We start from the raw sequence: 62,715 nt of genomic DNA on the forward strand, positions 1-62,715 counted from the left end.
TTGCAAACCTTGAGAGCAGATTTGATTTCCCAACTCCAGAGTCTCCAATCAGAACAGCTTTGAAGAGAAAGTCACACTCTTCATCGAATGTATCAGCCATGAATATGACCCTTTTCAAATGATCTCTTCCTTCACCACTGTGAGATGAAATTCTAAGGAATAATGAAGAGGAGAAAAAACTTAACCATAAAGAAAATGTAGATGATGAAGGAAGAGAGTTGAAATAGGGTGCAAGGTCATGATCATATTTATAGAGTGCTAGAGTGTTGTATGAGTATATTTACATGTGAAACCATTGAAAAAGGCATTAGGAGTAATAATCTTTGATGTTGTCTAGACCTATGAGTGACATTAATCAAGTGGAAGAGCCAACCATGGTTACCTTCATCTTCAAAGAAGGTCCAATGGTATTGCTCCATCTGTCTCCAATCTTTTGAGTATAAAATTTGCCATTTTTCATGCCTATGTGGCCTTTCAGGATTGGCAAACACTTGTTTCTGCACAACATTCATCAGATTGGTTATAGAGTGACATTGTTTAGATCATAATCATCTCAAGGAGGTTAAAATATTGAACAGGGTAATGATTCCTAATTATATGTCTCCTCTTTGGAAAATATAATTTAACAAGGAATGATCATAGATGTTTGTGGTTAGGTACCGTTATAATCATCAAATCAAAAGGGGTTTGGAATAATAATAATAATAATAATAATAATAATAATATACTATCTTTGTGCAACTGTTCATTATTGAAAAGGAGCTCTTTGTATAACAAAAAATATGCATTAAGCGACAAGAAATTATTGTTAACAAAAGGAAAACTAACACTGGAACACAGAAGATAGATATTGAACTTTTACATTGAATTCCATCTTTATATACTTCAAAATAGTCAACTATTCAAGAAGCTAATTGAAGATAAAAGTTATTAACATTAAATATAATATAATGCACTGGTAGTGAAGGACAATGATATTTTAATAATTCTTTTTTAACAACTTTTTGACAACAGAATACGTGTCATTATCTTATAGGTCTCTTTGAATTTATTTAAAAAAATATTTGAAACGAACTAATCACAAACTGTCACGTATACGTGTTGTAAAAAAAAGTTGTTAAACCGACTTTTTCCGGTACTGAATGTATATAGACCATAGAAGTTTGAAGTTAGCATAAGATGGTTTGTTAAATAAATATACATCAAACACCTGTTATTATATGTTCAGAAAGTAAACTATGGACAAATTTAGTTACTGAGTCAATACAACAACCTTAATTATGCAGATGACTTGATTACAAATTATCAACATTACTCGATTTTTTTCTATCTGTTTGCTTTTTGCAATCATCATATTTCTATCTGCACCCCATCAAAACTTTCTCAAAAAAATTTCCGCAATAATAGTGGGATGATTGTCTTCCAGAAAAATAAATTCCAAAATTGTTTTAATGTGCTGGAAAGTCAAATCTAGATTGATGGGTGCAAAGAGAAATTTGTTGAGGTGCAAGAAGCAACAGCAATTAATTCACTTTATTAAAAAAAAACAGGTTTAGTAATTAATAAGACTTTTACTTTCTGCAGTCCATTAATTTTTAGGTACACAATCACTTTTTAAAATTATCACTCTTCCTTTCAAAAATTGATCTCCAGATTACTTGCCACATATATTTCAGAGCAAACTTTATAGATCAGAATTTATAAAATAAAATTGCTATAGTGGGATCTTCATAATAAGCTTTCTATAATTTATCTATGTAATGTATTTACCTTTATCAAATTCTTTCTTAGTGATTTAAGAAGTTTGTAAGAGATGTGATTGTAATTGTTATTAAATGAGAATGCAGTATTAGTGATTTAACAAGTCTGGGTTCAATATTTTTGACCTAACTCTTAACGTATAATAAGTGATTGTTATCAATTAGTTAATTAAGAAATTTTTATAATATGCACTTATAGTTGTTGCCAAATCATCTTCTACTTTAACAATTCAACTAACTTTAAAAAATATTTATTAAAATTACTCCATATTATTTAGTCAAAGAGTTTAATTGATAACTGGAATTATGACTTTGAAGAATTAATTAAAACGTGCTTATAGAACAATATTAGCATTTATTATACTATAACTTCAACATTGTATAATTAAATTTGTTTAATACGTTCGGTTTGATTTTAAAGAGACCATTATTCACTGCAAATAGTAATTATAGTGAATTATCAATAAATTATATAAAAAAATATATATGAAATAGAAACATATGTACATTCAAACGTGAAGAAAATTTCTGTATAGAAGAGACTTTCTTAAAAATTAATCAACAAATTATCATTAATTAGAGGTGGAGAAATAAAGAGTACTTTCTCAATGTATTTAAATAGAGGACTTTATATATAATTTTTAATTGTAATATTTATAATAAATTGTTTAGTAATTATACAATTAGTAAAAGTGATTAAAATGTTATTTTTCATTTGAAAATGATATCAATGACGGAGGATTAGAGAGACAATAAACGACAATGAATCGAATACGGATGTCCGTTTAAATAGTATTTATCTTAATTCGATTTATAATAAAAAAATAATGTATTATCTATTTTGTTATTTATTGGATATTCATTTAAAAAGTATTGATAATTTGTGAATATTTTTAAATTTTCAGATAGAATATTTAAAAAATATATTTTATAAATTTTTAAAATAAAATTAAATATATATATATATATATATATAATATAATATAATATAACATAAATTAAATATAAATTTAATTTTAATTATAATTAAATTAAATTTAATAAAATATAAATTAATTTTAATTTTAGTTTTAATTATATTTTATAAAAAATAAATTAAATTTTAGTTTTAATTTTTTATTGATACTACATATATGAATAGTGAAATATCATATCCAACCTTTTTATAAACTGAAACTAAAGGTAACTTACGAACACCCACAAATTTTATTGGCATATATGACATGTATGCATATTTATTTTTGTATCCCTAAAGAGACTATTAAAAGCAAAAAAGTAAAATGGAAAGTGTCCGTGACCCATATCAAGCACATTCCTTCTACCACGGTTCTGAAAATGAAATGCCCTGACACATCTTTTGCGTCCACTACCATTCAACTCGCTGCTCCACTTTCCATGGCCCTGTTATCACAGTTTCCCTTTTCCCTACACAAATGTTTAATTTAAATCATTGTCGACATTAAAACAAGTCATAATCAATTCACGGCGTGATCATTGTGGAAGAACAAATCATCGCGGCGTGTTTCCTCATGCCACAATTTCCTCTTCACGGCCACGTGATTCCACAACCGCAAACACACGGAGGTTGGCATTCTCGGAAGAATCCAATTGTTTATCGCTGCTTATCACGACTCACAACAAATTCATTGAAAACGTAGCAAATAAAGTCACGAAGCTAAATTAGAATTCGAACGGCAACATTGGAATAATTTTTCACTTAAATTTCTGATTCTAATTCTACTCAGGACGATTGAACACATAATAAATAACAGAACGAAGGAAAAAGTAATGAAAGAGCACAAGAGGCGCAGATCTACGAGTCAGAGGTTACGGAAAGAAAGCAAGAAGCTGCTAATCTATTTTCCTTCAGCAAGTATTTTCGCGGTTGTTGCTCATCATGCGCTTGAACTCCGCGAAGTTCACGTTGCCGTCGCCGTCGGAATCGACGGATTTGATCATGTTGTGGCATTCTTCGATGGTGCAGCTCATTCCGAGGCGGTTCAGAACCTGGCAGAGCTCGGTGGCGGAGATGAGCCCGTTCTTGTCCTGGTCGTACATGTTGAAGGCGTCCTGGACCTCTGTGTCGCCACCGTCAGCGGTATCTGCGCGGTAGAACGCGGCAAACTCGGAAAGGTTAATGAAACCGTCGTGGTCGGTGTCGAGCTCGTCTATGACGCCCTGGAGCTCCTCCGGCGGGACGCCGGATCCAAGGGAGCGAAGGACGTTGTCCAGCTCGCTGACGGAGATCTTGCCGTCGCCGTTGGCGTCGAAGCGGTTGAAGACTCGCTTCATCTCGTCCATGTCTTGGAGGTAGAGGGATGATTTGTTACTGGCGTCAGGGTTTGGTACGGCGTCGTTTTTTTCCGTTGCAATCTGATTCGAGGCCATCTTCTCCAATAAACAGAGCTTTTATTTTTGTTAATGAATAAGAGAAGAGAAGGTTAACGAAATTGGTGAGGTGAATGGAGCGGTGACATTTGGGCCATTTTATACACTCTTTTTTCCTTTGAAAATCGATTTTTGTTACGCGTAGACTGGACCCACACTTGTTGTTGACGGAAAAGTCCTTGATACTTTTAAAATATTATTTATGATTTTTTACATAAAATATTATGTCTTTTCAGTTATTATGAACATTTTTAAAGCCTGCTGTAACGTAAGAAGACCATAAAAAATATGTTTGATGAAAAATAAAATATAAAAACACAGTAAAATATCAAGAATATTCTTTTTATTAGATAATTCAAAATTTTCTGTTTAATATATATTTATCCTTTCTTCGGTTATGTATAATGTAAGATAATAAAAATTAATTTTGATATCATGATAATTAGCGTGCAACAACAGACAGAGATTCAGTTTTAGATTGCTTTCAACTGGGATTCTATGTCATGCAATTGCAATGGAATCAAAAATTAAATCTACAATGGTATTTTGGAGTTATTTAATATTTTCTTATTAATGGGTATATTATTATTTAATTTTAGATTATTTGATTTATTCATTTTTAGCAGCAAAACTTCCATATTTGATTTATTCATATTTGTACATAATATTGATTTTTTTTTTCACAGACATCTTGTTGAATGTTATTGACTACTTCAAATATTACTATTATTATATTATTACAAAAGGGTCATGGATTGGTTGTATGTAAAAGTTATTATTAAACTATTATTTTCCTTCTTTTTTTGCTTAAAAGAGGTCCAATATTGAAAATAATCCATTAAATGTTAAAAAATAATTTTGTAATAAAAAATACAATATATTTGCTTTTGTTCTCTTTTTTTCAAATTAACTTTTGAAATCTAAAAGTAATAAACCATACCCTATTTAAGGTATATCTTATTTAAGTTTTAAGTAGTTTTTTTTTTCTCTTTTATTTAGATTAATGACGTAAGAGAAATTGTGTGAAAATGTATTTTGGAGACTTTCCTAAGTTGATGGAATTAATTGGAAGGTTGTGAAGAATTTTTTTTAGATAATGACAAGGAAAGCTAATATATATATAACATGCAAGACATATGTATAATGGATTAAATATGATGATATTCAAATTATGCTATATTTTAGTTTGAAAATTACTAATTTTAATAACATTGTACCTTTTTTAATTATGATACTGGATAAAAATATATGTAGATACTATTAATAACCCATATAGGTTTGCTGTATTATTAAAGGGATCGTAAATATAAAAATACAATAATTACGTATACATATATACCATTTTAATTACTCAAATGTTAACAAGTGTTATTAAATATTAGTTAACAGCTTTAAGCAAACAAATCTATTTACTTTTATAAAGGCATACTGTTATTAAATAATTTTATTTCTAATAATAAAAAAGTTCTTCTATCACTTTTGGTACGTCTAATTATTGCCTCTTTTAACATGTCGTTGTTGAACACTAACTATCATTTTGTCTTCATTATGGTAGTTTGATTTAAATCTTTTTGGCTAATTTAATAGGGTTGTCTCTATTTGGATATTGTGGCATTATCATCTCCTTTAGAATTGAGGTTTAATTATTTTATAACGAAAAATAATATTCTTTTATTTAATACTATTTGTTTTATCTAATATATAAAAAAAATATGCTTGAATTTAGAGAATGAAATCATTTTAAAATTTAAGAGGCTAAAGATGAACTAATCCCACATTTTAAAAACTAAATTACATTTAAGTAAATTAATTTTATTGCAGTGGAGAAGGTTTTGTTGATAAAGATTTTACTCACTTTAATGATTTTCTTTTGAAAATAATAGTTTTTTTTTTCACTTTTGACTAAAAAATAAAAGTGGAACATAGCTTTGATCGACAGCCACTCACTTTCTATGGTAGCTGTTATTAATTTTAGGAATTTCTTTTTTCCTATTAGGTTAAAATTTACCCGACTGTGGAACTCATGTTATAAGTAAATTTCACTTTTACTAATCAAATGAATATATATATATATATATATATATATATATATATATATATTATTTGTTCATTTTTAAAATATCATAATCAAATATTAATATTTTATCTTAAAATAATGTCTTCCAAATTACATTTTTTGAAAATAAATTTGGAAAGTGTTATATATATTAGCTAAAATTTCAATAAAGAAAACTTACTTGTATTTATTAATTATTATTAAGAATTTAATGTTATTTTGACTCTGATATTTTGGGACCAAACAGCCGACGAGGCTGCTTGTGGTTCGTGCTAATCTAGATAGACGTGTGACGTGGAAACAATTCGTAATTTGTGCAACTTTATTTATTACTATTTTATTATTTTTGTATTTATTTAATATATAGTTTTGACAGTAAATAAATATATTATTCGTGGCCGCACTCCAAGCGGGACACGTGGCTTCTGAACACGGCTTAAACGCGCAAGTAACTTTAATACGTGAAAAGGATACGAAAACAAGTTTTTCTTTTTCGTGTTTTTATAAAATAAATAAATTGAATTATATGACAAGTACCATTTTTAAATTATGAACATGTCGGTAAATGTATCCAGAAAATTAACAGCAAAGTAAGTAATAGAAACAAAAATACAAGTTTGGGATCTTAGAATAATAAAATATTAACAAGAGAAGGCTCTTTTTTAAAAAATAAATTTAATAATGGTTTGGTTCACAATATTTTGAATATTCAACACCAGAAAATAAAATCTGAATTTATATGAACAATGCAATCTGCGAGAGGTGCTGTCAAATCTTGTGGCTGGCTTGAGAAAATAAAGAACATTCAACTTAGGAGAGAAGAAGAAGTCCTTTGTATTCTAGAAGAGAAGTTGTTGGTTTTAAGAACAATTAGCAGGTTTTCAAGTTTCTAAATGTAACCCCTAAACTACTCATTTCACCCCTATCACTTAGGAATTTAGATTCTGTTGACAGAAAGTAAAATCCAAAAATGGAGTCCAAAGTTGTTTTACTTTTTACACTCCTCTAAAATGCTATTTTCACTTATTGTTTTAATTACACTTTTAAAATAAATTTATAAATTAACCAAAAAACCTCCCGTACATTATTTAAATAATTTTTTAAATATATAAAAAATTTAATTGTTAATGAATTCACGCACTTATATTTTCACACATAAGTCCTTACAATATTTACAAATATATATATATATATATATATATATATATATATATATATATATATATGACTTTGGAAATTGGAATGATATTTCCTAGCTGATACTTCAAATTTCAACGATGATTGATAGGTTTGAATGAGTATGAATCGAAATGCTTGGAAATGTTTTTACCATAATCAATAAATTTCACATGCTTTATTGCTTATGAAGCCATTGTTGAATCACCATTTCTATATAATGCCATTCATATTTTCCTCACATTATGCATCGATTCCTCTTGTGTTAAGGAAACGAGAGAAGAAAATAATACTTTTTGACACCTTTCGAAAAATACAGTCACTTAGCAAATAACCCACTTCAATAATATAACAATGTGTATTAAAGTTTAAAATTAAAAAGTAGAATAAATATGGCTAAAATATTATTAATTGCAGTAGTCTCTACTTAATATGATCAAAATGCCATAATCTATATTGAATTATTAATCAATTATGACCCAATATTTCATTAAGTTGAATTTTTAAAAAATGTACCCATTATTTTAAACAGGTCCGGCACTCCTATGTGGATACGGGCTGTCCCAACGCCCTCGTTGAATCAGTTTATCAAGCATCTGCATCACATTTTAACAAGTTTGTCGTGAAAATGTGTCTTTTAGTTTGTTAAATTGATTAACAAAATCTAAGATCTGATCTAAATATGTGAAATGAAGGTATCTGATTTCTTCAAGGACATAAACAATCAGTAGTATGTTAAAAATTAACACTACAAACGACCTTTGAGTGGTTAGAAACACAGCAAAAACAGCTACTAATTGCTTTGTTTTAGCCAAAGGGGCAGATATAGACCCCATTGGCCATTATTGATCAACAGTGTATTCTGCAAGAGCTCAAATACTGCTAATTCAGAATACATCGACAATCTGTCATCGAATTTATGTTCATAGTTTTGTAGCTAAAATACGAGGGTGACATTCATGAATTTAAGGTAAGAGTTTGCAAAATCCAAGTACATCAGTATCAAGCTCTAAAGCCAAACAGACAAACCAAGCACCAAATTCGCGAAATAGACAAATCACACGAAAAAGGTACACATCAATCAGATCGACCGAGGTGGGGTTATACAGAAATAATAGAACGTGGTTCCCAATCATCCACCATACATCGACCACATTCATCATTCATCAAACCAAAATTAATCTAAACCATGCAACAGTGACATGCCATACCACATTCTGTGACATAGATCGAAAATGAATTGCCAAATATAGGAATAAACAGCATAGAGCGTAGATAAGAAAAAAGGTATTATACTAAAAGGGGAATACGAAATAAAAAAAAGATGACAGAGAAGCAGCTAAAGTGGTAGGTGAATAGTAGAGAGATCAGTGGCGATGAGGGCAGAAAGTGAGCAAATAGTTAGCTTTGGTGCAAGTGGCGATGCTGGTGGGGTCGTCGTAGGCGTAGGAATAGGCCTTGGGGCAAGCGGTCTTGAAGATCTTCGAATAAACCGTGGGCTTGCAGGCCTGCGGGCTTCCGTAGGAGCCCGTGCAGCAGTACTTGGGAGAGTTGAAAGCGGAGCAGGCGCTCTTGCAGGCCACCACGCGCTTGTTGTCGCGTGAACGCACCTGCAGGCCCACAGGGCACATGGTGTTGAGGTCGCTGACGCAGCCGGCGTAGCTGCATTTTCCGGATCCCTTGAAGGGGGTGATGGAGATGGGCAGGTTGTATCCGTCCACAAGGCTCACGTCGTAGAAGTCCTGCTCGTTGCCGAGGGTGAACTCTGCCAGGGTGGCCGGCGGGGTTCCACCGATGCCATTGCAGTAGAGGGACCCGCCGCAGTCGCCCGTGGCACAGCGGCCTCGACCGGAGGCGTCAAAGGTGCAGCCGTGACGGCCCCAGAAGCGGCCGGACCAGAGTGCCGGGAGTTGGAGGGTGTAGGCCCGGTTGGGGGCGAGCTTGAAGCCTCCACGGGCGAGAATGGGCTTTCCGGCACTGGGCTGGATCCCGGGCCACACTGGGTGCGGACATTTGTTGTACAATACAAATGACGCTGATGCTGAAGCGCTGAGCGGTGAGAGAGTAAAGACTAGAAAGAAGATTGTAGTGAGAATGAAGAACATTGAGGCCATTGTGAGAGTGATGAGTGTGTTGGTAAGGAAGTTGGTAGGTTTTATAGAGTGATAAAGGTGGATTTAAGAGAGATTAGTAAATGATGTTGTTTGCATTGATTGGTACAAAATGAGGTGAAAGGATTGAAAAGGAGAATTAGGTTAAAATGTGGACCCCACAGTTAGACATATACGTTGAGAGACTCAGCTTTTATAAAGTGTGAATGTGAAAGTCTCTAGCTTGAGCTCATGACCCGATGAAGAACAGTGGGAAGAAAAAGTAGAAAAGAAATTCCTATGCTACAAAATCTGATAGGAATCACACGCGCTCATCCATGCACGTCTATCCTACTGTCACTGTGTGTACGGGTACGATTATTTGGAGACAGCATATGCATGCATTATAGTTTTGTTTATTGTCGTTTATACAAAGATCTATGAGGCATAATGCAAGATTAAGGATTAAGTTTTACTGGTAAATGATAAAATGATGAGAAAATGAAGAAGTTTAGATAGTTTGAATAAGTTGTGATTGTATAGTAGCAAAAAAAAGTTAAGAGGAGAATTAGACAGTGCAGAAGGCTAAAAGGCTACACGACATCTATCCCACGTGAGAGCTACTATCTACTATTTTTTAAGGACAACCTCTTCTGCTACTGTTTTTGGTCACAAAGTCAGATATATCTGTTACATGTAAGTATATTTTCACAATTTTTTCTTTGCTTTTAAATTTTTACTCTAAATTAAATAAAAATAATTTAAAAAACCAGTAAGGGAGTATTTTTTTAAAATTATTATTATTGTTGATATTGCTAAAACTAATCATACCCAACTTCAAACTAAAACTCACAATGGTTGAAGAAAAATGGATTCAACCTGTTGTATTTTAAACAACTTTTTACCAACGGTTACCTAACGTTTACAAACTTTGGACAGCGAATCATATCCTTTAGCAAAGCATATTTATTATAAGCTATGTTAATGGCTAAATATCATAGTGTCAACAAAATGGTTAAGAGATTTTTTTCTTTTTGAGGTAACAAAATATTTATTTTTGTAATGGGCATGTGGCACGTTATAGAAATAATTTATGATTGTATTTTATTTTTTCCATTATTAATTAATATAACCAGTTTAATTAAATAGTTAGCTTTTTCTCTCAGTGTTTATATTGTTTAAAAGTTTTGGTCAATAAAAGATGTTTTTTTTAGCTACAAAAAATAGATAACGCAATAAAGAGCCTTGGAAGAATGGCCCAATGGTTTTTGGGTTCGGCTGAATAGCCCAACTTAAACTGTACCCAAGGCTTTATTCCCAATACACTTTTAAAAACAATTCTTAATGTGTTTTTTCTTTTCTTCTACCTCAGTTTTTTTTTTTTAATCATGTTTTCGTACATTTTGTTTTCGAAATTTGATTTATAAAAAGATTGAATTTTGAAATATAATTAAGTAATTAATAAGATTTAAGAATTCATTAAATATCAAATCTCATTTAACAACTAAAAAATATTTTTTAGAAACACATTATATTTCAAAATTTGGTTAAAAATCTTACTAAATTTTGAAATTTGATTAAAAAATTTACTGATCTCAAAATTTGATTAATTAATTATTGGATTTCAAAATTTAGTTAAAGATTCTATCAAATTTTTAAATTTGATTATGATACTGTAAAATTTTAAAATACAGTTCAGAATATTACTGAATTTTAAAATCCAATTAACATTACTACCATATTTCAAAATTTAATTAAATATTCTTCTTGTTTCGAAATTAAGTTTTTTCTCATATTTAAAATTCAGTACTGTTTTTATTTACTTGAAAAAGCATAAAAGAAAGACAGGTACACATGGGTGAAATTAAAGCCCACAAATGTTAAAAAATTCAATCAAATTGGGCTATGTTGACCAGCGCTAATTTCCCAGTGGGGAATGTCTTAGCTTTCAAATATATTCCAGAACAAAAGTGAATTTGTGTATATCTATAACAAAATATATTATTTTAAACATGGTTTTTAAAAGCCTACTTTTAACTTTTTGATAAATAAGTCAGATTTTAATATATTGACAAATTAATTAAAAAAAACTATAAAATGTAAAATTAGATTAAACCATGTCAAGAAAAACCTCCCAAACACATACAAAGAATATCATAATATACATTTTTAATAACATTTTAAACTGATAAAAAAGTCTAGCATCGAGTTACATTATATTTATATTTATATTTATAGAGAGAGTTGTGAAATAATAATCATAAGAGGTTTCATTTAGTGAAAAGAAATGTTAACAAACTTTATATTTATACCATTAATAAAGAAAATTCTTTCTATTTTTTATATACGCTTTTTTTCAATCTTTTATTTTTATTCATTATTTTTTAAATTCAAATAACTACTTGTAATAAAAAAACATTAATATAATAAAAATGTTAATCTATAATAAATTTATAAAGTTTGCTAGTTTTACAATTTTTTAAATTACTTTATAATTTAATAATATATTTTACTTTAATAATTATAATTTTGTTGGTATAATAAAAAAGTGAACACTAATGAGCATGTATACTACATTTAGTTTTACTAATTACTATAAATAAAATTAATCATATTTAATAAATAAATTAATCAATTTTTCTAATATACATGAAAGGATAAAATGAAGTTACTGTGGGACCATAGGATGGTAAGAGTTATTTATTACAAAATAAATATTCATTCAGTATGATAAGTCTCTTTCATATTTATTTATCAATTATTATTCTTATTATTTTACCACGATTTAAATTTTGTAGTCATAATAAGAAAAAAATGAACACGACTTATTTCTTTATTTTCTTAACATAATTAACAGACAATTTATTTATTTTCCATTATAAAATATTAAATACCACTAGCATCAAACTTCAAGTTATTTAGGCAATTTTAATAAAAATAAATTCTTTATTAATTTAAGAATAATTTTTTTCAAATTATTTATAATCCTTTACAATTAACTTTGAATTATTAGAATTGTGTACTTTTTTCCATTGAAACATTATTTTTTATATGTTTTTTACATTTATTTAATTACTTTTTTTAAAAAAAAATATATAAAGATTTACAATCTTTATAATAATTTTATTTTTTTTGTATTATGTGTGAAATTTAAAAATATACAGTGTTTAATATTTTGTTAATAGTTAAAATAGTCATTAAATTTATTTCTATATATTATTTTTAAGATCTATTCATTCATTTATTGAGTCGTCTCTTACCTTTAGCTTCTGAACTTTGACACTTATATTATCATTGTGTTGCTAAAGCTCATTACTCCTAATTGTAAAACATGGATTTGAACATAACTGCAAGTTCATAAGAAATACCTCACAGAGAGAAATGAAACAGATGTAGGAAGAAAAGAAAAGAAAATGTATGGCCCATAGTTCCTATTGTTGGTTCAGTTTGGTTCTATAGCGACGGATCTGTGGGTGGCTTGGATTTTAGTTTCTGCAACTTTGGAGTAGATGCTGTAGGGACTAACAGAGTACCAAGTAGGTAGGTAAGCAACAGCTTGGAAATGCACCCCTTTTCACAAACGATTGCGCCACCCGTGATCACTGATCCTCTTCTCTCTCTCCATATATATACATGCATACATGTTTTCGAACATATTTCAAACATACTTGTTATTTCCAACCTAATATGTTTTAGTGTTTGATTAGTCCATGTAGATAAAACGCGTAAATATATATGTATGGTCCAAAATATGAGACTTATTGTGCATGCATATTGTTTTAAACTGTTATGGTCCCCCACTCACGGCTTCAATGGCTGCAGAGGGAATATTTTAGCCTTCTTTTTACCCTGGTGATGCTTGACGCTTCTTGAGTGACACGTCTTAGTCTTAGCCCTTAAGATTTTTGAAAGGTTGATCATATGCCCTAATGAATAAACCCTACCTCACATATACAGCTAGCATCTAAGAAGCTGCCCAAATGTCACAGGTTTATGTCGGTGTAATTTTTCAGTGTTGTCTGTCGGTGACAAAAACAAATAATTCCTTCTAAATTATATTCAACATAATTGTTTTTTTCTTTTATAGAATTAAGCAGGCTCAAGAAATGGTACTGGTATGGGTATTCTTTGAAGATGTTTGGACAAATCAATTCAATCAAACCAGACAAACAAAGACTGTGTATTTATATATTTCTTCTATTTAATATATTGTGTTGGTTGTTGAGGACGATAGATGGATATTCTCTTCGTAAAACTCAAATTCTATTCTGACTATATCATCAGGATTATTTAATTAGCTAGGAAAATAGTTTAAACTTGTTTGGAATGAATTCACCAACTTTACCTTAAATGCACAGGCTGTGTTTCCTATCGGTGCATTGATGTGATTTCTTTATTGTAATAAATTGGACTACAGAGTTCATCCGGTCAGAACATTGATGGTAATGTACAGCATTGTTTTAAGTATGCAACAAAAGAACAAAAGTAATTCTCCAACCCATGCTCATAGTTACTTCAACATCCTAGTCTGTCACATCTCATTCCCATTTCAGATACTATGCCTTCAATCAAACCTTCACATCAAATTCCTTATACATTCTTTATTTACTTCCCTTCCCCACCATCTTTCCTGTTTCACTCGCCACACATATCAGATACGAGAAGCAACGTGTGTACATACATATCAAGTTACTCAAATAAGGTCCCTAAACAATAAACCCTTGGACTTAACTACTTTTTTGATTCAATCAACATAGTCCAAATGCATTTTAAGGCAAAATACCTCGTTCAAACTACCGTCCTATTACAGCACCAATTCCTTGATACATAACATCCATGACAATAAAAGTAGTACTATTTTCTAACAAAATACAATGTTTAAACGCAGTCCCATGATTTTACATACAAGGCAAATATCAGTTCAGTTCTTCAATGGAAGGAACTCAAAAAACTGGCTTGGGGCATTCATTGCTGAGACCGATACCTCTGTCTCTTTTTGGTGGTTGATGTTATCACTGCTTTCATCCACATTCCTCACCGGGAAAAGTTGAAGGGTTTGAGACTCCACGGAATTATCATCTGGGGTGGTGTAGGTGTTGATACTGCTTAAGTGGATAACACCGTTTTCTCTGTTAGGTGAAATGAAGAAGCTGAGATCATGAGTCTTAATGAGCTTTGGGTCCATTACTCTTGCTGTTATCGAGGGTGTGGTGGCCATGCTAGCAGTAGATATGGTGGGAGGTGCGTTTATGAAGTGGGGTGAAACTGTGGTAGGGGAAGGACAAGATAACTGCATCATATGCCACGTGGCATTCCTCTCCATTAAGTTTCTTGTGTGTTGTAACTCTCCTTCATCGAATTGGAGCCATCCATCTGTTCTACAATCTGCAACCGCTGCTTTTGCTGCTCTTTGTATTGAAACAGATTCCTGAAGATTTTAAATGTAGGCATGCAATGAAAACAAACTAGTGAAAACCTAAACATGTGTGGTAAAAAGCCAAAGAGCAAAGGTAAAAAAGTTATTGGACAGCACAGATTTCAAATGGGCATGCACTCCTAGTTGGTAGTATTTTCAAATAAAGTTGCATGGTCTATGAGAAGTCAAATTAAAGTAGGGTGAGAGTTGTCTTTTCCACCATCAATATGGGTGCTCAATTCCATAGAATATTGTATGGAGTGTCCAAAAGCTACTGGCCTGAATGACATGAATAAGCACAAGCCCCAAAAGCCCAGCTAAGTTTCATAACAGCAGCCCCGACAGAAAGGAAGGAATGCAGCTTTTAGGACCTTTTCATTTCCCAACAAACAAAGCTTTTGTTAGGGTCCTTTCCCTAGCTAAAGCTAGCCAGCTAGTGCATATCTTTCTATAACGTTTCCAACATCAACTCATTCTCTAGTAATCATGTGCCAATAATTAATTAAATCACTGCTTAATGGACCTTTATCATACCATAACACTTTTGGGTGGATGAAGTAGTGAAAATCCCAAGTTCAGAAAGAAAAAAAAAGGTTTACTCCATCAACCAGGACAAAGACAAAGTAGGATATGAATAATAGACCTTTGCAAGCGTACTGCAGTTTGTAGAGGGTGCCCAGTTCTTGGTCTGTTCAACTTCAAACACTGTCCTACTTGCGCCTGTAGACAAAAAGAAAAACAAAAAAGAATATAACTTTACATCGATCTCAAGCAACAATCGTGATGAGAAAAAAAGAAAAGAAAAGCATGGCATGTAATAAGAACAAACAAAACTCAATTGGAGAAAATGAAAAAGAAACAAAAGAAGCTATCGGTCATGCATTGCAAATCAAGACATGAGAGCCTCTCATTATTTGTCACTTTCATGCAAAGAAACAAGTATGGTGGTAATTATGTCGTGTGGTTTTTACCTAAGTCTTTCTTCTCAAGAGTACCATCAAAGTCACGGGTGTGATGACCCTCGGCCGCTGACTCCATTTGACGGCGGCGTTTCTGTCTTTCCCTCGCTTTGTGATTCTGAAACCAATAGAAAACATTCTTCCCCTCAATTTTTCCAAACCTTCGAAGCTGTGCCGTGATTTGTTGGATTTGCTCCGCCGACGGTGTTCTTGTCCCTCTTCTGTACAATTCCTCCAATGCCCTCAGCTGCTCCGGGGTCGGATTCCACCTCGAACTCACCACTACAGGTGGAGGGTTGAACTCTCTCTTGCCCTGATCTGCGACTGATGCTGATAATAGTAAAAAAAAACTCTTTATACATGAGAATACACACACCATGTCTCGCATGCAAACACAAGCAGAGAAACAGAAAGGGTAAAGAAAAAGGGTGGTGGGCTGGTGGGTGGGGGAACTGAAAGAAAGGAGCATACCGAGATTGTGATATTGTGAGAAGAAATCATTGCCATGATGAATGCGGGTCAAGCATGGAGAGTTAGCGTTTGGAGTGTTGTTAGGAGAAGAGACAGGCCTTGGCATGAGAGGCCTGAGTTTTCTTCCATTGAGTGCATAATCAGGCATGGTGAAGTCGGCAGCTTCGTTGTAACCAACCATCCACATTGGTGTTGAGTTAATAAAAACGAAAAGTTAGGGTTTGTGGAAGGGGTTATAAATAGGTGAAGGAAGGTAGTGTACCTATATATGGGATGTAAAATCAATGAAGTGCAATAATAGTTAGGGGGGGTTGTGTTGTGGGGTGATGGAAATTGAAATGGAGGAGTGGGGGGGGTGGAGTTAAAGTTGAGAATCTAAAAAGGGGTGTGGAGGATGGAAGGCAGTGAGTGATGTGAAGGTGGCCCAGAAAATGGTAAGAGGTAGGTGGCTTAAATGAAAAGTAGAGAAGGCTTATATATGGCATGGGTTGATGGGAAGAAAGAGGTGAAGGAAGGGTTTGGCCATTGTTGAAAGTGAGTATAGTTAGTTGAAGTTGAAGCTGAAAGTAGAGTAGTGAGTGAAGTATTTTGTGTCTGAGAGGATTCAGAGATGGGGATTGATCACTCTCTCTCTATCTCTAGCTAGCATATGGGGGAGAGAGAATGAGAGAAAGAGAAAGAGAAAGGGTAGTGTTGTTGGTTTAATATGGGACAAAGTGAGGGAGACATGAGGTTGACTAGGGTATTTAGAGAGAGAAAGTGGGAGAGAGGACAAAGGCAAAAAAGAAAAGCAAAGAAGGGAGTCAGTGAGGAAGCGTGGAATTCTGGGAGATTTTTGGGAGTAGCGAATGAAAAACGACGTGACGATCATGAGGGTTATCATGAGCCTCATCACCCCTTCTCTTTTCCCCCTCTCATTTATTGTTCCCTTCACGTCTCGTGCCTTTCACACTAATTCTCAATCCGAACTGCCCCTCTCTCCCTCTCTGCTACTCCTTAACCTTTTCTTTGTCTAATATGCTGTCCATGCATACCACACTCTCTCTCTGCTGCACCATCCACTGTACGGACTTCAATTCTTTCTCTCTTCCTTCTTCATTTTCATCTCACCACATTATCTATGCATAGTAGTCTCTTTGTATATATCTATCTATATCACTATTCTCTATATGTATTTTTTCCTTTCCCATAGTTGTTGTTTTGTTTAAGTAGGGTGGCTAGTTAGCTAAAAGTTAAAATCTTTGAGGAAGGAAAATTACTGCATGTTGGAATCTTTTTGCATGGTCCAGATGTATTAATTGGATTAAATTGAATTCTCTCTCCTTTTGCCTCTTAGGTATAATCCCTTGGTCATAATGAAGGAATGACTCAATTCTCGAGCTTGGGATAGGAAGTCTGTCACAGCTGATATATGGAATTTGAAAGCTATAATTGATTAATTATTTCTAGCTTTTCGTTGGGTGGAGGGCCTACACCCTGCAAATTCTGAATCCCTACTATTTGTATGTCTGTTATTTATGAGATGTGCATGCAAAATATGTAATGAGAGTACCATGCAAACTACAGCACAATGCATATCCCATATCCACTCTCCACTGTCATTCTGTAATGTTGTGCATTTCCCCTACTTCTGCCACTGCCAATAAAAGCCCTAATCAGTTGTCATTTCTGGCTGGCTAGGGAAAACCAAACCATACAAAACAAAACAAAACAAGCACCACCACCACACTCACCTACTCAATACTTCTCCCTAGCCTGCCCCCCTAAAACTGTTCTCTCTATTAAGACCCTTCACCTGCATTTCCATTTAGTCAATGCTCTCTACTACATTGTGTATGGGAATGTTTTCTTCTCCAATGCCTCTTCGTCTTTTACCATGTTTTAACAATAATAAAACAAACCCCATAACTAACATACCATCAATCAACCCAACTTGTCATGTCATATTCAATGTAATCTTCCTCTTTCTCTTTCTCTCCATTCTCTCTTATACATACATTACGCCTTACCCGTGAATCTGTATCATTCACATTCGCTAGCTAATACCTGCACCTACTCTTCCATCTCTGCTTTCCATCATGTGCATGATTAATTCTTCATTCACTTCCCCACTATTTATTCTCTTCTGTTTAACATTTCAAACAAATATATAACCGTTATGTTATGCATCTGAAAAAACTCTGGAAAGGTTTCAGTCATGCAAAGTTTTAAGACAAAACAAGTTCCTTCTTTTAGCACGTAGACATAACTTTAGCAAGAAATGACATTCTATAATTAGCCAGGTTTCAAAAGCTAAACCACATTAAGCTGGTCTCTTTAGTTTCTCAGAGTTTGTGTCCCTTTTTATAATACTCACTGTCATTCAAGGAAAACACTTTAAATATTTACTACGCCTGTATACTTAATATTTCAACTGAATCAATATTATATACTGTACTTGGTTATGTTTCATTGCTATTAAATCATTTTTCTTTTTTAAGTTTACATGGTATTGATTAATTTTTGCATTTGAACAGGTTTTTAGAAGTAAGATAAAGAAAACAATTGAATATTTTTATATTATGTTCTTTTTTTTTGTGATTATTATTTTGAAATATATATATATATATATATATATATATATATATATATATATATATATATATATATGTGTGTGTGTGTGTGGAAAAGAAAAATGAAAATTGTTAGTACACATGTTGTCTATATGTGCACGCGTTGGCATTCATTGTTTTCACAAAAATTCAGGTGACATTGGTCTTGTTCTAACTCGAGAGTTTCTGTATTTCCCAAGAGTATAGTAAAACTCTCAATCTCTACGACAAAACAAGATGAAAAGATGAAAAGTAATCACACTGCAACGACAACAGTTCAGAGTGAACAGTTATAGCTTTTCTCTCATAAGAATTATATATGTGTATTTTTCTTTATGATCTTATGTGTACAACTTTTTTAATAACTTTTTGATATCATGATAAATATCATTGTGTTATTGATCTATTTGAATTTATATTTAAAAAAATATTTAAAATGATTCAATTATTATATATTATCAAAAAATTGTCAAAAAGATATTATTAAAAAAGAACTTTTTTTTTCTTTTGTTTATGCATATTAACTTTTTAACTTTCAACTTTTAACCATAAGTTTCTAACTAACTTTTAAAATAGGAAAAAGTTAATACTGATTACTCTGGTATCTTAAATACTAAGAGGGCATCTGTTATATTAAATTAATAAAAGAATCTTTTTTGTATTAAAATTGCATAAATGACTTTAAATTTGATGTTAATGGTGTTTAAATGTATTATTTTAAAAAAGAAATGTCTGTTATGTTATTCATAAGGTGTGCAAGATTTGATTACAAAACTACATTTTACATCATCACAAAACTTTTGTTATTAAATTTTACAATTATTACTATCTTTACAGTGTTATATTTTTTTTTTCAGAATTAGTATTGTTTTTTAATATTTTGTCTATTGATGTATTAGCTTTATTCATGGAAGAAAGAATGAAAAGATGAATCGTCTTACTTTCTAGTTTCAAGTATTAAAAGATTGTAGTCATTAATGTTTTTTATTTTGAAGAAAATGAAATCAATATAAAAATGTTGAAGAAAATGAAATACATGAAAGTGAACTTGTTTAAGTTGGATAGGGTTTGACCCAATCATAAATAAAATGAACCCAATCTAATTGAATTGATCTGATACAAGCTGGACCATCAAATAATTCATTCAAATAAATACCTATACAAACACCTATGTTGTTTTAGGTGTCTATAATTTCAACATGACCCTCACAAACTTAAACACTTACAATTTACTCTCCCATTTAGGGTTTTCAATTTCAATTCCGGAATGAGAAATCCAAATATGTTTTAAAATGTACAATCCAAATTATAAATATGTATTATGTGCATTCCAAAATAATAATTTGTATTGTAAATTATACTTAGGAATGTATAATCCACAATACAAAAATTGTATTCCAAAATGGACAATAAAAAATACAAAATAAAAATACATGATATGGCATATAATTTAAAATAAAAATTTATATTTTTAAATGTACATTCTAGAATGCATAATCTGTGTTTAAATAAAACTAAATTCCGATAATGACTTAATTTCTATTTAGTAAAAATTTATATCTTTCTTTTCATTACTCAGTAAGAGAGAAAATTATTTTCGTGCTTGGTCTTTTATCTTTTTCTACCTTGGCCCGTTTCCTTTTTAAATTGTGTAATTCAGAATATATTAGGAATACTTTTGACATTTACGAACACTTTTTGACATTTCTCGGTGGAGGTGTGGAAAGAAATAGCCTTTTGTTTTTCTTATATTAACTTAGGAATTATTGGGCCAGCCCACACAATACTGCATGGAATATAGAATGGTTAATGATGGCTATGGTATCAATGTATTGCAATGTTACTGAAGTGTAGAACCAGAACCTCCAAGCTTCATGGATTTCTCAGAAACCTCGTCCCTTGTCCTTCTACCAAACCCAAAGCCAAAGCCATGCATTTCCTCAAGCAGCATCAAGGCAAACCAAAAAGCAAACCCATTACTCCATTTCGCAGTGACAGCAACACCGACATGAAAAAACCTGAGAAATTGAAGTTGAAATTGAAAGAAAAGAAGAAGAAGGATGAGCCCAGAGAGTATACGAGGAACGTAATTGGGAAAATTTACAACACGTTAAAGTACTCAACCTGGGAAACAGCTGAGTCAGAGCTCAACAATCTCCCTTTGAAGTGGGACTCATACACGGTGAACCAGGTTCTGAAGTCACACCCGCCAATGGAGAAAGCATGGCTGTTCTTCAACTGGGCCTCTGGACTCAGAGGGTTCAAGCACGACCAATACACTTACACTACCATGCTAGATATTTTCGGGGAAGCTGGGAGAGTATCTTCCATGAAGCACGTTTTCCAGAAGATGCAGGAGAAGGGAATCAAGGTTGATTCTGTTACCTACACTTCCATGATGCATTGGCTTTCCAGTTCTGGGAACGAGGATGAGGCTATGCAAATGTGGGAAGAAATGAAATCCAAGGGGTGTCACCCCACTGTTGTTTCTTACACGGCTTATATGAAGATTCTGTTTGATAATAAGAAAGTAAAGGAGGCCACTCGTGTTTACAAGGAGATGATTAGCTCTGGTGTCGCTCCAAATTGCCACACTTACACTGTCCTAATGGACCATCTTATTGGGTCTGGTTAGTGTACCCTTAACATGTTTGTCGTATGGTCTAGCCGGGTATTCAGTCCTTGTCTGTGGTACTTATTGAATGATGATTGTTAGAAATGATACAAATGTATAATTTGATTGTGTGGCATTAGTTAATGAGTGTAAATTTTTTCACTACCTACCTAATATAAATCATTTTAGGTATGATCTCTAAAGTAACATTATAGAAGTCAACAGTCCTAAGATAGACCATATTCAAGATTGGACGACAGTACAAGTGACAATGCATTCTTGTTAAATTCTTAGTGATTTTATCCTGTCAGTTGCTCTACCCTTTTATAGCTAAATGAGCTTGAGTCAAGCTTAACGTGTCATGATTATTTTCTGTAGAGTTTGACGAAACAGTAGTTTACTTGCAGAAAGCTCAAGCTTATGGCCTATTATATTAACATTTTTGTTCATGGAGTCCACATTAGGACTTACTCAAAGCCATATGATCTCAGTCCTGATGAAAAAAATTAAATGATGATTTTACTTTGGTTGCATCATCTATGAAGTTAAATACATATTACTTGAGTTTACAAAATTCTGCAGATCAGAACGATGGCTTTATGCCGTGCACAATTTCATTTTGAAGCTTTTAAGATACTTGCCACCTTTCCTGACTGTTACTGACTTTTGTTTATTGTTATGGAGTTAAATGTGGTAATTTTCATTTATTATTGTATTGTAGGAAAATGTAAAGAGGCCCTAGAGATTTTTGAAAAGATGCAGGAGGCTGGGGCACGACCTGACAAAGCTGCATGCAATATTTTGATTGAGAGGTGTTCTGAAGTTGGTGGGACTGAGTTCATGAAACATATCCTTCAGTACATGAAAGAAAACCGTCTTGTTCTCCGATACCCTGTTTTTGTTAAAGCATTGGAAGCTTTAAAAGTTGCTGGTGAGAGTGATACCCTTCTAAGGCAAGTCAATCCTCAGTTTTATATTAAGGGTAGCATAAGGAAGAACAAAATTGATAGTGTCACGGTTGCTGCAGATTCTCCTACTAATATGGATAAAGATCTTTTACTTGTTTTGTTGAAAAATAAAAATGTCGTTGCTATTGACCATTTACTTAGAGGGATGATGGAAAAGAAACTATCTTTAGATCACAAGGTTGTCTCAACCATTATTGAGGTAAATTGTAGTCATTGCCGACCTGAAGGTGCTTTGTTGGCTTTCAAGTACAGTGTTACAATGGGAATAAGTATAGAGAGAACAGGATATCTCTCCTTATTGGGCGTGTTGACCAGATCAAATAAGTTTTCAAAGCTGGTGGACATTGTTGAGGAAATGACTAGAGCTGGACATTCTCTTGGAATCTATCTAGCTTCACTTTTGATCTTTAGGCTTTGTTGTGCTAGGAAGCACACTTTTGCTATGAAGATTTTCAATTTATTACCTGATAACCATAAGTGCACTGCCACCTATACTGCTTTGATTAGTGTTTACTTCTCTGTTAAAAGAGTTGATAAGGCACTTGAGATTTACAAAACCATGTGCAGCAAAGGATTTTGTCCTGTGTTAGGTACATATAATGTACTGATAGCTGGCTTGGAAAGAAATGGTAGACACACTGAAGCAGAACATTATAGGAAAGCAATGAAAACCCTGCATTCCAATAGTGGTTCTCAGGAAAGTGTTCCCATAGAGGGAAAGATATGCAATCTTATATTTTCTGTGGATGTCATACTTTAATCTTGGTACTCTGGGAGTTTTCACTTTTGAGTTAAAGTTGAGGGCATGCTGAATAGTTGCTACTGGAGAGTGGAGGAGTGCTGGTTATGCAGCATATCTATCAAGAAATAAACCGACATTTTGTCTAACTGTTATGTTCTACCTCCACTTGAAGCAACCATATGATGCGTAACACAACTTTTTGAAGTGTGTTCACATGCATACGGTCATGGCTCTGTGAAATTGAAGGAATGTGGGATGACAACTATTTACTGAAAAGTCCCTATATTAAGCATAATTGCTTTGCATCTGTTTGTTTTCCTTACGTATATTTTGTGATTTGTAGACAAAGTCATATCTGTAGTGTATATAAAAGAAATTGTCAACATTTTTATCACGTAAATTTTAACATTTTTTGCTGCATTAATTTTGACTGCCATTTAAAAAGTCCACAGACTTTTTAATCTTATAATTTACACTTTTCAAATTGCATAGAATCATTACTTTAGCTTTCCTTATTATTAGTTAAACTTTATTAAAGTATATAAAATTACAGGAGTTTCTTTCGTTCTTTAGTAAGTCTTATGATTTTTGAGTGACTTTTAATAAATCTTTCATAGTGGTACTTATTTTTATTTTCAAAAATGATTTCAAGGTAATAAATAACTATAATATTTATTAATCGTGTATAACTATTAATATTCTTACACTTTAACTTTATATTTACTTAGTTAGAAATAAATGATATTATTATTATACATACCTGTTTATCGGACATTTCATTAAGTATTTAATGATAATATATTTTCATTAATTTTTTAAAATAATTTAAATATTTTTTTCTTTTATACTTATCTTTAACAGGCTTAAATTCATCCCTATTGTTTTTATAAATATGCAATTTTTGAAAAAAAAAAGAAAGTTTAAATTCACTTTTGATCTTTGTACTTTTGAAAATGTGTAAATTTAATTCCTGTAAAATTTGATTACACATTTCGTCCACTAATTTTTCAAAATTAAACAATTTGGTCCATTGCAACATAAATGTATATGGAAGTTAGAGTAATATTATTTTTTTTATTCAATAAGATATTAATAATAAAGGTTAACGATAACCTTCTAACATATACCATCTTGATTGATTCATTAACATTTAATATAAGAACCAAATGCAAAATTAATTTTTTCTAAGGACCAAATTTACACATTTATTCTAGGAAACAAAAAAAAAAGAGAGTGAATTTCAAGTTTAATATATCCTTTCACTTTACTTAAAACTTTTAGTCGATAAACAATTCTCAACATATAAACAGCGTGCAATGTTGAAAGAAATACTGTGATTTGTGTTTGTGATTCTTATACTTTAACAAATTCAAGCTTTTGTGCACATAATCAGCAATCAAAGGAAATTGTGCAAACAAATAGTACTTTATTGGTTTTACTTCTAGATAAGGTGGAGCAACATTCATTGCAAGAAAGCTAGAATAGTTACTACATGCTCATCGATGATCAGAACTTGCCGGCCTTAGCATACCCATCAGATTCTATTTTTCAATTTTCTATTCTATGCTTTCTTTTAGTTGCAGTCACTTTCCACTGTAAATAAAAGACAATAAATAAGTCATTTAGGTCTCTCAAATGGACCAGTCCTTTATATTGTAAAAATAGACGCTGATGTTATATTAAGAAAACCAAAAACTGAAAAGAGTAAGTCCTCTGTGCTAACTTACTATATGGTGGCTTCCAATCTTCTGATATTTGCGTACGTCAGTGCTATAATAAAAAAACCAAGTTGAGCAGGAAACATAGTAACCCTCTTGTGATGCCGGCGAGGTTGCAAGTAGCATCTCACAAATGGCATTCTACCATTCATCCAAGTCCAACTTAACCTTCACTTCATGCTTATTTTCAAAGGGCAATCATGTAACTAGATCCATTTTCATTTCGCTATAAATGTTACCTCTTTGCTTATTCAATCCAAGTGCAAAGAGTTAATTTTGCCTTCTAAGCCAAGCTAGAAAATGCGTGAGATTCTGCACATACAGGGAGGGCAATGCGGGAACCAAATAGGAACAAAGTTCTGGGAGGTGGTGTGTGATGAACATGGGATTGACCCAACAGGGCAATACGTAGGGAACACCGAACTTCAGCTTGAAAGAGTGAACGTTTATTACAATGAAGGCAGCAATGGTCGTTACGTGCCACGGGCAGTGCTTATGGACCTTGAGCCTGGTACCATGGATGCTGCCCGCACAGGCATTTATGGCCAGATTTTCCGACCGGACAACTTTATTTTCGGCCAGTCTGGTGCCGGAAACAACTTCGCAAAGGGCCACTACACTGAGGGTGCTGAGCTTATTGACTCTGTCCTCGATGTTGTAAGGAAGGAGGTTGAGAATTGTGACTGCTTGCAAGGTAAAAAGTAACCAAACATCATGATAGACAGTTTCATTAAAATATGAGACATTTATGTATTTTACGGTTCTGGTTTTGAATCTAGGATTTCAAGTGTGTCACTCCTTGGGAGGGGGAACAGGTTCTGGAATGGGAACTCTGCTGATTTCGAAGATAAGAGAGGAATACCCTGATCGAATGATGCTTACATTCTCTGTGTTTCCATCTCCAAAGGTGTCAGACACGGTTGTTGAGCCTTATAATGCTACACTTTCTGTTCACCAGTTGGTGGAGAATGCTGATGAGTGTATGGTCCTTGACAATGAAGCACTATATGACATCTGCTTCAGGACCCTCAAGCTCAGTACACCAAGCTGTAAGCATAATTGCCGTAGAATAGAACTAATGAGCACCTGTGCAAAAGAAGTTCTTCCTTTTACTTAATAACCGTTTCCTAAACTAACTTTTTGCAGTTGGAGACTTGAATCATTTGATATCAGCAACAATGAGTGGAGTTACTTGTTGCTTGAGATTTCCGGGTCAGCTCAATTCAGACCTGAGAAAGTTAGCAGTAAACTTGATCCCATTTCCACGACTTCACTTCTTCATGGTGGGGTTTGCTCCTCTGACATCTCGAGGATCGCAGAACTACCGTGCATTGACTGTCCCAGAACTGACACAGCAAATGTGGGATGCCAAGAACATGATGTGTGCAGCCGATCCGCGCCATGGTCGTTACTTAACTGCCTCAGCGGTTTTTAGAGGCAAGATGAGCACAAAAGAGGTAGATGAACAGATGTTGAGCGTACAAAATAAGAACTCTTCCTACTTTGTTGAGTGGATTCCCAACAATGTGAAGTCTAGTGTTTGTGACATTCCTCCCAAAGGCCTTTCTATGGCTTCGACTTTTGTTGGTAACTCTACATCCATACAGGAGATGTTCAGGAGAGTGAGTGAGCAGTTCACAGCCATGTTCAGAAGGAAAGCCTTCTTGCACTGGTACACTGGAGAAGGAATGGATGAGATGGAGTTTACTGAAGCAGAGAGTAACATGAATGATCTTGTTGCAGAGTATCAACAGTACCAGGATGCATCTGCTGGTGAAGATGATGATTCCGGAGAAGAGGAAAATGAGGGCGCTGAAAGCTGAGGGCGTTCGACAAACTTGATGCTTCGAATGTTACAAGCAGTATTTAATCTATAATGTTTAGTTCTTTGGCTTTTAGAAGGTTGTGGTTGCTGCAGTGCTTCTGTTCACCCCCTTCCCTCCATATGTGTTTTCTTTCTTATATTTTTATCGAAATACTAGACTTACTGCAGAATGAGTATTTCGTAAGCTAACTTGGTAAAATCTTATAATATTTCAATACAGCCATCTCATCATGATATTGGACACCACATAGTACATATAGTGCAAGCGTGCAGGTTAGGGTGTTTGCCGAGGGAATATTCATACATCAATCTAATTGGAATGAATATCACGTAAATCGTGAAAATATTATTTTATAACAAGTAATAACAGTTAATGATCGGAAACGGTGAATCGCAGTGGAAAGATGTATAAATACTCAATTCGCATGAGATATGCATTTATATGAATAGATTTTCTACTCCAGGCAATTTTCATAGATAAATCAATACAAATAATTGAAGCAGGGAATGTAAATATGCATTCTATACTCCATATGAACACCATTCTTTATATACAGACAGATGGGTCGACTGTTTTTGCAGTCTTGAAAAGTTACCAAATTACATTTTCCTATGCTTGAACTAATCCGATCCCAAGCTAAATAACTTCAAAAAGTGAACAGTTACATTTACATCAAGGCAGTAAAATTTATCAAATGTAAATTTCACCACTAAAAGGGTAGAATTTATTAAGGGCCTAAAAAACAAGTCTACCTTATTCAAGGATCGAACCCTGGTTCGGTTCATAGAACAAATGCCTTCGGCTACCATGTCCAAAAGTTTCTCTATTTATGGTCCTTGAGACCAGATTTTTAAAATGAACACCCACGGTATTCATTCCATAAGATAAGTATGACTTTTAAGGTCCCAAAATGCAATACTAATTTAAGAAACCACATAACTTTTGGACATGATAAATGTGATTACTTATGGAACTATAGATTAGTTTAAACTTTACAGAACAAATACTTCCATTATGATCCTTCAGATCAAACCTTTGAAATAAACAGCCATAATATGCATTCTAGATGATGAATTTTCCTTTTCTATATTATGGTTTTCTCGCTTACAAATCCGCCATTCATTTCAAAACTCTTTGATTTGTCTCGTTATAGTGACTATGTCTGGATGAGATGCTATTCAGCTGATCATATCCAGCAAGCACCCCAGCTCCTGCGATACCAAGAAGCATGTTTGCTGTAACTCCTCGAAATAGAGCTAAGAAACCCTCTTGTCCAACAATATCACGAAATGCATGTATTGAATTACGGTACTTGTTTGGATGTCCAGAGGTAAGCATCATTCTCCTGCGCAATGTATCAAAAGGGTATGCACAAACCCCTGAAAAAGTTGTGATGCTCCACCCTAAGAAGAAACTAGCAAGAAAGTTCCCCTGCAGAAAATAAACCAAGACTCATATTGGAAAGACTGTGCATAAAGAAACAGAACCAACGGTCTAAATTCATCAAAGTGCCATACAATAAAGAGACGCGTCTACGATAAGCACACTGCAAAGGAAACATGGCAATCTTTTTTTCCAAAAACGTTTTTGACTTACGTCTTGAAAATGAATGTTCAGACTCAAGGATTCAACTATCAATGCAAATCTGCAGAATCTCTGTGAACTTCAATATTTAGCACACATACCACTGTGGAACAGACTAAACATATCACCAGCCCCGTAGCAATAGAAGGCAAAAATTCTCAGCTAAAAGCATCAAGTATCAACTATATGTTTTCCCATTACTGAAGTGTAAATGGTTAGTTTCTTACCTCAAATGGCCCCACTAAAACAATAGGCTTCATGGTGTCATAGATCCCAAAGTACATCCCTCGATACATAGCAATTCCCCATATAGAAATGCCAAATCCCCTGTACAATCCAGCAATTCCATCACTTGATAAGGTCTTCCTATATACATCAATTAGTCCTTTAAACTGGCGTTGACTGGTATTGCGGCACTCTATTGCATCAGTGCCCAATCGTGTACGTGCATAATCTAAATGATACAGTAGAAGTGAAGTTGTTGCTCCTGCAGCACTGCCTGAAGCCACATTCCCAGTAAACCACTTAATGTACCCGTCTCTCTCTTTGGAATACCCAAAAATGCTTTTGAAGTAACCTTTGAATGCAAAATTGAAAGCCTATAGACCAATTAACTGTTTGCTCAAATATTATTTTAATAATAAAAAACTATTATTTGAGATACATGATTCCAGGAATTGATGTATCTTTTTTTCCATATATGTGGACAATTATTTTATGAAAAAAACAACACACATGTTATTAATAATATTTGACATGCATTAACAATTTGTCAGGAAAAGCATAAAGCAAGCAAGCTTGTAGGTTAACGTAACAGAACAAACTGGAAGCGATCATATATCAAAGAATGAGAATGTTGCATCATGCAATAGAAAATACAATAGGCCAAGGCTCCAAGATAAGGTATATATTGATTTATTTGAGAATATAGAAAGGATGAAATGGAAATAAGTTACAGATGTTCCTTCTAATTTGAATACCTGATTAGATGACAGAGAATACAAAATCAATGCACAAAAGAATGAGTATAATATTTGGTTTGACGTTTTGGAGAATATCATGAGAAATAATTACCCAGATATTCAATGGTCACGTTTAAACCCATCGCTCAGAAGCCCCGATAACTAAACATACTCACTCTTTTGTTTTCTTTTTCTCTTCCCTGATATCATTTAGCGGAAGTGTCGGTAAAACTCGAAAACAAAACACTACAAAGTTAACAAACAATAGCCCATTGACCTCACAGTTGTGACAACTTGAAAGCAAGAGAAAAATAAATGGTGAGGGTGAGGATACTAGTCTTTATTTAACACTAATCAGGATGCCAGTGAAGTGAATAACTCACCTGTGTGGGAAAGTATCGGATAACATTGGCCTGGTGACCTCTCCAAAAGGAAATCAAACCCTCCTCTGTGAAGACCCTCTTAAAGCCATCAGACACGCCCAAGTATGGTTTTTTGAGTTGTCCTCTTTTAATCATTTCACCTTGGTTTTGCAATAAAAGCTTTACTCTCTCAATTGGTGCTGCAGCAGTCTTTGATATGATTGCTGCTGCTCCTCCCATTACAAAATCCTTTGAAAACCTTTCATACGTTGGTTTCACCATTTTTAGTCTCTTCCTTCTAATCCTTCCAGATATATTAAAAACATAGACAACGAGAAGTGGACATAAACTCTCAAAACTTCCAATAAATATTCGTGGTTCATATCAATTTATGCATGACTTAAATCAAATTCAACAGTTAAACTCAATTCTCCTCAACTTCAAACCAAAGAAACACCAAGTCTTACAACAATCACAAATAGAGTGAAATAGCAATGACATAAAGCATAACTCTGTTACATGCATTCATCAAGCAAAAAACCATGCAAACTTTCGAATTCGTTTCAACCATGAGAAGAACAGAAAAAAAGTACAGCAAAAGAAGGTGAAAAGCAGGTTGGATAAAAATGAAGATCCCCAAGAATATGCAAGCTGCAAAGCCGAGTACACACCTAAGCAAATTATAGGTGAGGAAGAACCTGCTGAAAAGGACTTGTCCCTTCAAACACGTCTAACCAAGTTTATTCCCTCTTTAATCTTCAAATGAACAACAGAAAAACGAAAATAATGTATTCTGATTTCTGATGTTCAATAGACTGGAAATAGTACAATTCTAGATTTCACAGAAAAAAGGCCAACTCTTCCGAAAATTTAACTAAAAGTAGAATCCGGGGCATGTTTAAAAAAATAATAAAAAGCAGAAATTGAAAAGAAAAAAGATGTTAGTGAACGCCATTGCACCCAACACAGAGGTTGCGAAAGGGAATGGTTTGAAGCCACCGGAATCCATAAAGTTTCGATGCAAAAGAAGACATAGAATGGCATAAATGGGTGAGAAGAATAGAAATCGATGAGAATAGATGGTAAGAAATGTGGTAACTAGCAGATGAAATGTGGAATGAAAAATTGAAATGGTACAAATAAGGATAGAAAGATGGAAAGGGGAAAGGTACCTGAAGAGAAGAGAAGAGAGTTAGAGTGCAACAGGGATGAGATGTGCGTTTGTTTTTATTTGATGACAAATCACATTTTCTTTTTCTTATTATATTTTTAGGTTGCCCAGCATGTGGAAGAAAATTAAAACTGAAATGATAAAGTTTTCTTATTTATTTATTTATAAATCGGAAAGAAAAAAAAGGCTTTTCTCTAAACTCCAAAAGAAAAAACATTCTTATTGGTTTCAAAAAATACCTTTTTAACCATTTTTTTATAATATTTTTACAACAGTCTAAATATAATAAACCAGATTCATTAGGAAATAAAAGTTAACTTAACAATTACTAAATTATTATGCAAAATTAGTTTTCATCTCTATTCCAAATTTTGAATCAAATTTTCATTAAAAAATTTATACAGTCACCATTATCAAACAACATGAAAAATTTGTTGGTGTTGTCTTGTGTTTGTCCACATATTGACATAGGAACCTCTCTTACATTTTATTCTCCTTCCTTCTTTCTTGATGATCATTCATTTCATTCTTTTTTACCTTTCATTTGTTTTGTTTTGATAAAAATATGGGTTAAATATATTTTTAATCTCTATATTTTGGAGTAATTTTGGTTTTAGTTTCTCTTTGAAACTAAGGTACAATTTAATCCTTTAACTTTAGAAAACTATAGTTCTAGTCTTTTTTACTAAATTTTTTTAACTTTATTTGTTGTTTCAAACGTGTTTCTCAGTTAACATTGAAGCAAAAATATGTCAAACAGTGTAAACAATTAAAATGATATAAAGAAACGTGCTTAAATAAAGTTTAAAAAATTTGATAAAAAAAAGACTAAAACTAGAGTTTTCTAAAGTTGAAGGACTAAATTGTACCTTAATTTGAGAGAGACTAAAACCAAAATCGTCCAAAAGTACCGGGACTAAAAACATATTTAACCCTAAAAATATTGATCATTTATTGAAAGAATAAAATTTTTATTTAGAAAAATATTATTTACAAATATTTAAAAATTATAATAAAATATGATAATTAATAATTTCATGACCTCTCATTTCCCTACCCCAACTCTCCATATATTGTCTAAAAACTATCGTTTAAATTTTTGTTTTATTTAAAAATTTAACACCACATATATATAAGGCAAGAAAACATTAAAATAATGATGTCTTTCTTCTCTTAACCTATACAGATAATTAGAGTTTTAGGATATTTATAAGAATGTTTATTTTCTCATTATAATATTCAATCCTAGGTTCTAAATCAAATAGATTCTATTCTAGCTAGATTGTAGAAAATAATATTAAACATATTCGCATAAATATTTAATAGAAATTTAAAGTTAATTTAAATACTCGATCTAAAATCTTAATACATTCGCAAATTTTAAGTTCAACAAATTTAAAAAACAAAACATATTCTTATTCACCTATACCTGTACAAATATATAAAAGGAATTCATTATTTTTTTCATACTGTTTTCTTATTTGTTTCTTTAAATAATTTTTTCGATTTCATATTTTTTTGATTTGATTATTTTTAAATTTACCTCATTTTAATTAAAAATTACTTATAAAATAAATAAAACTATTTATAATAAAACTATAAGAATAATCAATCTCAAGTTGAAAACCCAATAGGTAATTAATTACTTTGAAATGAAATTAATTATGTTATAATAATTAAAAAAAGTTTTTTTTTTACACCACCAACATTACTACTTGACAACTCATTTTTTATTGTTTAAAAAATTAATTTTTATATTTGTTAAAAGAGAAAAAGATTAAAAAAGAAAATAACGATGTGAAGTAAAAATTAGTTAATTGATCTAAATGGTAAAATTTTTGCTGAGTGTTATGTCCTAATTAAAAATTAGTTAATTGATAACATATATCAACCTTTATTAGAAAATTAGTTTTTTTACCGTGATATATAAAATGCATAGTTAAAATAATATACCTAGAAATAATTAATAAAATGTGAATTATTCGATCTAGATATTTTAAATTAGTTGATGTTATTTAATTTAAATTATTATAGTATAGAAGACACCAATAGGAAAAGATGTTGTGGTTGTTATATAATGAAGTTATTTTAACAGGGAAGAGAGATAGATAGAAGGAAGTCGAGGCGGCGAGAGTAGAGAATCCTATCTTCTCCGTGCGTCTTCTTCGTAAAGCCATACACACGCAGTGCTGTGCTTCGGATGTGGAGTTGAAACAGAGTATCGCATCAAACGAATCAATCGATGGCGACTCAATCGGCCAACCTATGGGTTCTGTTGGGGCTGGGTTTAGCGGGAATTGTTCTCATCACCAGAAAGTTCAAGAAGTCTGTCAGAGAGGATTTCGGCGCTTTTCTCGAGAAGCTTCAGCTCCTTCCGCCGCCTCAGCCCGCTCCTCCCAAAGCTCCTCATCCTCTCACCGCCCTCACTTTCGCACTCTCCGACTTGTAAACCTAACCTAATCACTGCTATTCATTCTTTTCCTTTCTTTCTTACTATTTAACAGCATTTTTCATCTTCCTCTGATTTCGATTTTCTTTTCAGATTTGACATCGAAGGACGTGTCTCCACGTTCGGCCATCCCGAGTGGGCTAGGTCTCACGAGCCGGCTTCTTCCACTTCTCCCGCGGTTTCTGCTCTCGTCGAAGGAGGCGCCACCTGCGTTGCAACTACCGTTGTCGATGACTTTGCTCTAGGGTTTGTCCTTTTTCTTTTAGTTCCTTCCAAAAATTACGTCTCAACATACTATTCCCGTGCCTGTGAGAGAGTGGTGTAAGCGATGTGCTCTGGTTTTGCATGTAGGGGTTTAAGTTTTGTTGTGCTATTTCATGAGTTGTTTGACCTTTTGTTTTTAATTTTCAGTATCGGTGGCGAAAATAGGCATTATGGAACACCGACTAATCCTGCTGCCCCTGCACGAGTACCGGGTGGATCCTCTAGTGGTGCTGCTGTGGCTGTTGCTGCCAATTTCGTTGACTTTGCATTGGGTGAGCTTCTTCATATCTTATTTATTGCCTATTATCCATTTTTGACGTGCAAATCGCTAATTCATTGCTACTCTTACTGATTTTAGCTAGCGTATGGGATAAACTTTTATTTTATTTTCTTTTCCCACAAGTGGTTATGGTATTGTTTATCCAAACGTTTAATTAGGAGAATTCTTCCAGTTATATTGTAATCAATACATACTATCTTTCTTTTCTTGTATTTTTAATTATGTTCGTAACAATAACTAAATATTTGAAGAATTTGCCTGTTTAATTGTCTTCCTGGTGATATCTGAGGGTTACACGTTTATACGATGTAGTGGAAAATGTTTTTTATACTTATGCACCATTATTTACAACAGGTATTGATACTACTGGTGGGGTGAGGGTACCTGCTGGATTTTGTGGCATTCTAGGATTTCGACCCTCACATGGTGCTGTTTCACATCTGGGAATCATACCTATTTCAACAAGTCTGGACACTGTTGGTAAGGACAATTCGATTTTTTAATGTAGTTTAGTTTATGAGCTTATGGGTTCAAGTGATTGTTTAATTTATTTATTTCGAATGATTATTATTTTTATGTGATATAAGGATAAATTGCTTGGTTGCCTTTGTTTATTATGTTGGGCCTTTTTGTTTTTTAAATATTTCTCAGTGGACAAGATCTTTTGAAATTTAAATACAAATTAAGGCAATGCAAAAATACACCACGAAGAGGAAGAACAGATGTACTCTTATAATTGTTTTACACTGAGCCTTTTTTTGTATAGTTGCCTGTAATTAATTTTTTGTATGTGGAGGCTATTAATATGCCATCTGCTGCACTTTACAAAATTTTAACTCTGAAATGCCATTTTCAGGTTGGTTTGCAAAGGATCCCTCTATATTGCGTAGAGTTGGCCATATACTCTTACAAGCAACATTTGTAGTTCAACGCAGTCCTAGGCAAATAATTATAGCTGATGATTGTTTTCAGCATATAAATGTTCCTCTTGACAGGAGTTCTCAAGTGGTGGTCAAAGCTACTGAGAAGCTTTTCGGAAGTACGTCATTCTTTCCCTTTAATGTGGTCCCTCTTGTTTCAATCATTATTAAAAGCTCTTACCTCAATTGTCACTACTGCTTCTTTGTTTGTACAATTTTATTCATGAAATCGCAATCCAATAATTATTGTTCATCGTCAACTGTCACAGGGCAAGTATTGAAGCACATAAATCTTGGGGACTACATAAGTTCGGGAGTTCCAAGCTTGAAGGGGTGCTCTGGTCAGAAAACAAACGGTGAAGTGAAAGCTTCTTCACTGAAGTTACTTGCTAACATTATGCAATCCCTACAAAGGTTAGTCAGATTCTTTGTGATATGGAGTTACTATCATAATTTGCAAACTGTTGTTAACACTGGTTTTGAAATAATGGCATGCTTTTCATTCTGTCATTTGGAAAACTTTTCTTTGGGATTGTATCACATACGCTATTACTAACATTTGGGCTAACCACAAGGTAGCCGTGTCATACCTTCTGTTTTCAATTATTATTCATCATTCTGGGTGTGAATAATTAACATTTGTTGTGTTATTATGACTGTCCGCTGAAGTCTTCAATCATATAGTGACAACTTTCTGTATATTTGTGCAGGCATGAATTCAAAAATACGCATGATGAGTGGATGATCGCAGTAAAACCTGACCTAAGTCCTTCTGTTTCAGTGCAATTGCATGACAAATTTGAGGTATCCGGTGTAGAGATTGAAAATTCCAAATCCATTAGAAGCGAGATGCGTTCGGCTATAAATTTGCTTTTGAAGGTAATAATTTGACAACATTCACCCTAGTCTCCTCAAGCCCTTATTTTGTGTCATTCTTTATGCCTTCTCTATTGAATTTGACTTACATGTTCTGAAGTATTCAATCTTAAGCATTGTCTTGATAATTTTTTTCTTGCTAAAATTAAAGTCAAGTTGCTCTATATGTTCTTCCATGAAGTTTTATGTTCTCTATGTATGAGGACTATACCCTGAGTTTCTTATAAACAAGACCTTGTTGTGCTGAGTTGCATATTTTTTTACACTTTCAAGGATGAAGGAATTTTGGTTATCCCCACTGTAGCTGATCCACCTCCAAAATTAGGTGGAAAGGAGATCTTATCAGAGGATTATCAGAGCCGAGCATTTAGTCTATTGAGTATTGCAAGCATCTCAGGTTGTTGCCAGGTAAACTTTTCTCCTTGATAAAACATGTTTAACATGATCTGGTTATATATATATATACATATATATATATATATGTATATATATATATATGTATATATATATATATATATATATATATACATATATATATATATATATGTATATATATATATAGTACTTTCTTTCAGCAAATTGTTTCCTAAATCAACATTACATGTAGGCTGTTCTTTTCTATTGGTGTAGAATTATACTTTTACGAGAACCTAGTGAGTGAAGCTTTGGTGGTGATGGTGGTTATGCATTTTTCATTTGTGTTTTCTTTATTTATCCTTTCAGGTCTCAATACCATTGGGATTTTATGACAAGTACCCTATTTCAGTGTCTTTGATAGCCAGGCATGGTGGTGATCGATTTTTACTTGACACACTACAGACCGTTTATGCCACTCTCCAAGAACTGGCTGACATTGCTTCCAAAAGCAAACCATCTGAAAATGTTGTCAGTAAAGAGCAGTCTGCTGAGTTCGCTAAAGAGAAGGTATGGCATTAAGCAAATTATGAACTCAATCCTCTGATTTTGACTGTAATCGTACAATTCAACTGCCATTATTTTACTTCTAGAACACCACTGATTTTGAAAACTGAATGTTGTGAGCCACATTGTTTTTGGTTATTTATCTAAACTTATCAGAAAATATGTTGGATTTTGGTATCAAGTTCGTTTTTTCCTTTCTGTGGTTGATGTGTAGACTTCAATCTAATATTGAGCATATTTATGATGGATTTTTACAAGTTTCATTTGCTGTATGTTCATCACAATTGTAGCTAATTGGCAAACTTGCATTAGCTTCTGTTTTCGTCTGATCTGATCTGATGTATGGGTACAGTAACATTGCAAGCATCTTATAAATTTTAATATTGGTGTTCGTAGTTTTTACGTGTAGCAGAGTTCTTGTATCTGGTTTGACATACTCTTGTCTTTCATGAAAATACTATATGCCAGAATTATGTAAACTAAAATTTAAACTTTGCTTTGGGACGCTAAAATTCTTCGTTTGCAGTCCCCTATATTGTCCTTTGTTTTAGGTTTAACTATCTATTCTAATAATGGAGGTGAACTTACGTAATTTAAACTTTACTTTAGTCCATTTAGGAGAAAGTTTTTTTTTTTTTTATTCCGTATTAAATCAAATATGGTGATTTTGGCTGTTTAATTCTGAGTATTGCATTTATTTTCAGCTAAACCCTCTGTTCTGTATTGTTTTGCTACTAATGTCAGGGAAATCAAGCATATAAAGATAGGCAGTGGCAGAAAGCCATTGGATTTTACACAGAAGCTATCAAACTCTGTAGTGATAATGCAACGTACTATAGTAACAGGGCTCAAGCGTATCTAGAACTTGGAAGGTAGTGTTTTCTTCTGCCCATTTGTTGAAAGTGTCTGGGAAAATCTTGATTTGTTTCCTCTGTTTATCCAGTTATCTTCAAGCTGAGGCCGATTGTACCAAGGCAATTAGTCTTGACAAAAAGGTGACTTCCTTCAAAAACAAAACATTGTGCATGGAATTTGTCATCATAGTCTTGCAAAAGCTTGTCTTAATTGCAAATACGCATGGGTTTGAAAATTAAGGCTTTGTGATTGAAGACTAACTACTATTTGTTTATTATCTCTATTACCCAGAATGTGAAGGCCTATTTTCGTAGAGGTACATCTAGAGAGATGCTAGGCTACTACAAGGAAGCAATTGAGGGTAAAATCTTTTCTTTCGGACATTTTATTTTTGCATCTTATTATTTCATTAGAAAAATTGAGAAGGAATATCAATGCGTTATATGCGGTATTATTTTAAAAAGAAGCTATTAAGCACTAGTGTGGCAAGCCCACACATTTCCATTTTTTTAAACTCATGCATGAATTCATCTTTTCTAGAAGTTTTTAAAATATAAGGATTACATCAATCACGGGGTCTATAGTTTGCTGGTTTTGAGAATAGAAAACACAAACTCTTATTTGATTAGAGTAGTTTTTGGAAACTTTTATTTGAAGTGGCACACTGCATGTATTAGGAATTAAATTTGTCTCAGAGCCCATATTTCCTTGATTTCTGATTAGGTACGCTATCATTTTGTTTTTAGTATTTTTTTTAATTTTAAATGGAAAATCAAATATTGTAGTTTGAAGATTGGAACTTCACCAACATTTTATGTAGTTTGAAATAATTTGTGATGAAATTTGGAGTTTCACTTTCAAATTTGAACATATTGACAGGGTTCATCTTGTTTTATTGGGATTGTTCTCATTTTGGGTAAGATAGGGAAAATTTTCATGCGTTTTTGCTAACAATGGTTTCTGCTTTGCAGATTTTAAGCATGCTCTTGTACTTGAGCCGACGAACAAAAGGGCAGCTGCAGCGGCTGATAGGTTGAGGAAGCTATTCCAGTAGGTACATAATTTTGGCATGGGATAAGGGGCTTCAATTCATTGTTGGTGGTGCTGGTGACGATTAATGAGTTTCTAGTTACAATAATAGAAGAGTAATCCGCATGTGATTTCTGCAAAAATGATAATGATTCTTTTGTGCTTTGAAGCATATCAATTCTTAGACATGGAAAGCATGTATCGTACCATCCCTTTTTCAGGTTCTTTGACAAAAAGTTACGTATTTATTGCCAGAATGAGTCCCAATTTTGCTGGAGGTAAATATATTCGGATTGTAATCAGTCAAGTGAGGCGGTTCGTAGGACTATAACTCTCTCCATTGTACTTTCACAGTTTTATAATTTTTGCCTATTTGTTAGTGCTTATTATCGCTGCAGCTGTACTTTTTTTCTTAAAAATGGATCGTACATCGCTGGTCCTTTATTATTTTGCGCAGTTGAACTCTTTCATTCGGTAGTGCTAAGCTGTTATTTACCTCCGAAAGTGCTTATGACTTGAGCCCCCAGTTGACTAAAAGAAGAAATTTCCTTTCACAAGTATTTTAGTAGTGGATGGTTTCATACATATTATGTTGTGTTAATTGGCTGCAGTTGTATACTATTACTGAAGATGTTATTATGGTTGATTTTCTTGTTCTTCAATATTTTGTCCAGCTATGCATATTTTCACGTTTCTATTGATGGTAAATGGTACATTCGTTAAGTTTTGGTATCAATGAAAATTGATAGATTTTTGTTCCCTCTTGGAGCAGTGGAGAAATGGCTCTAGAAAATCCATTTTGCCTCTCTAAATTGAGAAGGTAATTTAAATGTATATTTAAAGGGGATGGAAAAGCTGTCTGTAAAGAGAAAAGGAAAGCTACTAGAGAGCTTCTGAAAATGTTTCTTCCCTTCTTTTTCTTCATAGTTGATTGTGTTTTTCTAGTAAGAAATATCAACTTTTCCAATTTCAAAGGGATTTGAATTGCTTAAATGCAGAGGCTTTATGTTGTCAATGCGCACAAAACAATTAAATGTTAAGATGAAAATTATTTAAAATGGTTATGCTCTAATTGTGTTTAGTAATTGTTAACCAAAATGCTAGTTAGAAACCAATAAACTAGCATATTTACCTACGAGTGTTTGGTAAAAAAAGGTGTTCAGCTATTCCCCAATTAATTATATAAACTTATATTTTAGACATTCTTTTTGCTATTGAATGTTGTAGTTTTTTTTGCAAATTTCGAATTCTAATGATTTTATAAAATATATTCTTAAAAACTAAAATAAATAATGTAATAACTAAAATAGTATAAGATAGAAAATATGCAAAAAAGTATTCGAAAATAAGATAGTAATAATAACAGTTTATCTGTATTCATTTTATTGTACTTTTGTATTTTGATAAATGTTTAACATGAATGTGGTATATGCTCTTACTGACTGTGTTTAGATTAAATAATAAGCAATAGCTGGAAACCAATGAAGTAACATTTACCTGTAAGTGTATGATAAAAAAATGTTAAACGATTTGAAAATTAAAAGGAATGTAAAAAATTATAATTATATGATTTTTTTTACAATTAAAATAGTAAACATTTCATTAAAATATTATACTATATAATACAAACATCTTAATAATTAAAATAGGTGGTTGAGCAATGAAGTAGTCTAATAATCAAAACGATGAACACCTAACTATTCTCTATAAAAGAAAAATATAAAAGAAAAATAAAATAAAGCATGATTGATAGTGCAAAATAAAAACAAAATGCAAACACCTGTAACATTCCTAAATAGAATTAGAGACAAGCCAATTCTCATCTATGAACGAACGTATTCTTGCGCATATTTACCAAACGCGTGCATCTTTAAAATGCAAATATGCGAAGTAGGGATATACCATCATCCTCTAGTATACTTTTGATTTGACAAACAGAAATTGTTACCTCAATCAAACGCCAAAAGCTCATCCAGCTGTTCGTCAGTCCAATGGGGGACTGAACTTCTTTGACTTTCCATCTGCCTCTGACTTTCCAAATGATTTTCCATCTCAGTTTTTTCAGCACGAGATGCATGAACTGAGTTCGATGTAGAACTATTGCCTTGAGCAATCTGCGCTAAACTGTCGGCTTCTTCATCCAATCCATGAGGATTGGCTTGATCTTCCATCTCACTATCAAGCTCACCAACACAGTTTACTTCAACATGTCCAGCATTATCCAGACTTAACCGCAAGTTCTCTCTTTCTGAAACAGTTTCTCTGTGAGACGACGTTGAAGCCAAAACTTCAGCTCTCTGCCAGTCAATATCTATTACTTGTCTAGAGCTTGACTCAAATCTGAGACCAGACATGATTTCTTCATTTCTTTTCAGGGGCGGAGAGGATGTATTTCCAGATGCTAACAAGCTTTCAGGCCTTTCTGATGCAAAGAGATACATGTATGAATTTCCAACAGCTCGGCAATATCAATTACGCACAAAAAATGTGTTCAGGAATACTTGATAAAAGAACTTGATTCATAGATGTGCACCTACCCGTACTAGGTGTAGCGCGTATCACTGGGCGTACAGGATGTATTAATTGTTCTGATGGAGGTCCACAGTCCTTGGAGAAGACCTGTGTAACATATTAACAAGCTATGTATTCCTGAACATAAGCATATGTATACTAAAAGGACTATACAATTTTCATCCAATCATAAATTGAGAAATGTATCATGTCTATCTATTTTTGCAATAAATACCTTGAAAGTCATATCTACTGAGATATCTGATTGATCTACGTTGACAATGCACATAAATTAAACTTAATAAGAGAAGATAGTGTAGTCACCAGTGTCATCTAACCATACACTGACAAATATGGTAAATTTGTCGTTCCTAAAGCAACTAGCTTAAAAAACACAATATTATGTTTCTTACAATTAAACAGCCAAAACAATGTTATGTTCACAATGGATGAAAACTAAACTCTATAAATAAAGTGACCTAACTCGTCTAGGACGTGGAATTGAATTCATTAACTAATTGGGAGTAACCTGAAATGAAAAACAGAGACTACCCTGCGGCATACCTGTAGAACGTTGCGCAATGTTACATTCAGATAACAGGTAGAGCGGGTAGGACAAAACACAGCAACCTGTAAAGTATAATAGAATTAAATGGAAGCAGTGAAAAGGTGCGAGACAGACACAGAAAAAGCAGTAGCAAGGAGAAAGACCTCGTGCAGAACCACGACAGAACCAACAGCGATGTCCTTCCCAAATTCCGGCTGCATCAAGACTTTGCGATGGACACTGGCACTAACAGTGGTTGTAGGATCCTGAAATGGGAAATCCATATGAATCTTCTCGTGAAACGCAAATGAAAGCAGTTACATACATCTATAATACAGAGAGTAAAAGTAGAGCGAGTACCTTGAGCGTAATCTTCATGTCACCGAGACCGTTGGGAGTGCAGGATTTGATAACAGCTACGACCAGAGGCACTCTTTCAGTGTTCTTGATTGAGTTCAACGGCGTGCCGTGTGCGACGGCATCAGCGCCCACCATACCCCGCGAGCGAACAAATTGGATGGCGCAGAGCCAGGGATTGGTGCTGAAATCGCGGTGGCTTTCGAGGCCGACGCGCCTTATGAATTCCTGAGTGGGAAGTGGGTCGTCGCGACAGCGGTTGCTCATAACAGCTTGAACGGCACCGGCAGGGCCAGGAATGAGGGAAGAGGAGCTGGATTGGGCGTTGCAAGGGCGGAGGAAGGCGGAGAGATCGGACTCATCGACGCCAAGGGCTTCCCAGGGTTCCATTTCCATCGCGCGGGAAAAGAAATCTCCCGCCACTTCCTTTTATTCTGTTTGGTTGAATCCATCATGAGCCGGGCCCAAATGGAAAGTTATATACTCGACTCATCATCCACTTTGGGCTTTCTCTTGATGCAACCTCCATAATTATTTTTTGGCACACCTGAACAATGTTGAAAATCGTAAATTTGAAATCACTTTGTATCATATTTAGAAAGAAATTCCAGTTCCATAAAATAAATGAAAGCAAGGGTTGTGAAAAGAGAACCAGAAAATCGGAGGAGAGTAGCGGGGAACATCGTACACGTTGAAGGTGCAGGGAGACTACCTTCAACCACTCTCCTCTCTTCTATAAAACCAATCCAACCCTAACAAGCGTCAATCTGTATCTCTCACAATCAATCACACAAACGTTCCATCTCTCTCTTCCTTAATAATACCAATTACACCAATAAATTACACAATATTATCGCCAGGAGGAGGGAGACAGTGATTGGAGGTACACCAGTCTCAAACATGGATGAATTACTCGGCCTTCTAAGAATTCACGTCAAGCGTGGCGTCAACCTCGCCATTCGCGACGTCAGCACCAGCGATCCATACGTCGTCGTTAAGATGGATAAACAGGTCTCTTCTTTTAATATAATCCACCAAGCATTTTCTTAATTATCCGAACTCAATCGTCACCTGTTTCTGCAGAGGCTCAAGACTCGTGTGATTAAAAAGGACATTAACCCTGAGTGGAACGAAGATCTTACGCTTTCTGTGACAGATCCTTCTGTTCCAGTGATACTGGTAAAACTACATAACAGAAGAAAAAAATAATGTTATTGTTTTGGTTTTGGTTGATGCATTTGAATACTGATTAATAATTTCAGACTGTGTATGATCATGACACTTTCTCCATGGATGACAAAATGGGAGATGCGGAATTGGATATCTCACCATATTTAGAAGCCGTGAAGATGCAGGTGGAAGATCTTCCGAATGGAACTATAATCACGAGAATACATCCTTGTAGAACAAACTGCCTGGCGGAGGAAAGTTGCGTGGTTTTTGAGAATGGTAAAGTGCTGCAAGATGTTGTTCTAAGACTAAGACACGTGGAAAGCGGTGAGCTGGAACTTCAATTGGAATGGATTAATCTTCCTGGGGCCAAGGGATTGTGAATTTTCTTTAACATTCCATGCCTGCTTCCTACGTCAAAAATTTCTTCAAATCCCTACTTATATAATTTCATTTTTACTTTTTTTCTCTCCCATTTCTAGTGTAATATTGTAGGCTTCACGGAGACTCACCTCAATCTTGTTTTTTTCTTGAGTCTGCCTACAGGCCAGCCAATGTATGGTGTTTTCCACTCATAACATTACTTATTTATGCTATTTCTTGTACATATTTTACAGGTTTTTAATTCTCGTTTAATCACGGTTTACAAAGGTAATAAATATGTTTGAATGGTGAAGGTTAATTTTATAATATATGTTAATTAATACCTTCGTAGTATTGTTCGACGTAGGTTATATCGATCAGTGATCTTCATACGATAATTTAGACTATCATTCGCTAAAGATAAAAGAAAAATGTCATGATCCAATTCAAAAACACTTCAATGGATTTTGAGATTTAAAGTAAACTTTTTTTTTTTATTTTACTGATTATATTATTTGTTAAAATATATATTAATTTTATAAAATCTAAAACAAACTTAAAAAAAGAAACCTTTTTACAATGCTCTGTCATCAAAATATGAATCTAAATAAATGAAAACAACATTACAAATGAAAACAGAAACTATACAATAGTATTTAAGTATTCTGAATTTTGTTAGATTGAAGATGAAAGGGGAAGTGTGATGTGTACGAAATTGACTGAAGGAATGTGTTTGAAAATGGATGTGAATCCACACAAATATTTAGACATTGGTTGAAGGAATGGAGTAGGTAAGAGGTAAATAAGACAAAGGAGTTGAAATCGAAATGCATGCACTGGTTTTATGGTCTTAGGAAACATAAAAACCCGTGGTAGTGCGTGCAACTAAGCATGGCGTTTAGAAATTGGAGAATTCAATATCTAGCTACTCTTCCCACTCCTTTACTTTCATCTTCTGCTCTCTTCAATGTCTTCCATCATTAACTTCCATGCACTCTTCACTTATCACTTATACCAGATACATATATACTACTATTTCCTTTTTTTTTTCTTAATTAATCACAATTTCAAAATTTGAAATACTTATTATGCATAATCTCTTGTATATTTGATAACATGAAGAATGAAATCTCACAGAAAAGAAAGGGCTAAAGAAGGGACCAGAGCTCAAATTATTTTTCTATGTGATTTTTAAAATATACTAAAGAAGAACACTGATTTTAATATTTTAAAATATGTTGATTTTTTTTTTTGAATACCAACGTGAATACGTATTTTTAATGTTTGGGCAGAAAATAAAAACAAAAAAATAATTAATAATATCCCCAACCCCCTCTCTCTCTGTGTTGGGGACTGAACTGCAAGTGGAAGCTCGTTGCACGCACGTACCTCTCGAAGATGAAAATATTTTTGTTGTATTTTCATTATTACCCCACTTCAACACCACCTCAAAAACCAGACACACGTGCTCTGCCTCTCCTTCATCAACTTCATCATCGTCTTTCTCTCTCTCTCTCTCTATCCACCAACTCTGTCCTTCTCTTCCACCTTCTCTCATAAACCTCTCTTTTTCTTTCTCCAAACTCACTTAACTCAACCATCCGAAGGAAGAACACGATGATAACTTTGGCCGACTTCTACCACGTCATGACCGCAATGCTGCCACTCTATGTGGCCATGATACTTGCTTATGGTTCGGTGAAATGGTGGAAAATCTTCTCCCCGGACCAATGCTCCGGCATAAACCGGTTCGTGGCTCTGTTTGCAGTCCCACTACTCTCCTTCCACTTCATCGCGTCGAACAACCCCTACGAGATGAACTTCCGGTTCATCGCGGCGGACACGCTGCAGAAGATGATCGTCTTGGTGGTGCTGACGATCTGGAGCAACGTCAGCAAGAGGGGGAGTTTGGAGTGGACCATAACGCTGTTCTCCATCTCCACCCTCCCGAACACGCTGGTGATGGGCATTCCGTTGCTGAAGGGAATGTACGGGGAGTTCTCGGGGAGTTTGATGGTCCAGATAGTGGTACTCCAGTGTATCATCTGGTACACCTTGATGTTGTTTATGTTCGAGTACAGAGGCGCCAGAATGTTGATCTCTGAGCAGTTTCCAGACACTGGCGCCACCATTGTCTCCATCCACGTGGACTCCGACGTCATGTCGCTTGATGGACGACAGCCCTTGGAAACCCAAACCCAAATCAAAGAGGACGGAAAGCTCCACGTCACCGTCAGAAAATCCAACGCCTCCAGATCCGACATCTTTTCTAGAAGGTCCCAGGGCTTCTCTTCCACCACTCCTCGCCCTTCCAACCTCACCAATGCAGAGATTTACTCTCTCCAATCCTCCACCAACCCCACTCCCAGAGCCTCCAGCTTCAACCACTCCGACTTTTACTCCATGATGGCCCCTCCTCGTAACTCCAACTTCGCTACCAATGACGTTTATGGCTTCTCTGCTTCCAGAGGACCCACTCCCAGACCTTCCAATTACGACGAAGATGCTTCCACCGCTGCTAATACTAACAACAACGACAAACCCAGACATCATTACCCTGCTCCTAACCCCGGCATCTTCTCCCCCGCCACGTATAAAAATGGTCCCAAGAAGCCCAATGGACACCCCCATGCCCACCCCAAACCAGAGGATTCAAACAAGGAACTTCATATGTTCGTTTGGAGTTCAAGTGCTTCCCCTGTTTCCGATGTGTTTGCTGGACATGAAAACGACCATAAAGAAGTGAAGCTCACCGTGTCTCCCAAAAAAGGTTTTGTTTTCATATATGTGTGTATACATTCGAATACATTTCTATCTTAATCTTAGCTTTGTTGTTTATTATCATTGTCGTTGTGATCGACAGTGGAGGGTAACAGAGACGGTCAAGAAGAGTACCTCGAGAAAGACAGTTTTAGTTTTGGAAACAGAGGGGCTGAAAATGAGCATGAAGGTGAGAAAGTTGGGAACGGAAATCAAAAAGCTATGCCTCCAACGAGTGTAATGACACGGCTTATTTTGATCATGGTGTGGAGGAAACTCATCCGAAACCCCAACACCTACTCCAGCCTCATCGGCCTAACTTGGTCACTTATTTCATTCAGGTAAGTCTTTTCCTTGCTCAACATTTTCGTTCTCATGATTCTTTTAATTGATTATGATTGTTGTTTTTGTTTGGTGGTATGGTATGTTGCTAGGTGGAACGTTGAAATGCCCATGATAATTGCCAAGTCCATTTCCATATTGTCAGATGCAGGGCTTGGGATGGCCATGTTTAGTCTTGGTAAGTATAGACAGTGGTCGTCTTTCGTATATGGGAAAATAACTTTATTTGGTAAACTATAATTAATTAGTGTAAAGAAGTAGGAATGCATTAACATGTTCTGACCATTGTTTTCTTGGAAAAGAAAAAGAGGGGGCAGGAAATCTTTTCCGATTCTTTGTTAGCTTTGGTTGAAAAATATTAAATGTTTTGTTTTGATAAAGAAGTGGGCAAGTGTGAGGAAGTGTAGTTGTATGAATCTAGTCTAGCAGAAAGAACAAAGTGAGGAAACAAACAGTATCGTGTTGTTCTGGTATTATTATATTATTATTAGGAGGGTTCGTTGTTCCTTTTTCTATCTTGTGTTGGTGGGGTTGATGATGACGATGATGAAATGGTGAGTTTGAAAAACATACTACTGAATAATTGTGATGGATTGATATGCACGACAACAGGTCTGTTCATGGCTTTGCAACCGAGGATCATAGCATGTGGAAATTCCACAGCAGCTTTTTCCATGGCCGTGAGATTCCTTACAGGTCCAGCTGTCATGGCAGCTGCTTCCATGGTCGTTGGACTCAAAGGTGTTCTCTTACACGTTGCCATCGTTCAGGTATCCATTCCTCTCTCTCTCTCTCTCTCTCTCTCTCTCTTTTTCTTTCTGCTCCTTTCCAACAAAACCAATACAATATTCACACACACAACCTCAAGAAATTCCATTGCATTAAAATATGTATGAGCATATATGTAGCTCTGCCAAGATAAGATATTATATTGGTTAAATTTTCTGCTGTAATGTCGATCTGCACCGTGGTTGGTTCCCTCGGAAAAAGGTTCAAATTCTCTGCAAAATGGTAACTTTAATTGGCATGCAAAGACTGAGTCCGAAAAGAGAACACAACAGAAACCCACACACCTTAAAAAAAAGGTTTAATCATGAAAACATCTTCCTTGAGGTTGTGCTTGTACAACAAACATTTGACTGGTTTTTTGATTTTGGCTTTTGAAATAAATATACAGGCAGCTCTTCCTCAGGGAATTGTCCCATTTGTCTTTGCAAAGGAATACAATGTGCACCCTGATATTCTCAGCACAGGGTAAGCAGAAAATACAATTATCATTATAGTTATTTACTGCTTTCCTGATAAGGAACTAAGAAAAAATATGAAATTGAATTTACTTTTTCTGTTTTCTAGCAAAAAAAAAAATCTAACTTCGACTAAAGTCATCAGTGTTAAATAATTACAAAATGGTATTGAAAATGCAGAGTTATTTTTGGGATGTTGATTGCATTGCCCATTACACTGGTGTACTACATCTTGCTGGGGTTATGAGCGAATGAGAAGATGAGAATATGAAGATTACGTGTGACGCCCATGCAGAGTTCTTAGAGAAGGAGAACACATGATAGAATAGGAGGCATTGATCCTCGAATGAGTTTTCGTTTTTCATGAATTGTCCTTGCTTTTAGTGAAAATGTAAAATCATGTTTGTAGATAATTTTTTTTCAGGAAAACCTAATTTATAAAATGACCATGTCTTTAAATTTCAAATTAAAATTTCTCCTTTATTTCTTGTTATTCTTCGCGTTTTTTTTATTAAAATTTTAAATAAAAAATATTCTATAAAATTAAATTTTATGTTTTGAAAGATGGAAATATATAATATTGTTAAAAGTAGAGGCGAATTGGTTGTTTGAGCTAACTAGTGATGAATTTAAGATTTTGTAATGAGATGTGAAGGAACATGTTACATGTGTTATGTTTGTATCTAGCAGCATGTTTTGTCATTGAATATTTAGGTGATGACGTGGTCTGTTTTGCCGAAGATGGATTGAACATAGAAGGAAGAGGGAAATAAATAAAAGGTTTGAAATCCATAAATGTAATAAATGAGTTTGACTATGTTTGAAGTGTTTAGAAATATACGAAGGTAGTGAAGAAAGGGACCCCATCGTAGGTAGGTGTTTGATTTGACGTCGACTCCTTTGGAATATTAGGGGACAACTTTCACAATCCAAAGTCCAATTTTTTTATTGAAATTATCAAAATCGGATACCTTAAAAAAAAGGGTATTTTTTGGGTTAAGATAACATAATTTCATGAAGAAAAATTATGTTGGTGAATTTTACTATAAATGAAATCAAATAAACATAAGCTTAATTATATTCTTTAAATTTTTTCTTAATTATACATTTTTAGTTTTGTGTTAGTCGAAGTAACATTAAAGCTATGGATCTCCTGGGGAATATATGCATCCATACCTTGTCTCAAAAAGAATTTGTTCATCGAATTCATAAATTTCTTAGGAAGATAAAGTGATATTATCTTAATTTATCATTTTATGTGTATTAAATGTAATTATTTATTTATTTATTTCAAATCTACATTTGTAGATTTTAAAATGAGTTTTAAATTATTGTTAGATAGAGTTAAATTGATAATAATCATGTTTTTTTTAATTGTTCAGTGTTAGGATTAAACTTTCAATAAGTTGATCATTTAACCAATTAGTTATGATCACACGGTTTAGAGAATGTTATATGATTATGTTTGTTTTGAAAAAGAATGTTTAATTCATAATTGATTAAACGAGCATATGGTATAATACTTATTCATAAATAAAAGTGATATAATCAAGGTAAGAAAGAAAAAAAATAAATTCACTAATTAAAAGGATATTTTGTTAGAATAAATGAGAGTTATTTTCTCACGTAAAAATTTAATTAATATTAACATCCCAAAAGAAAATATAAGCATTTTTTTATTAAACAGATATCATAGCAATTCAGTTTATAAAAATTTATTCCTTTGATAAATTAATTTTTCCATTGATAATTATATTAAACTATATCCATCTCTCCAGTTAAAATTTATTTTAATATATATATATATATATATATATATATATATATATATATATATATATATATATATATATATATATATATATTCATTTCTAAAGGAGATATCTTATCTTTTAAATTGAATTCATAAGAAAATAAAATATTTGTCCCTAATTTTTAACCATAAAAGAATGGTAAAAGATCGAAATATGATTTTATTTCTTATATTATTAGTCACTGCCTGTAGTCTATGATATTCTCATTCCATGCAAGTAACGTCTCTAATTTCAATGACTGCTTACAATTAATTAGAGAAAGTTAATACCGTAAGAGTTATACACAGAATACATTATTTACAATGTTTTACTTTTATTTTCTATTACTATTGCTATTAATATTTTTATTTCATGTTTCGTGTTTTACTCTTTATATTATCTCTTAATTATGAATTAGTTTATAAAAAATACATTAAAATATAGGTTTGTAAATTGCCACAAGCTCAGTCATTCAAGTTAACTGAACAGAAACAGAGCAAATACTGTGTATGATGTACTATTTTCACTGTATTTAACATTTTATTAACTAAATTCGATAAATTAACTGACTTTAATGTATTAGATTATATTTTAACTTAAATATTTTAACGTACAATTGTCTAATTCAATTAAAATTATACTTTAATTTTAAAAATATAAAGTTTCGTACGGAAGAGTGAGAACGCACGTGACTGGAGGCACAAAGAGGATGAAACTATATTTGGGGGAAGCGTGCATTGCGTGACGTAGGATCTCACATGAAACTTTGATGGGATATGGAAGCACCACGTGGCTACAGGTGATTGGTAGAATTAGATCCCATAGATTCATTTTACGTCTACCAAACATTTTTATCCAATAGATTCACCCGCACTCAATTTTTAAAGTAAAAGCACTATCTTCCTGAATAAATAAGTGAACTTTGAATATGATTCCAACAACAGAAAAAACAACATTCATTCACATGTTTTCAGATTCAAAACTGTCCAAAAACATTATTTCTTTCACATATTTGCTAGTTTTTTAGAGTTTCTTTACAATTATTTTACTTTATGCTGTTATGGGTTTTTGCACATAATTTCCAAGAGAAATAACAAAAAATGACCTATTTTTTCTAGTCATCAACCAATCTTTAACTTTTTATTACAACGTTCTATTTGTCAAAAATGAAAAAAATAATAATAACTACATTAGTTGGTATAGTGGTATTCTTGCAAATTTTAGATTCATTTACAAATATTATTGTTATTTAACTTTTGAAAAGGACTTATGTACTGTTTTTTTTATATAAAATTTAACCAATTTAAGTTATGTGTATTATAAAATTTGAATTAACCGCGTTTCAAAATATTAGACAAACAACTACAATAAATTTGAACTGAATGATAGTTTTTAGACCTTTTAAATTATTATATAAATTATGAAAATCAATCTCGATCTTGTATCCAAGATTTTATTATTTTATTTCATTAATATATTATAATGATAAGATGATTTTTATCAGATTTTCTTGTATAATATTTTAAGAAAAATAAAAAGAGAAAAACTTAAAAGTAATGTAAAAAGAGATTATATTAATTTTTTAAAAACAAAGAAGAGAGTTTGAGATTTGGGGGTTATAAGAGTTTTACTGATATATAAAAAATATCACATATGATTTTTTTTTAATTTTTAATAAATTTTAATCACTGAAAAGCATGGTGTATATTCGACGTCACATGATAGTTTATTTGGTTAAATAAAGAAATATTTGAAGAAGATTAAATAAGTTAATTTAATTGATATTTTTTGTGAAGAGGGAAATGGAAAGTGTTATATATAGAGATGAAGAAGAGAAAGAAGAGATAGAAAGGAAAGTAGGGTAATGCAGCAAAGAGGGAAAGGCAACAACCGAAGATCGAGGAGTTTCTCAAGGTCTCGTCTCGCCATTGAAGGCACTTAGCCATCACAACACTTTCTTCTCTTTGTTGTTCTCTTTTGCTCTCTGTTCCTTCAACAATGGCTCCAGGTGAGATCACCGTTTTCTCATCTTCTTTCTTTCGTATTCCATTAGAAGAATTTGAAGTTAAGTTCTGTGCAGGAAATGGAAATGGAAATGGTGTGAATGAGCGTGACATTCAGAAATCGTACTGGGTTCAACATTCCGCTGATTTGTCCGTTGAGGCAATGATGCTCGATTCCAAAGCCGCTCATCTCGACAAGGAAGAGAGACCCGAGGTCTTCTCTCTCCCTCTTCGCCTCTCATATTCTTTAATCGTTGTTTCACTCATCTTGTAATAACATCATACACATTTTGGAATATTCTCCTTCAACTTGATCTCATATAGATTTGATCTGTTCGCTCCAACAAAACCAACAACTGTTCTGCTGTTCTGTTAATTTTGTGGTGTGTCTTTTCTCCCTGCTCTTGAAAACTGTACGGGTTACACTTTGAACTGCAATTTTATCTTTTCAGCAAAAGTGATCACTGTTTTGCCACCTCTTTCTTTAGATCCATCTTTCATACATTGCTATAATATGCTTCTGAAGTAAATTCCCTCTTCTTCATGTTGCCATATATGTGTTTTTGGTTATGACTGTGAATTAAATTAGTACTTATCCTGTTATTTTGCTTTGTATCACAAGCAGCAAAGTGGGTTGCAAAATTCTGTGTACATTTCTCAATATCTCTTATATTTCCCACCCCTCCTTTTTTTTTTCAAGCTGTTCGTGCTTTTGCACGCAACTCAACTCTTTTATTTTTATTTGCCTAGGTACTTTCTCTATTACCTCCATGCGAAGGCAAGTCCGTTATAGAGCTAGGAGCAGGTATCGGAAGATTTACTGGTGAATTGGCTCAGAAAGCTGGTCAGTTGCTTGCTGTGGACTTCATTGAGAGTGCAGTCAAGAAGGTCTTGTGGAATTTGTCTTTCCAAAAATGAATATGGTTAATTCATGCCAATTTTACACATACTCGCATTATGAAGTAACCTCAATCACTGGTCTTTCACAATGTTTTGCAGAATGAAAGCATCAATGGACACCACAAGAATGTCAAATTTCTCTGTGCTGATGTCACATCTCCAAACATGTCTAATAGTGTTTCCGAAGGATCAGTTGATCTGATTTTCTCGAATTGGTTACTCATGTATCTTTCGGATAATGAGGTCCGTTTTCTTTATTTGAGAGAATATAAGTTTGCAAAATTTTCATGATTCTTTTGTCAATGCGGGCCTTGTTGAGTTACCCGTTTGTTTTTTTCTTGATCCCTCAGGTTGAAAAATTGGCTGAAAGGATGATCAAATGGTTAAAAGATGGTGGGTATATATTCTTCAGAGAATCTTGTTTCCATCAATCTGGAGATTCAAAGAGAAAACACAACCCTACTCACTACAGGGAACCTAGATTTTACACTAAGGTCTGCTATTCCGAGTGTGGTTACATCTCATCCTTAGTCTGTCTGAATAAAAATGTGTTGGACATCAACTTTGGGCTCATTTGTAGTGTATGATTTTAATTTTATGGAGTCAGAACCTTTAGATTAAATTCAATAAAGCGTAGTTTAAAGTGCAATCAAACCTGTTCAGTGGGAGTTTTTGTGGTTGGAAATATGGACCATGGATCATGGGTTCCTTTCCAAAACTTAGTGTCTATCTCGTGTTAAGTTCTTTTGAAACTACTATTTCTTTTAGACAATGTTTGGGTTAAGTACTCATGGAAAAGAAGGGCCCAGTCGATGTGAACCATATTGGGTAAGTTTAACTATTGAGACTTTACTGAAAATAATATTTTTACATGCTAGCAACTTAAATCGAACTCAGCTGAAAATTGTCTTAAAACAGATGTCATTCCCTGTTGCAAGTAAAAAAGTCTTTGATCCTTTATGCCACGATTTCAAGATTTTTCTGTTTTATGTATACTTGGCATAGATAAATAGATTTCTGTATTTTAGAGGTAGCAACCTTTTACAAAACCTTGGTTTTGATGACTTGGATCTCTCAACCCTTTCTCTCATGCAGGTTTTTAAAGAGTGCCAAATGAGTGATGATATGGGAAATTCTTTTGAGCTGTCTCTCATTGGCTGTAAATGCATTGGAGCTTATGTCAGAAACAAGAAGAATCAAAACCAGGTAATAAAATTGGGATTCCATTTCTTGCAACGTTAATTTCTGCTTACCCAATTGACTGACTGTATCTGTGTACAATTTGTTGCATAGGTCTGCTGGTTATGGCAAAAAGTTAAGTCCGAAGGCGATAGGGGTTTCCAACGTTTCTTGGATGGAGTTGAATACAGTCATAAGAGTATTTTACGATATGAACAGATGTATGGCCCAGGCTTTGTGAGCACCGGTGGACTTGGTATGTCTTTCAAATTTTCTTTCTCTCGTTTTGGATTGCTAGCTTAGAGATCTTTCCTTTTCCCTTAACACTGATATGGTAGTATGATCTTCCGTGACTGACCACAAGAGCGACCTCTTCTCATTTACCCACTATACATAACTGGCTGATTGCTATGTAGTGATTTGCTCCATGACTACAAGGTCTTGATAAGTTATGATTCTGGATCTGTTAGAGGGACCATGCCGTTCAAGAAAGAGTTGTTCATTATTCCCTCCTTTTTTCTTCATTCTGAAATGTAGTTTATCAGTCGTGAGATGTTTGTGTGGTGACAACGATAGCTCCATTTAATTTAGTTTTTTGACCTTTAGATTATTTCATAAACTATTGCAAAATGTGGCATTTCATCATTTTTCTTAATTTAATATATTTTTGTTGTAGAGATATATTGTTATTCTCTTTTTATTAATAAATTCAGTTGTTATGAACATATCAATGTGCATATTTTCTTTTCTCTCTACTAGCATATATTAAGTGTAGTTTTTTTAGTAAAAATTATTTGAAGATCTTACGCTGTTGATCACTTAATGTTGTTCTAATTTTGCTCTCGTTCTTAGATTGCTCAATATTGTATGATACTTTGGTATTTTTTTCTTTTTTCTTCTGAAAATCGTCATGGTCACAATCTTGAAGGATATGTGCTGTGTGTTTATCATAATTGTCTCTATGTATCTTAACCTATGATGTTCTGCTTCTCCGCTTGGCAGAAACGACTAAGGAAATTGTGTCAAAGCTAGGACTAAAGCCTGGTCAGAAAGTTCTGGATGTTGGTTGTGGTGTTGGGGGTGGTGATTTCTACATGGCAGGACATTTTGATGTTGAGGTTGTTGGTATTGACCTCTCCATAAATATGATATCCCTTGCCATCGAACGGGCTATCGGACTGAACTATGCTGTTGAATTTGATTGCGCGGATTGCTTTAAAAAGTCGTATCCTGACAATACATTTGATGTAATCTACACTCGTGACACCATGTTACATGTCAAAGTAAGGGGCTGTCCATTTTCTTGTTTGATTGTTGATTTTAGTAGTATTATGCGTTACACCTTAAAATACAGTAAATATCAAATGTGATATGCTAAGGAGAAACTAACATTACTCTGGATCAATACAGGATAAACCAACATTATTCAGATCATTTTACAAATGGTTGAAACCTGGAGGAAAAATCCTGATAACCGATTATTGCAAAAGTACTCGAAGTCCGTCTTCAGAATTTGCTGAGTACATTAAAAAAGGAGGATATTATCTCCACGACATGACGACGTATGGGAAGGTATTGTTGGCTGTGCTATCAACGACATCATCTGACGTCTCTTTCACCCATTTGGTTTCAACCGAAATCATGTGTTAACTTTTCCTCTTATTGACAATCTTTTCTTTTCTAAATCATTTTCAGATGCTGGAGGATGCTGGATTTGATGATCTCATTGTTGAAGATCAAACTGATCAGGTTGTTCTGATCTTATGATATAATAATACTATCTGCGTAGTATCTGCATTTCTTTGATTCTGATTATAAAGTACTAATAGCTTTATTACTTGTTCGGTTTAGTTCGTGAAAACACTAGAGAAGGAGTTAGATGCCCTTGAGAAGAAGAAGGAGGATTTCATTCGTGAGTTCGGCGAGGTGGGTTTTTGATTATGTTGTGAAGATAGTTATTTTATGGCATTTGTTTCTCTGTTAAATAAGATTTAGGTTTGGATTGATTGGTTTCAGGATGACTACAATGAAATTGTGGAAAGATGGAAGGCAAAGCAGAGCAGGGGTGCATCTAAAGAGCAGATGTGGGGCTTGTTCATTGCCAAGAAAATATGACATGTTCTATTGTGACTCTAGTTTTCCATGTAATTTGACTTTTTATGTCATTGTTGGTTTAAAATCCAGAGCTTTAGGATGATAACTTGGCATTGGTTTCAGTAATTCGTGAATCTGCTACAATGATTGATCCCATTTTATTTGGATAATTTTTGAGCGTGAAGATGTTGGAGAATATAATTTCCCCACAAGGCGAACACGTTTAAATAAGAATAAAAAATATATACACAATTTAAAGCATATTATTGTAAATTTGTATCAAAGTAGATGAAAGATAGTCTTTTTTACACCAAAAGAATTTAACGTTAAAGATTTCGTATCAATTAGATAAAATAAATGATACATTTATTTAATGTTCTATTTTTTTTTTTAATTTTATTCTTTTAGCTACTACTTTTTAACTTTAAATACTCATTTATAATAAAAACTAATTTTTCAATTTTATTATTCGAGTAATTAATTTTTTTTAATTCAAATAATTATTCGCTATAATAAAATTATTTGTTTTTATGATTTTTGGAACTATTTTTCAAATTTAAATAATTACTTATAATAAAAAAAGTTATTCACTCAGTATAATTTAAAAAATAATTTTTTTAAACCCTAAAAATATATATATATATATATATATATATATATATATTGTTTTCTAATTTTATCCTTTTAATTATTATTTTTAAAATTTAAATAATTATTATATATATTATATTTATCAACGAGAAAAATAAAGATATTTGATAGAGGAGAGGTATGATGAAAGAAGTGTGAGCATTATTAACATTGAAATTTAGATTATGTATAAGAAAATAATTTTTACTAGATACAAGAAATTATAACACTTTTCTTTAAATCGAAATTAAAACATGTAAAAGCTGTAAACAGAGAAAATGAACACTGTACTTTCTTTTAAAGTTTCTAATATTATAATTAACAATAACTAATATATTAAAGGATTATAATAAACAATAACTAACTTTTTTTTTAACAACTTTTTAAAAATAAATTATATATTATTATTTTATGATTAGTTTTTATATTTGAAGCCGATTGTAACAAAATTATTAAAAAAATTGTTAACTATACATTTTTACATAAAAAAAAACTTTTCGAGGATAGGAATTAAATTGGTTTGCTTTAAGCTTTTTAGGATTTAGAGTCTCAAACTGAAACAGAGAGTGAGAAATACAATAATTTGATCTTGTTGTCACTGCGAGATGGTTGTGCCACTGCGAGATCTTTCTAAATATCTGAGTCGGAGAGTAAATGTCATTAACACCGTAAATGTCATTGGCGCTGTTATCGAAACCACATTTGCCAAGAAAACAAAGCGCGTATTTCCCAAGAAAAAAAAGGGCAGGGACACGGGCACGGGTAAGTCTAAATCCTAATTTTCTGCATTTCATTCGTTTGAATTTTTTCGAATTTAACTGGCAATGATGATTAAAAGGCCAGACTTACGGCTGCCATTTACTTTATTGGTAGTAGATTAATGAACTTTATCGTGAAAGTGTATTCTGAGCAAGTTTTCACTTTTCTTAGTTTTCAAAACAATGTTAAAATAGGAGAATGAGAAAAAACCTACAGGAGTACGAGAGGGGAGTTGGAAACTTTATAATAAAGAAAAGTTTCAATTTTTTGTTCATTTAACTTTTTCTTGTGTTTTGGGTCCCTTGGATTAATACTATTACTTTCAAGCGTGTTCTTTACTTTAATGTCTCTCCCCAGTTATTATTAACATGAAACATTGTATATTTATTTCTGTTTAAAAAACCTTTGCAGATTATTGTTGTAACCTCAGAATAATGGATGACACACATCACAATTTCACCATATCTGCTACTGTTTTTGATAAAAATATTGAACGTCTTCCTCTTGTGACGGCGGTTGGGGATATAATTCAACTTCGTAGTATATTGGTAATTTTTAATTGTATTTACTTTTATGTGTAGATAGATATGTTTGCTTTTGTTTTCTGGTCATCGGTTTGCTTTTAAATACATGTGTCCTGTTTTTTCTTAACTTTTTTATTTTAGGTAGATACCTACAACGGAGAAGTAAATCTCACTTATTGGAAAAAAATTTCATCATTTGCTTTATACAAAGGCAAAGATGATGATATTTTAGACCCCTATCAAGTTTCTTCTTCTGATTTTGTACCCAAAGACGAAGACAAGATAATCATAAATAAACTGAGAAAATGGCTGGTTAATTTCCAGCTTCACGAAGGTTTTTTATTATTTCAGCTTTGAAGATCTTCTCGTAGGGGTTTCTGTAGTTATTTATTTATTATTGATTTTGTTTTCTGTTTTGAACTGTGTAGACTTTAGAAAATTTCCCATGTTCAGAGAATTCAAGGAAGAAACTGTCACAAATTTAACATGCAAGGTGATTAAACTGATTTCTAGTTTTGAAATTTTGCATGATTGAGTTTGGGAGATCTTCATATAAATACAATAATTAAAATGTTTGAACTTTTTTTAAGAGTTGGCTAGTACTTTTAGTTGTTACCAACTTACCATATTGATTATTCTTAATATTTTCTTGTTCCACATTAAGATCCTTCATCATAGTAATGTTGCGAAAGATAAATGGGTGATTTATGCCTGGGATGGTACCGATACTCAACCAAATGCTATATGTTCAAAGTGAGTTAATGCTATTTTACTTTTAAATTATTAATTCAGTTTCTTTTCCCAAATGTATATCCCGAGTTTTGATAGATTTAATATCTTCTAACTGCTTTATAGTGCTCTGTTTATATAGTCATATCATATTCAAGTTGTTGGAAATAGGCATAACATTGTCATATTTGGTGTTTTATTGCTTGTTTCACAATATTGTATGGTTTTTGTATAAATTATAATATTTTAATTGAGAGTAGCCTAATATAAATTTGTTGTTTTCTGAATTTCAGTCTAGAAGATGAACTTAAGCATCCACTTCCTTTACAACGGGAACGTTTACCTTTGTCAAGAGAAATTTTATGTACTTTGCCAACGGTTGGATCTATCTTTAGAATAGTTTTTGAAACAGGTGTTCAGAAGAGTCATCTCCACCTTCTAACCGTTGGTAAATGGGTCAAGATTACTTATTTGCGTCTTAAGTTGTATGGTGGACTATGGCATGGTGTTTTTACCTGTCACACAAAGCTTCGATATATATCAAACGAAGATCAACTCATTGTGGAGCGCCAAAGGTTGTTGCTAGTTTAGTTGACTCTAAATGGTTTACATTTTACTGAAACTTAATATACGTGTCTTACGAATTTTGGTCTAGGTTGGCTGATGAGAGACTGTCTTTAATATCAAGAAGAATGTCTTATTTGAGCTTTCCTGAGCCTTTACCAATTACAGGTAACTGGTTCTTTACACACTAAGTCTTTGATTCGTGAATGTTGACTTGGATTTATGATTTTCTTATGAGATGACACTAATTTTTATTCTTACAGCAGTCAATCATCGTGATCATGTGACACCTGTTACTTTAATGAGTGTCCTCACTCATTCAGAGGTACTGTAAATTATTTTCTTCACCCAAGCCTACACTCTTAACATCAAACTCTCCATTACTTGATGTTATTTACCTTTGAGTGTTACTACTACTTGTTTTTATAGTTAAATTTTTATGTTGAAGGTGACGGCTATATTTAAGTGTATTGTTCGGGTGGTAGCAGCAATACCATGCAAAGCTGAAAATCTCTGTCTTTCTACGGAGAAATATAAAATGCGTTTAACATTAAAGGATTCAACTGCCAGAATTCATGCTAATGTAATTGAAGAGGATGTGGTAAGAACAAAGTTTGACTTGCCTGATTTTAGGATCTTTTTGGCACCATTTACACCCTCATTAAACAAATGATTTTACACTTTACTATTCAGTGGCCATTGTTGATTTCAAATTGTATTCTTGGCAATTACCTGTACTAGTATTGCAAAATGCTTATTTGTTTGCGTTCTGCTTAGCTGTTTTCTTTTTCGTGCTTGTCATGATAATATAATATATGACAGGTGACCCTTTTTGATGGTTATCCTGATGATGAAAAGTGGAATAGGAAGCTGAATAGATTACTTGGAGTATCTGATAGTAATGGTAGCATTGGTGGGGAAAAAGATACTACAAGAAATCCACCCTGGGTTTGTGTTTGTCTAAAGTCATACTATCTCTCCGAAGATGATATCTGGGGCACTAGAAATTTCAGAGTATTTGACACCAAAATACTGGAAGATTCATCATAGAATGGATATGTTATGAATCCTGTTTTTTGCTTCCTTTTGAAGGAATATGTAGAGTTTAATTGTTTTTTAATGTTTATTTAAGTTACATATTGAGGCCACAAATGGTAGACTGTTTGGAAATCTGAAAGCATCAGGTAGATCATAATGATTGAACTCACCATGAAACTATCTGCATAGTTCTTACGAATCCACAAGCTTGAAAGAGGCAGTGTTACTGGCAACTTATTTCCAATTGGTTTGTTAAAGTAAATATATTCTATCCGTAATAATTTTCTATAAAATCAATGTCATATATATATATATATATATATATATATATATATATATATATATATATATATATATATATATATATATATATATATATATAGTAAGCTGATATATTATTTGCACTAATTTATATTATAAAATTTTAATCAATAAATTAATCTATACGATATGCTATGATGTCATTTTGAATACATTTTCCTTTCTTTGTTATCATTTATTATTATCAAATATTACCAATTTGTTTTATCAGGAGAATATTGCGAAGAAATTTAATGAAACAAAATAACATGAAATTACAAGCACATAAATGATACATTTATTTAATGTTTTATTTTATTTTTTTAATTTTAATCTTTTAGCTATTACTTTTTAAATTTAAATAATCATTTATAATAAAAATAATTTTTCAATTTTATTGTTTGAGCAATTAAATTTTTTAAATTCAAATAATTATTTGCTATGATAAAATTATTTGTTTTTTAATTTTAGAAACTATTTTTCAAATTTAAATAATACTTATAATAAAATAAAGTTATTTACTAAAAGTATATAAAATAGGGTTAAATATGTTTTTAGTCCCTATACTTTGGGGTGATTTTGGTTTTAGTCTCTCTTTCAAACTATAGTACAATTTAGTCCTTCAACTTTAGAAAACTCTGATTTTAGTCTTTTTTACCAAATTTTTTAAACCTTATTTGCTGTTTCAAGCACGTTACATTATAGCATTTGGATTGTTTACACTGTTTGACACATTTTTGTTCCAATGTTAACTGAGAAACGCGTTTGAAACAGTAAATAAAGTTAAAAAAATTTGGTAAAAATGACTAAAACCAAAGTTTTCTAAAGTTGAAGGACTAAATTGTACTATAGTTTGAAAGAGGGACAAAAACCAAAATCGCCCCAAAGTATAGGGACTAAAAACATATTTAACCCTATAAAATATAGCAAATCTAAAAACTCTTTAAATAATAAACAATTATCTGCAAATTATATACTGAAATAATAAATAATTAATCCTGAAATTAAAGATCCCAACTCTCATCAGTTACTTCAATCAATCTGATTTTATCTGCAATGTCATGTACTTCTTTACAAGTACGATCATCGTAAACCACTGCAAGAGTGAGTAAGAGAACACATCGTCATAAAATATAATAAATTAAAACAACATCAAACACAGATTATACCAAGTAATAAATTCATATCTCAACGCTTAAACAATATCACACCGATCCATCTATAAACCAATGTCCTTTTCTTGTACTTTGTCGTCCCAACCTGTTACACAAAACAAGACCATTCGAGTTGTCCTTCATCGCAACTTCAGACCTATCTCTCTGACTTTTCAAGCCTCATAGGTGAGACATTCATCTCATCTCCTTGCGCAAAAGGAAGTGACACTCGAATCTCTGTTTCTACAGGAGACTCCAACACATGCTTAATGTAACGCAATACGAAAAGTTCTCTCATTACCGACCACAATACAAGGCATATAACATAGTTTCATACTTATCACAATTCATTACACATTCTTAATAATACGCATCACTCATAAATCACAAGATATTTAACATTCATCACAATAAGATACATGTTACTCAATAATATACATTCAACATTTAATCTCAATAATAACCTTTAGTCCATCAATATCATGCATTGTTCATCAATCACAAATCACCGTATCACCATATTTTTAACACATCTCATTCTCTTTCACATATATATACTCTTAATAATATACATAAAACAATCAAATTTGAAGTGTAGAACATTAACAAAAAGTTCCAATCAAAAATCACCGGCAGATAAAAGAAACATAGTTCTCATGTTATAGGTACCCAACAAGCACCCCTTTTTACCACCCTGGCCCATGCATCAATAAAAAATTTCTTACCTTAAAGTTCTTACGTGAACCTACCATGTAACCGAACTTTATTTCACATATATACAAATATATATTATTTAATAATAAGTTGCGTAACTTTCTTTTTATATATCCTCATGTATCTATATTATATTAATATTAAGTTACGTAACTCTCTTCTTATATATTCTTCTTGTATATACTTATACATCTATACTATATTAATATATTAATACTGTTTCGGATGAAGGATTCAAGACCGAACGCAAGTCGAACTGTCTTGACGAAAAGCTTCAGATAATCTCACTCTTACGCCTGAACGGTTGTGACCTGCAAGTTAGCACTCCGACGCTCAAGTCAGCAGAGTCACAGTAATATCAAGGTAAGAATGAATAAATTCAGATCCCTTTACCTGACTGTTTACCCTTATATTTATAGACGTTGAATACAAGTTATGGGCCCTAACCACCTACGGCCACTAGCCCACAATCTCGCGAAGTTCACTCACTAAGCATAACTGTCGCTAACATGTCCTTGAATCTCGCCAGCACTTTCGGGCACTTTCGGACCTGCTTCCACCTACCTTTTCACTTCTTCCTTTTAATTCTATC

The 62,715-nt window shown here is 33.2% G+C and overlaps 13 protein-coding genes across 27 annotated transcripts in view; 7 read left to right on the plus strand and 6 right to left on the minus strand.

Annotated features, from left to right (window-relative positions):
• The window catches only part of LOC106763310 (ras-related protein RABA6a), a 2,371-nt gene extending 1,990 nt beyond the window's left edge, over positions 1–381 (minus strand). The window contains exon 1 of the mRNA XM_014647514.2: positions 1–381. This exon is cut by the window's left edge and continues 118 nt beyond it. Within this exon, the coding sequence (XP_014503000.1) occupies positions 1–100 (100 nt within the window). The 5' untranslated portion in view covers positions 101–381.
• Positions 382–2,943: 2,562 nt separating this feature from the next.
• Positions 2,944–4,230, minus strand: LOC106763935 (probable calcium-binding protein CML26). Its single transcript, XM_014648118.2, has one exon. The coding sequence runs from the start codon at positions 4,146–4,148 to the stop codon at positions 3,627–3,629; it is 522 nt and encodes a 173-aa protein (XP_014503604.1). The 5' UTR covers positions 4,149–4,230; the 3' UTR covers positions 2,944–3,626.
• Positions 4,231–8,409: 4,179 nt separating this feature from the next.
• LOC106763702 (thaumatin-like protein) lies at positions 8,410–9,555 on the minus strand. The gene has a single exon (XM_014647869.2). It carries the CDS (start codon positions 9,492–9,494, stop codon positions 8,748–8,750), a length of 747 nt encoding a protein of 248 aa, XP_014503355.1. The 5' UTR covers positions 9,495–9,555; the 3' UTR covers positions 8,410–8,747.
• Positions 9,556–13,828: 4,273 nt separating this feature from the next.
• LOC106772744 (WUSCHEL-related homeobox 1-like) lies at positions 13,829–17,421 on the minus strand. The gene is made up of 4 exons (XM_014659324.2): positions 16,317–17,421; positions 15,858–16,175; positions 15,530–15,606; positions 13,829–14,898 (listed from the first exon to the last, which is right to left on the minus strand). The coding sequence occupies exons 1-4, from the start codon at positions 16,501–16,503 to the stop codon at positions 14,392–14,394; spliced, it is 1,089 nt and encodes a 362-aa protein (XP_014514810.1). The 5' UTR covers positions 16,504–17,421; the 3' UTR covers positions 13,829–14,391.
• A 3,172-nt stretch (positions 17,422–20,593) lies between these two features.
• Positions 20,594–23,631, plus strand: LOC106772735 (pentatricopeptide repeat-containing protein At2g01390). Its single transcript, XM_014659313.2, has 2 exons — positions 20,594–21,537; positions 22,243–23,631. The coding sequence occupies exons 1-2, from the start codon at positions 20,745–20,747 to the stop codon at positions 23,247–23,249; spliced, it is 1,800 nt and encodes a 599-aa protein (XP_014514799.1). The 5' UTR covers positions 20,594–20,744; the 3' UTR covers positions 23,250–23,631.
• A 968-nt stretch (positions 23,632–24,599) lies between these two features.
• Positions 24,600–27,580, plus strand: LOC106763181 (tubulin beta chain-like). The gene is made up of 3 exons (XM_014647395.2): positions 24,600–25,643; positions 25,729–25,998; positions 26,096–27,580. The coding sequence occupies exons 1-3, from the start codon at positions 25,250–25,252 to the stop codon at positions 26,770–26,772; spliced, it is 1,341 nt and encodes a 446-aa protein (XP_014502881.1). The 5' UTR covers positions 24,600–25,249; the 3' UTR covers positions 26,773–27,580.
• Positions 27,581–27,724: 144 nt separating this feature from the next.
• Positions 27,725–30,905, minus strand: LOC106775543 (ADP,ATP carrier protein ER-ANT1). 8 transcript variants are annotated; one of them, XM_014662718.1, is made up of 4 exons: positions 30,856–30,905; positions 29,705–29,987; positions 28,587–28,958; positions 27,725–28,206 (listed from the first exon to the last, which is right to left on the minus strand). In XM_014662718.1, exons 2-4 carry the CDS (start codon positions 29,963–29,965, stop codon positions 27,895–27,897), a joined length of 945 nt encoding a protein of 314 aa, XP_014518204.1. In that variant the 5' UTR covers positions 29,966–29,987; positions 30,856–30,905; the 3' UTR covers positions 27,725–27,894. The 8 variants fall into 8 exon arrangements, with proteins under 8 accessions (XP_014518204.1, XP_014518210.1, XP_014518174.1 ...); XM_014662724.2 differs by having other exon boundaries at positions 29,705–29,981; positions 30,856–30,899; XM_014662688.2 differs by having other exon boundaries at positions 29,705–30,439; positions 30,856–30,878.
• Positions 30,906–32,936: 2,031 nt separating this feature from the next.
• On the plus strand, positions 32,937–41,163 carry LOC106773183 (translocon at the outer membrane of chloroplasts 64). 5 transcript variants are annotated; one of them, XM_022782257.1, is made up of 14 exons: positions 32,938–33,299; positions 33,397–33,549; positions 33,715–33,839; positions 34,202–34,327; positions 34,704–34,886; positions 35,037–35,181; positions 35,478–35,646; positions 35,917–36,051; positions 36,367–36,567; positions 37,309–37,436; positions 37,508–37,559; positions 37,711–37,780; positions 38,391–38,473; positions 40,824–41,163. In XM_022782257.1, the coding sequence occupies exons 1-13, from the start codon at positions 33,097–33,099 to the stop codon at positions 38,471–38,473; spliced, it is 1,773 nt and encodes a 590-aa protein (XP_022637978.1). In that variant the 5' UTR covers positions 32,938–33,096; the 3' UTR covers positions 40,824–41,163. The 5 variants fall into 5 exon arrangements, with proteins under 5 accessions (XP_014515394.1, XP_022637978.1, XP_022637977.1 ...); XM_022782256.1 differs by lacking the exon at positions 40,824–41,163 and adding an exon at positions 40,505–40,819; XM_022782252.1 differs by lacking the exon at positions 40,824–41,163 and adding an exon at positions 38,670–38,895.
• LOC106757252 lies at positions 40,398–42,293 on the minus strand. Its single transcript, XM_022787048.1, has 5 exons — positions 41,867–42,293; positions 41,671–41,772; positions 41,524–41,589; positions 40,986–41,067; positions 40,398–40,870 (listed from the first exon to the last, which is right to left on the minus strand). Exons 1-5 carry the CDS (start codon positions 42,257–42,259, stop codon positions 40,398–40,400), a joined length of 1,116 nt encoding a protein of 371 aa, XP_022642769.1. The 5' UTR covers positions 42,260–42,293.
• Positions 42,294–42,712: 419 nt separating this feature from the next.
• Positions 42,713–43,649, plus strand: LOC106758102 (protein C2-DOMAIN ABA-RELATED 4). Its single transcript, XM_014641301.2, has 3 exons — positions 42,713–42,874; positions 42,947–43,042; positions 43,126–43,649. Exons 1-3 carry the CDS (start codon positions 42,764–42,766, stop codon positions 43,414–43,416), a joined length of 498 nt encoding a protein of 165 aa, XP_014496787.1. The 5' UTR covers positions 42,713–42,763; the 3' UTR covers positions 43,417–43,649.
• Positions 43,650–44,776: 1,127 nt separating this feature from the next.
• LOC106771127 (auxin efflux carrier component 1a) lies at positions 44,777–48,217 on the plus strand. The gene is made up of 6 exons (XM_014657039.2): positions 44,777–46,166; positions 46,260–46,497; positions 46,591–46,676; positions 47,111–47,268; positions 47,676–47,752; positions 47,923–48,217. Exons 1-6 carry the CDS (start codon positions 45,014–45,016, stop codon positions 47,987–47,989), a joined length of 1,779 nt encoding a protein of 592 aa, XP_014512525.1. The 5' UTR covers positions 44,777–45,013; the 3' UTR covers positions 47,990–48,217.
• Positions 48,218–51,372: 3,155 nt separating this feature from the next.
• LOC106771134 (phosphomethylethanolamine N-methyltransferase) lies at positions 51,373–55,912 on the plus strand. The gene is made up of 12 exons (XM_014657053.2): positions 51,373–51,543; positions 51,616–51,752; positions 52,289–52,426; positions 52,538–52,681; positions 52,789–52,932; positions 53,534–53,644; positions 53,732–53,873; positions 54,620–54,900; positions 55,028–55,189; positions 55,313–55,366; positions 55,469–55,543; positions 55,634–55,912. The coding sequence occupies exons 1-12, from the start codon at positions 51,534–51,536 to the stop codon at positions 55,730–55,732; spliced, it is 1,497 nt and encodes a 498-aa protein (XP_014512539.1). The 5' UTR covers positions 51,373–51,533; the 3' UTR covers positions 55,733–55,912.
• Positions 55,913–56,908: 996 nt separating this feature from the next.
• On the plus strand, positions 56,909–60,180 carry LOC106756188 (protection of telomeres protein 1b). 4 transcript variants are annotated; one of them, XM_022782274.1, is made up of 10 exons: positions 56,909–57,103; positions 57,512–57,648; positions 57,766–57,958; positions 58,053–58,117; positions 58,289–58,377; positions 58,647–58,928; positions 59,009–59,085; positions 59,181–59,242; positions 59,366–59,518; positions 59,740–60,180. In XM_022782274.1, the coding sequence occupies exons 1-10, from the start codon at positions 56,947–56,949 to the stop codon at positions 59,965–59,967; spliced, it is 1,443 nt and encodes a 480-aa protein (XP_022637995.1). In that variant the 5' UTR covers positions 56,909–56,946; the 3' UTR covers positions 59,968–60,180. The 4 variants fall into 4 exon arrangements, with proteins under 4 accessions (XP_022637995.1, XP_022637997.1, XP_022638002.1 ...); XM_022782276.1 differs by having other exon boundaries at positions 59,184–59,242; XM_022782281.1 differs by lacking the exons at positions 57,766–57,958; positions 58,053–58,117.
• The last annotated feature ends 2,535 nt before the right edge of the window (positions 60,181–62,715 follow it).

This window comes from Vigna radiata, chromosome 1, assembly GCF_000741045.1.
Source record: "Vigna radiata var. radiata cultivar VC1973A chromosome 1, Vradiata_ver6, whole genome shotgun sequence".
Classification (NCBI taxonomy): Eukaryota; Viridiplantae; Streptophyta; class Magnoliopsida; order Fabales; family Fabaceae; genus Vigna; species Vigna radiata.

Bases quoted from the DNA above. Each gene is read 5' to 3' on its own strand.
- LOC106757252 (XM_022787048.1), bottom strand. From the start codon at position 42,259: ATGGAAATGGAACCCTGGGAAGCCCTTGGCGTCGATGAGTCCGATCTC. The intron at 41,590-41,670 runs GTCTTTCTCCTT...TATACTTTACAG, and splicing joins CTGTCGTGGTTCTGCACGAG to GTTGCTGTGTTTTGTCCTAC. The intron at 41,068-41,523 runs GTATGCCGCAGG...TATGTTACACAG, and splicing joins CATTGCGCAACGTTCTACAG to GTCTTCTCCAAGGACTGTGG.
- LOC106758102 (XM_014641301.2), top strand. From the start codon at position 42,764: ATGGATGAATTACTCGGCCTTCTAAGAATTCACGTCAAGCGTGGCGTC. The intron at 42,875-42,946 runs GTCTCTTCTTTT...CTGTTTCTGCAG, and splicing joins TCGTTAAGATGGATAAACAG to AGGCTCAAGACTCGTGTGAT. The intron at 43,043-43,125 runs GTAAAACTACAT...TAATAATTTCAG, and splicing joins CTTCTGTTCCAGTGATACTG to ACTGTGTATGATCATGACAC.
- LOC106763181 (XM_014647395.2), top strand. From the start codon at position 25,250: ATGCGTGAGATTCTGCACATACAGGGAGGGCAATGCGGGAACCAAATA. The intron at 25,644-25,728 runs GTAAAAAGTAAC...TTTTGAATCTAG, and splicing joins GAATTGTGACTGCTTGCAAG to GATTTCAAGTGTGTCACTCC. The intron at 25,999-26,095 runs GTAAGCATAATT...AACTTTTTGCAG, and splicing joins CAAGCTCAGTACACCAAGCT to TTGGAGACTTGAATCATTTG.
- LOC106771134 (XM_014657053.2), top strand. The intron at 54,901-55,027 runs GTAAGGGGCTGT...GGATCAATACAG, and splicing joins ACACCATGTTACATGTCAAA to GATAAACCAACATTATTCAG. The intron at 55,190-55,312 runs GTATTGTTGGCT...AATCATTTTCAG, and splicing joins ACATGACGACGTATGGGAAG to ATGCTGGAGGATGCTGGATT.
- LOC106772744 (XM_014659324.2), bottom strand. From the start codon at position 16,503: ATGTGGATGGTTGGTTACAACGAAGCTGCCGACTTCACCATGCCTGAT. The intron at 16,176-16,316 runs GTATGCTCCTTT...TACTATTATCAG, and splicing joins CTCACAATATCACAATCTCG to CATCAGTCGCAGATCAGGGC. The intron at 14,899-15,529 runs GTCTATTATTCA...TAAAATCTTCAG, and splicing joins ACTGCAGTACGCTTGCAAAG to GAATCTGTTTCAATACAAAG.
- LOC106775543 (XM_014662718.1), bottom strand. From the start codon at position 29,965: ATGGTGAAACCAACGTATGAAAGGTTTTCAAAGGATTTTGTAATGGGA. The intron at 28,959-29,704 runs GTGAGTTATTCA...ATTGGTCTATAG, and splicing joins TCCGATACTTTCCCACACAG to GCTTTCAATTTTGCATTCAA. The intron at 28,207-28,586 runs GTAAGAAACTAA...TATTTTCTGCAG, and splicing joins TTTTAGTGGGGCCATTTGAG to GGGAACTTTCTTGCTAGTTT.
- LOC106771127 (XM_014657039.2), top strand. From the start codon at position 45,014: ATGATAACTTTGGCCGACTTCTACCACGTCATGACCGCAATGCTGCCA. The intron at 46,498-46,590 runs GTAAGTCTTTTC...GTATGTTGCTAG, and splicing joins TGGTCACTTATTTCATTCAG to GTGGAACGTTGAAATGCCCA. The intron at 46,677-47,110 runs GTAAGTATAGAC...GCACGACAACAG, and splicing joins GATGGCCATGTTTAGTCTTG to GTCTGTTCATGGCTTTGCAA.
- LOC106763702 (XM_014647869.2), bottom strand. From the start codon at position 9,494: ATGGCCTCAATGTTCTTCATTCTCACTACAATCTTCTTTCTAGTCTTT.
- LOC106773183 (XM_022782257.1), top strand. From the start codon at position 33,097: ATGGCGACTCAATCGGCCAACCTATGGGTTCTGTTGGGGCTGGGTTTA. The intron at 33,840-34,201 runs GTGAGCTTCTTC...TATTTACAACAG, and splicing joins TTTCGTTGACTTTGCATTGG to GTATTGATACTACTGGTGGG. The intron at 35,182-35,477 runs GTTAGTCAGATT...ATATTTGTGCAG, and splicing joins ATTATGCAATCCCTACAAAG to GCATGAATTCAAAAATACGC.
- LOC106756188 (XM_022782274.1), top strand. From the start codon at position 56,947: ATGGTTGTGCCACTGCGAGATCTTTCTAAATATCTGAGTCGGAGAGTA. The intron at 57,649-57,765 runs GTAATTTTTAAT...TTTTTATTTTAG, and splicing joins TTCAACTTCGTAGTATATTG to GTAGATACCTACAACGGAGA. The intron at 57,959-58,052 runs GTTTTTTATTAT...TGAACTGTGTAG, and splicing joins TAATTTCCAGCTTCACGAAG to ACTTTAGAAAATTTCCCATG.
- LOC106772735 (XM_014659313.2), top strand. From the start codon at position 20,745: ATGTTACTGAAGTGTAGAACCAGAACCTCCAAGCTTCATGGATTTCTC. The intron at 21,538-22,242 runs GTTAGTGTACCC...ATTGTATTGTAG, and splicing joins GGACCATCTTATTGGGTCTG to GAAAATGTAAAGAGGCCCTA.
- LOC106763935 (XM_014648118.2), bottom strand. From the start codon at position 4,148: ATGGCCTCGAATCAGATTGCAACGGAAAAAAACGACGCCGTACCAAAC.